Genomic DNA, 60,948 nt, shown 5'->3' with positions numbered 1-60,948 from the left:
AGAATTATAACATTCAAAAACCAGTCGGAGAACACTTCAGTCTCTCTGGTCACTTGATTACAGACCTAAAAGTCGCAATATTACAACAAAAAAACTGCATGCATCCGATGAAGTGGGCTGTAGCCCACGAAAGCTTATGCTCAAATAAATTTGTTAGTCTCTAAGATGCCACAAGTACTCCTGTTCTTTTTGCGGATACAGACTAACACGGCTGCTACTTTGAAACCACTCTATTTTCAGTACCCTCCCAGGAAATTCCTTGAGCTAAAAATTACACTTCGAGCTCCAGGTGTAGACATTCCCTCCTAAGAAAAATTGTGTGCATAAAAATTAGGTGAAAGTTATTTCAGAAGAAATTACTTTTTTTAAGTACTTCAATACATCCAAAGCATTTGCTTAGTATATAGTGCAGAACTGACACTCCCTTTTGCATTAAGGATTCAAAATCTCATAGAACAGCTGGAAACTTCATTCTAATAATGAGTTGGTTCCTTACCTAAATATGACTTTAGGAATCTTGTGTATAACTTTAACAGTACTAACATATATGTATAGGAAGTCTATTGGGAGCTTTATTATTATTTCTATAGCACCTAAAGTATGCTAGGTACATAAGAGAACATAAAATACTCTTGGTCTCTGCCTACCCTGACAATGTAGGCAGGGTACTATGCACAACCTGGAACCCCTCTACATTTTGTTGTAAGCTTGCAGCTGACTGCACATTATAACACCATGCTTACCTTACAAAGTGCACAAAAACCCACCCTTATTTATGCATCTTACAAGGCCCTTCCTCCAGCCCCAGGCATTGGTAACAATTCACAGCTTTGTATTTCACTACATAGCTAAGTTAGGCAAGCAGAATGATATGTCCTGAGATCCTCCCTTAGCAGTCAACTTTACAAGTTTAGCAAAAAACTGACTGTGCTCAGTAAGTGACTTTCAAAGGCTCCTAAACTGGTCAAATATAATCCAGCGTCCTTTGCAAGTGAAAGAACTTCCTAGTGAGAGTTATTTCTATGACATGTTAGCGTTCAACTTCAGCTGTAGGCCTAATCAAAGAAAGTTTACAAGACTTTTTTATAATGGGAGAAGTCTATATTTTTTCGCTCTCTTCACATTTGAAAAACTGTAGAAATGTTTTTTTCCTAAACTTTAAAAATAAATGAGCTCCAAGTAGAGACTCCAAGTAGAGTTTCAGTCCTCAAATGTAAACGTTTCAGAAAGTTATAGCTGAGCTGTGACTGAAAAGAGGAGGTCTGCTGATCTCAGTGAAGAAAGATGCCAACTCCTTGCAGCTCATGTTGCTGGCCTGCTGTGGAATACAGGGTATGATTTAGCAGCTTTTATGGAGATGGAGATGAATGTCCCTTGGTCTGCAATACAGCCTCCATGTTATTGTGAAGACTCTGTTGTAATATACTTAGCAAATGATCATGAAAAATCACAGAAAAATACCAATATTTTATTTCTGCATAACCCTTTTTGCCAGGAAAAATTCCAAGAAGTTTTTGCATACTACATACTGTAAATAAGACACTACTAAAATACTGCCAGGTGTAGGGTAGCAGCTAATTAGCATACTACTGCCTAACAGTAGGAAATATTGGACATGGCCATTAGGAAAATCCTTATTCTTACAAAAAGTACCATAGAATCTTTAGTGTCCACATAGAACAGACAGGGCCTGTTGCTTTTAAGGTGTGAACCACAACACAGAGCAGAAAACAAAGAGTCTGGGAAACCAGCGGATTGTCGCAGGCAGGAGGCAGGGGAGAGAGTGGTAGCCTGCACGCCAAGTCCTTGCTCCTCCCCCATCCGTCCTGAACGCCGCAAGCCAGCTGATTGGCGAGGGGAGGCGGGGGAAGGCGCTGATCTGCGGGGTCTGGCGGGGGGAACAGGACATAAGAGCTGATGGGGGGGCTGCCAGCTGTGGACAAAGCAGGCAGCCAAAGGACATTATAGCGCAGCATTGCACATCTTTAAATGGAGCCTGTTCGGTAACTGAGCAGGGACATACTATTGAAACAATGTTAAGCGAGAGGACGTTAAGGGGGGAGTTACTGTATAATATTTTGCTTCCAATTAAAAGAAAGAAGCTATCTCTTCCTTAGCCTAGTCTGCCTAGGGGCTCCAACTTCTGACAAACTCTGACTTCTCACCCCAGTTTTGTGCCTTCATTCTATTTAGTAGGGATTTTTTTTATTTTTTGTTTGTTTGTTCCTTTGTTTCCTGTTCTTTTCTCCCCGTCCTTGAAACTGATGAAGTTGGCCAGGGATTTTGTCAAAACACAGCATCATCATATATGAAAATGTTTGACCCTTCAAGGAAGAGGTGGGACGGAGACATTGAATCACCTCTCTAGCGACCAGTTATATCCAGTTTTTTTTTTTATAGAAATTAGCGAGATAGACATTGACCTAGATCAACAGTGTTTGCAAGTCTCACGAGTCACGCACTATAGCTGCGGAGTTTGCACTATGCAGTGGCGTTCTTAGAACGCCCCGCCCCGCCCCGCGGTTGCGCGAGCGCCTGGGCTTTCCCTCGGAAGGGGGGACGTGTCGGGGGCTTGAAATCAGAAGTTCGATACTCCGAAGGCACAAGAGCAAGAAAGCAACTAAAAACTCCCCGTCGATCGCCTTGTTTTTAAGCCGATCTCATGATTTTGGGGAGGGGCCTACTCAACAATGGGGCACACTTGGGGCTGACGATGTGGGGTACGCGATCTGCCCCCCAAGCCCCTCCAACAGGTGTCGGCGGGGGGGGGGAGCCCATCCTGCCGCTCGCACACTCCTAGCTGACGGCTCCTAGGGCGGGCGAGAGACCCGGCTCCCACGCCGGCTGCCCCTGTTTCTGCCCCCTCCCTGCCCCTCAGGCGTCCCCTCCGCACCCCGCTTTTGCACCGGGGCGTAGCAGAGCCAGCCAGGGCAGCGGCTTGAGCGGCGGCCACCGAGCATGCTCAGACTCTCCGCTCCCCCGCCGGGCGGGCGCAGGAAGCGGAGGGAGCCGTGGCAGGCACAAGCATGCGTGCGGGGCTCGGGCGGGCCTGGCGGGGGCTGCTGCCGCTGCTCCCGGCTCGGAGCTGCTCCTACGCCGGAGCGGGAAGGAGGAGGCGGCTGGTGCAGCCGCTGCCGCCCTGCAGCTGGCTCAGCACCATGGCCCAGTTCGGCACGGAGCCGCGGGGGCGGCCCCACTCGCCCGAGTACCGCCTCTACTTTAGTGAGTAGCAGCCCCGCAGGGGCTCCAGGCGCCGCCGCCCCTGGCCGGGGAGCTGCGGGGGGCGCGGTGGAACGCGGGGCTGCGCTGCGTCCCACGCCCGGCGGAGAGCTCAGGGCCGCTGCCCCCTGCCAGCCGTAATTGGGGGCCGCTCCTTAAAGGGGGTGAATGGAGAAAGCCAGGGTGTCCCCGCCTCCCCCAGGACATGCTTTAGGGTTTAACTAGGAAACTTGACCGGGGGCGTTAACATAGGCACCCCCTGTTGCTGTGTCCCCCGGCCCCCACCCCCCCGGGGGCGCTGGAGCATTGGGGTGGAACCTACAGGCTTTTGCTACAAGTGAATAAAGACTAGGATGTGGCTAGATGCATTAGCCCCTCCTAGGCTTATGCTGAGGGCTCTGTCTCCAGCCCTGCAGGGAATTTGAATGTCCCAGAGAAAGAGCTGAGGGCTTGTCTCCCCAGAGGGTGACTTTAAAAAAAGTACCCTAAAATTAATCCAGTATGAAGAAGTTTCTTGCGACCCACTGGGTGAGACTTGTGGCAGGGAGGGCCTTTCAGCTGCCAGCAGCCCCCACTAAGGGGCAAAACACACAACCCAGAAGAGAAGACCATTACAAATAATAATAAAAAAAAAAGTGTAGGAAACTTTTAAAGTGGTGCATGAGTTTCATTACTTTAGCAGGAATAACAGTGGTGAGTCTACTCTCCTGATGCAATAATAACGACTGCTCCAAATATGCTCATAATAAAGGGAAATTTGCATTTGAAATGAGGACATCTATTTTACTGACGGCCCACTGAGCAGTCAGCATGTATGAAAGTATGAACGAAGCTCTAAGACATAAGTCAAGACAGAAAAACCTCGTATGATATGTGGAGGGGAAATATCTTTTCTTGGACCAGCTTCTTTTGCCTCACTCACCTTGTGTCTCTAAGGCCCTGGGACAACATGATCACACCAACATTGCAAACAAAAAGCTGGTGTGTTTAGTTTCAATTTCACACTACCTTTTTCTAATAGTTATGAAGATTTTTAAAAAGCCGCTTTCTGATTTTGCTCTTCACACTGATTTTTATACCACTGTGATTCCATTACATTCAATGGACTCACTTCTGATTTACATTGCTATGAGAGAAATGGACAGATGTAAATGGTCAGTTGCACCCTGTCAGAAATCTGTCACGCTGACTCCACTAGAGGTCGGGTGCGATAGGCTTGATCTAGTGACTGTCACTTCAGTTTGAACAGTGGCCTATGATTAGGGCCCTGCCAAATTCACTGTCCATTTTGCTTAATTTAACAGAGGATTTAAAAAATCATAAATTTCATGATTTCAGCTATTTAAATCTGAAATTTCATGGTGTTATAATTGTAGGGGTCCTGACTCCAAAAGGAGTTGGTGAGGGAGGGGGGTTGAAAGGTTATTGTAGGGAGGATTGCGGTACTGTTACTTCTGCACTGCTGCTGGCAGTGGCCCTGCTTTCGGAGCTGGGCACCTGGAGAGTGGCAGCAGCTGGCTGGGAGCCCCGCTCTGAAGGCAGAGCCGCCATTAGCAGAAGCAAGGATGGCATGGTACGGTATTGCCACCCAGACTTCTATGCTACTTCCTGCAGAGCTGGGCCCTCAGTGAGCCACCGCCACTCTCCAGCCGTCCAGCTCTGAAGGCAGCAGCGCAGAAGTAAGGGTGGCTCAGTGTGGTATTGCCACTCTTACTTCTGCGCTGCTGCTGCCAGGGCGCTGCCTTCAGAGCTGGGTGCCCGGCCAACAGCCACTGCTCTTCCAACCGCCCAATTCTGAAGGCATCGCAGAAGTAAGAGTGGCAATACTGCAACCCCCCTAAAATATGCTGGTGACCCCCTGCAACTCCCTGTTGGGTTAGGACCCCCAGTTTGAAAAATGCTGGTCTCCCTGTGCAATCTGTACAGTATAGGGTAAAAGCACACAAAAGACCAGTTTTTGTGGGGGGAGACCAGATTTCATGGTCTGTGATGCATTTTTCATGGCTATGAATTTGGTAGGGCCCTACCTATAGCTAAACTTTATCTTTTATTTCCTGAAATGTAACACCATATTTGTACAATGTTTGCATAACAATTGTTTCTGTATTTCAGGGGTAGATGTAGTGCAGTCCATAGGCCAAAGAGGGCCCATGCCCACACACTCTTTTAATATGAATAATGCCACCTGATCAGGAGGGAGCAATGGGTGCTGGAATTTGTGGCCTCTAAGACTTGCATCTTTCTATTGACTGTTCTATTTTTTTTGCAGATTTGGCTCAGTCATTGAGCTCTTGGCAAACTCAAAATGTGTCCCTGAATTAGACAAAGTTTGGGCACTCCTCCTGTCCACTTAGAAGTCTGCTTGCATGTGAGAAGGGAGGGGGAAAGGCCTCATGGAAGCCAATTAGAATTTTGCCATGGACATCAGTGAGGCCAGAATTGCACCCTAGAGTCTACTCTGAAACCCTGGAGTCTGTCATTGTTCCTTTTAAAACAAAATGTCTGAGCAGTTAAGGTTTAACTAATGTATATTGCTGGTCAGAATTGGTATAAGCTGTTTAGCGGTGAATGTTTTCTTTATTGATATGAAATTCAGTTTATTTGAAATGACAAGCCATGCTAAGGGAATACTGTAAAGTTTTAATAGCTGCAGTATTTTAGCCTGTTATCTGCACTTTTTGTTTTAAAAAATATCTTGATCATGAAGAAATTATTAGCTGCTGAAAAAGAAACTTGAAGTATGACTAAAATCCTAGGTAATCTAGGAACCGGTTTTCTCTATACATGTCTTATGACATTTCCTCTCCATTAGTGGCTCTGTGTAGGAAAAATACAAGGTTATTGACATCTTTGCATAGTTCATTTTGCCAGTTAGGCTCAAAGGAATGAGCAGGCTAAAGAGAGGAAAGAAGGGCACGGTATAGCTGCCAAAGCTGAAAGTTCTGATTTTGGTTTATCCCTTAAATTGACCATTTTATTGTAAAATTTGGAGTTTGACTCCAGAAAAGGCTTTGTTACAACATAAATCCCCTGGCCAAGCAGTGTTTCAATTTAAAATACTCACAGCCCCTTGTCTGTCTATAATGATGGAAGCAATAGGGACATATTTATTAGTAATGTGGACATCTTTCAGCATGTTTGGTTTAGATTTGTAACACTTTTTTTGTCTCGCAGAGAATGCGGAGGGTAAATATATTTCCCCGTTTCATGACATTCCTCTGTTTGCTGGATCCAAAGAGGTATATGTTAGACTCAGTTATTATTTCTTGAAATGATGGATGTTGTGTTCTCTAATGGTCAAAAGCAGGTAGATTTTTCTTTTCAATAGAAATCTTGTTTTATTTTTAGCAATTACTAAAATAGATTCATATATTTTAGGACCTGAAGGGACCTTTATGATCTTGTGTGACTTCCTCTATAGTACAGACTGTAGAATTTTCACCCAGTAATTCCTGTGTTGAGTTCAATAATTTGTGGTGGAACTGGAGTGTGTCATTTTGAAAGATATGCAGTTTTGATTTAAAGACTTCAAAGGATGAGAAGTCCACCATATCTTTTGGTAAAGTGTTAAAATTCTGTGCTTATGTGCGCTAATCTAGAATACAGTTTCTACTGTTACTATTCCTAAGTCACTTTGTGTTTCACCAAACCCATGTAAATTGCTATTTTTCTATAGTACCAGCAGTTTTGCAGCAGAAGAGGCTTACACAATACATATTTATGTGAATGGTATATTTCTTTAATTCCCAAAAGATGTGCTGTAATTTGAAGGCAGCAATAATGCCCAAGAGAGGAGTGGTAATCGCACCTTTGGAGAATTACAAGGCATGAGGTGCAACCAAGCACTTTCACGTATTGTTAGCCACATTACCTGGAGTTTCATTATTGCTATGGTGAAATGCCTGTTTTCTACGTCATCTGTGAAAACTGCCAGCCTTCAGTTTAGTCTGAGAAGAGGTTTGCTTATTATGGCATACTCAAAAACAAAATAGTTTGGGAAATTTTCAGCCTTTAAGGTTTGTTGCCTCAACTGTTCGGTTGATTTGTAGGCTGGAACACTGAGAAAGATCTTTAGCTCTATCATGTGCCCAGAGGGGTTTTCCTAAACAGATAAATGCTACATCAATATCATTCTGTTTAATCATTTAAAACCAGGGCTTGAAAAGTGTACCTGATGCCTTTGTGACGGAGGACTAAACTTGCTGGTGAGAGGTTGATGAGAAAGACAAGAGTTGGAAGGCCCAGGGGTCCTAACTTTACTTGCACCTCTTAGCATCTTTAACTGCTGGGAGGGAGGAGGGTGCTGACATTTCCACTAGGATGCTGTCCCTGCATCCTCCTTTCAGTCTTCTTTTAAACTTGCCTCTGGCAAGCGGATGTCTGATTAATTTGAAGATCCTGCCATTCTGGCTGTTGGACAAGGGAAAAAATTTCTGTTTCTTCTGTCCCTCCAGAACCTCGGGTCTTCACTACTTTGATCTCTCTCCCAGCCTCCTAGATGCTGCAAGGGGACTGGAGAATGAAGAGGCCTCTGCTACTCTTCCTCTCCTCCAGCCTCTGTCTTTAGGGTCCTCCTCGCTTGTGAATAACTCCAATGCCTGCTGCTGTTTATAATGCAGTTCACAGCCTTTGCAAGCAGCAGCAGCAGAATGAAACTGACCTGGTTCTTAACAGTTTTGTGGCTGTCTACAGGGATCCCTAAAGCAGCACTGAAAATGACCGGTCTTAATTTCACTCAGCTGGTGCTTGGCAAAGAAACGAGATTTGTCCATTTCTGATTCAGGAGGATGAAAATGCATCAGTTCACATTTGGGAGGTTATAGCCTTACAACCATTAGGAAATTTAAATGTTTTTAAAATGAAAGTTACAGTTATAGAGAAATTGATGGCTTAGGTCCTCCTCCCCATATTCTCAAGGACTAGCTTGCCACTCATGAGTGGATTTTTCAAGCCCTTTTAAAAACTACTAGTATAGTCTGTGTAGAATCTACAGTGTAGTAGTTATTTATACAGACACCGTGGTATTCTTTTCTCTAACATGAATATATTTTGGATTCGACTCTCGTAAGTGAGAGTTCTAAATGCTAATTTTTCTTTTTCTGTATAGGATAAGGAGGTTCCTGCGAAGAGATCAAAGACTAATGGAAGTGAGGTACAGTTAGAAATTATTTTTCATGAAATGTAATTTTGTTGTGCTCTAGTTGTAATGGACACGTTAGAATGGGGCTTTCAATCATGGTGGGCAAAATGAGAGCTGTTCAGTACCATGCATCTTTCACTGAATACAACTGATAAACCTTCAAATACAAATGCCATGGGACGAGGGACCTCAAAGGGATTTTAAATCTCCTGATCAAATGGGCAAAAAAAGTCAGTTTTTTTTTTATTAATCAAAATGTTCTAAAATGCAAGTGTTTTTATATTTTTCAGTAGAAGCTTCCTTCTGACGGTTGTAAAGTTGATACATTGTATTTTCTCCTATTACATACAGAAGCCTGCTCAAGAAAACTCTCTTAGTAAAAGATTCACTAGGTGCTCTGACTGCAGAGTAAAATAAAAACTATTAGAAATCTTTTCTGTTAAAGCAGTGGTTTTCAACCTCTTTTCATTTGCGGACCCCTAAAAAGTTTCTAATGGAGGTAAAGACTCCTTTGAAAATCACAGATATAGTGTGCGGACCCCCCAAGGGTCTGCAGACCACAGGTTGAAAACCATTGCGTTAAAAGGATATTAAGTATGATGGGCCAAAACCCAGACTTTCCAGCTGTGTTTTGGACTGAAGGCATGTGATTTTCTGGGATGTGCAGATGGGCACAGTGGAGGAAAGTGCCATGTGCGTGTGCTCAGCATTGCTGCTGGTTAGAGAGAGAACGAGTACCCAAGGTTGGTTTGTGTGAATGTTTGTGAAGGAGTCTTCTTTTAATTGTATAGTTTCTAGTAAACGTTGTCTAGGGACCTAAGTGGGGGCATGGAATCATGTTAAGTAGAGTAGAATGCGAAAGAAACAAGTCACATTTTAAGGCCCAGATTTTCAAACACGGGTTCTTAACGATGGCCTCTTTAATCCCTATTTAGGCACCGAAATAAGTTCTGAATAACCAGCAATTATTAGGCAATATCTCTGTGACCAATCAATTGTATTTCAAATACCGATAAATGGCGTTTTAACTCGACAGAGCCACTCTGATGGTCTGGTTTCTAGCAGCATTTGAAATATTATTTCCTGCCACTGGTATGGTCCTGTGTACCATCCTTACACATCCATCGGCTCACACATACACCTTAATTCTCTCTCACTCATAATTCATTTAACCCACAAACACCAGTTATATGTACTATTTAGATTTCAGGCTTTTTTCTAATGCTGACTTAAGAATTATTTAAGTAGGTGCACAGTCATTTATAAACGCGAATAAAAGATAAAATGTAAGGAGGAGCTATATGGCTGCTGAAAATGGGTGATGAGGCATGCACTCACATGGCATATGCTGTGAATTATAACTCTAGCATGCAGTCACGTATTCTGTTTCTTATTTGTATAAGCAGTCTGTGACAATATCTGATCCTGATCATCTTGCAGAGCCTAATCTAAAAAATGGTTAAAACTATATGAAACTTCTGAGCTGTAACGTTAATATTTATACGTTAATATTTTTCTCATTTAGTGGAAATTTTTTTAAACTTGACTAAAACAACATCGTTTGCTATGTGCTGTGTGCTATCTATAGCCCTGATGCTACAGATGTCCTCGCAGGATCAGTCTAATATAGTGCTTATTTAGATGTTTAACTTCATTGAGTATTGTTTTTGCAATATCTTACATATGTTTTCTTTCATCCAAAAGGATCCCAAAATGCTTCACAAAAGTGGGTATATTACAAAATCTGAGTGTGTAATTCACTCACTCAGAGATAGATAGAAATAAAAGAATTACTTTGCTCACCTTTTGTAAAACATAGCCATGTCTAGGATGAAGCACAGAAACTTTTTAACACCACCCACTAATATTACACAGCAGTTCAGGACAGGAATACTATACTCAGCTGAAAAGGCAAGAGACATTATGGATGCAAATTGTACAGTAGATAACCAAACTGGATACCTTTCTTAATCCCATGAAAAGTGGCATAGCTTTTTTTAATAACCACATGTGCTCAGGATCTTGCTTATTTGTTGGCATTTCCAGCAGTACGGTGCCTCCTAAAACCATATGTTAAATTATACTAGCCAAGTGTTTGTTTGGTAAATCATATATATCCAATGTCAGTTTAGATATAGAAAATAGAAATAATTTGGCATAAGTCGCCTCAATTTATCAGATTTATTTAAAATCGTTCTGAGCACTTGTGATATTGAAAAGGGGACTACAAAATATTGGTCTATCTTTTGATGTACTTAATTCAGTTCTTCACTGAAGTAGGGACATACATCTTAGCAGTTTGCAAGATCAGCTTGCTTTGGTTTGTTCTAATAAAAGGTTTCCCCAACTTTTTCTTGGTATGGGGCATCTTTTAGTAGTGAGGCAATATCGTGGGCCATCTCCCTTTCCAAACTCTGATTTACTTTCAGATTTGCAAGCACGTCAACCCTGTGTAACTACTGTAATTGCTAGCATGGAAAAGAGAATAAAGAAACTATTTATATATTTGAACTACTTAACGAGTTGGGTATGGCTGCTTTCCAGATGTCAGGGGAGATAATTACCTTTTGTCTCAGATCATTACCATTTTGTAATCTGAACCTGTGCTTTGTTTTAAGTACTATAAGCACTGAAAATTCACTCTCGCCCAGGTAAGTAGATGTGAAAAGCAGCAAAAGTTTCAAATCTCCATCGTGAATGCTGGATATTCTTCCTATAGTTGCAATCACAATTCTGTCCGGGGCTGGTTCTGTGGTCTTCAGGGTATATCTACACTGCAGTTAAAAACCCCATGGCGGGCCTGTGCCAGGTGGCTCAGGTTAACAGGGCTTGGGCTAAGGGGCTGTTTAATTGCAGTGTAAATGTTTGGGCTCTAGGACTCCGTGACAAGTCAGCTAGCCCGGGCCAGCTGGGGTTGTCTGATTGAAGTGTAGACATACCCTTAGTGTCTTGTTGCGGGCAAGTTCCTAGAAGCCATAGTTGTCTTTGAAAGACAAATCTGAAATGTTGCTCCCAGCTGCACTGAAAGGGCTTCTAACCAGTTCATCATTGTATGTGCCTTTGATGTTTTGTTTGTGAGTGACTTGACAGAGAGACAGGCACTTCGGGAGGGAGTTCAAAAAGGTGTGTCGGTGCTTTCTCATGATAAAGCCAAGACATACCAGTGTGAAGGAGGAACTTGGCAGCATTGATCACTCAGCACAGCAAAAACATTAGAAATCATGGGATAAGCTCTAAGGAAGTTAACTGTCTTCCCAGCAGCATCCTTTATGTTTTTCAGATGTGCTGGTGATTTCCTTGTGATTAGGGCCTCCTGGCCTGTACAAGGAGCTATTGGAGCTACAAAGCAGTTATAAGTGCTGCCACGTCATTGCTTGTGCTCCATTTGTGGAGACCATCACAATGTTCCCACTCAAGAACGCTTTCCATACGATATTTGAAAAACTTCCCCTGCAGTTGGGCAGGTTAGCAGAGACTGAGAACAAATGAAGTTGTCTTGCACTCCGCCACCAGATAAATATCTAACCTAGGAGAGAGAGTTTGCCAAGGAAGCCACATCAGTGAATTAATAAGACTTAATTGCAAATAAATAGTTGCTTCAAGCTTGAGAAGATTGATGCTACATTTTCACCAGTGGCAGAGATTCTTCTTGGTCCTGGATCTTTTCACAACTCTAAAGTGTCCAGTTACTTGCTTATCTTGTCACTGAACATCACTGAAACCAATTCTTGGTACAGCGAGCTTGAAGTAAAAACTCTTCCCTTGTGCTATCAGACTCCCCTTTGCTTTTCAGTGCAAAGACTCGCAAGATGAAATGTCTGCTTGTTGACTTCAGAGTGGACATTGTACTTTTTTGGCCATTTAGTTTTGTCAAGTTATACTGGAAAAACTCCAGAGGCTTGTCTGTCAGGCCAAAATGTTTGGTCTCTAGATTTAGCTGGAGATTGTTGGTTTGATTTTCATTGGCCAGCACCTCATAGCAAGTGATACATTGAGGATGGGGCTCATATTGTGAACAAGTCCATAGTAAGCACATCTCCATTTATTTGTGGTCATGTTTCATGATGGTCCTTCTTTTCATCTCTCTTTTCTCTTCTGTAGTTAAAGGCACTGGGCTGTGGCTTGCTCTGTTCACTCTCCCTTAGAACTTCGGCTCAGGCTGCCAATTATGAATGTACGGCCTGTAATGAGAGTTGGTAAAATCACAAATGAGCAGCAGCTGCGTTAAATAGTTACAGAAGAGAAGTAGTTGAAGTACAGTTGTTGTCTTCTATTTTTGCCCTTGTCATGTTACAAAGCTTAAGAGAGGTATGTCAGCAGGTCCAGAATGCTTTTTTTTTTTTTAATTATATTTTCCAAAAGCACTTTGCTGTACAAGTGGCTAGAGTAACTGCAGACTTTTTCTGGGAAAACTCACCGTCCTTTTTGTTCCTCATTTTATCTCTTCCTCTTCCTATCAGTTTTGTTCTCTTCCTCATTCTCGGCACAGGCTGCCCTGCATTCTGCTTCCTCTTCTACTCAAAATTGGTTTATCCCTTAAAAAGTTCCACAGCAGCCCCTAAACTCTCAATTTCCCATCCCCCAGGCAAAAATCAAATTTCTTTCCCCCCCCCCATTCAAAATAGGTTCTAATCCCTGCCCCACAGCCACTGACCTCACATGATCGGGAGCTCAGAGGACTGGGGAAGGAAGTGAGCAGCTCAGCAGGGAAAGGATGATTTACCAAGAGAGGAAGAGGGTTGTTTGTCAGAAGGGACACTTCAAGCCAGAGGGCAGCTTGTAGGGAGGTGGTCCAGGAAAGGAGCCAAAAACAGATTTCTTCAAGTAAACTATTTGCAGCCCTCTTTCCTCCTTCTCCTGCCCTTCCTGAAACTGCTTCTTTGGCTATGGGTTGCTCTTATACGTCATAGACAAAATATTGTAATTTAAGGGATACTACTAATTTTTTTTTAATTGTTTTTTTCCTGTTGGCATATTGCATTTTAGAAACTAGAAAATGGAATGCTTTAACTTTTCTCCACTTTGCAACCAATGATTCCCCCTCTCAGCTCCCAGTGTATTTAATGGAGCATAAGCAAAAATGACTGCACTCTATATTAACGTGAATGAACAGTACAGTCTCGGTTCTTATATATAAGTAGAGAATCTGTGTGTCCCTGAGAACTGTGAGGATCCAGCTAACATGGGCTGTCCCTGTCTGTGTTACAAAAAACTGTTTTGTCCTGTTTTTGCCCTAAGCCCCACCAGACTGGTCTTCCAAAGAAGCCACCACCCAACGGAGCTGGTGAAACTGTAAGTAGGCGGTGTGAACAAATATGCACCTCAGGAACCACCTCCATCCAGGTCTATCATACAGCCTGCCCTCCATGAAGCCCCTCACACACACGTATGAGAGTCTGCACCATGTGGAGTCTGGGGCATTGCTCCCAGTGGTGAGCCTACAGGGTGCTCACCATGTACTGGAGGTACCCGTCAGACCAGGGTTGGCATCTGTACTTTCGCTTGCTTCCCCTGTAACAGAGGGGTCAGCATGTTGTGGCAAGGTACAAGGGATGGTGGAAGCAAGAGATATTCATGGGTGGAAAGGCAGGACTGAGTCTATCTGATGGAGAGAATAAGAGGGGATGCTGGGAAGATCCAAGGGTGAAATCTAGGAAAGGAAGGGAGAGGAGAATGGAGAAGAGAAAGTGAGGGAAAAGAAGAGAAGACACAACGTAGAATATATGAGGGAGGAATAAGCAGCCTTTTCTCTCTTCCCTTTCATCTCCAGCTGTCAAATCCTCCTGTACATACCTCCCTAATCCCGATTAAAACCATCCCCTCATGAACCCTCTGCACGCAGGGCAAGGGCTCTGGTTCATCCCTGGAAAAAATTGATTGTCCCATAAACAAACTGTTTTTATTTTTAAACATAAGGATTGCATGAAGCTATTAAACTCTTGTAAACATCCGCAGCAGCTGAAACTTGGGCAGCTCAGCCTTTCCAGAGGCCTTTTTATTTGTTTTTGCATATGAATTAATCTATTAGGCTGTTATATTTAGTGCTCTTGACCATTTGTGTTCAACCGATATCAGAAATCCTAAGGGCCGGATTCTTGTCTGTGATAAATCAATGTAGCTTCACTGAAATAGCTTGTGCTACACTAATTTGCGCTAGGTGAGGTTCTGGCCCTAAGAGTCTTCCTTGACTCGCTGCAGGCCTCAAGTACTTCTTGATCAATTTAAGTTTTTAAAAAATCTCTATATTCTGCAGCAGCCACAGTTACAGATGCAGTCAGGAAAATGCACAGTTACAACACAGGTGTATGGATAAATCTCCTGCAGTCTCCTTCACAACAAAAATAAGGTTCTGGTGGCAATAAAAGTTTATCCTGTAATATTTCAGCAAGACTTTATAGGTCTTTTTCTTGTTGTAATTATGAAAGTCAAAATGATTATTTAGTCTTGTTAGCTTTTTTTTTTTTTTTTAATTTAAGAGCTCCACACCAGAATTGGCCTTAGCATTTTTGGAGTGGGCCTGTTAAACAGTGTTTTGCTACCTGTCCCCACCTGAGAGAGCCTGTCCACCATGATTGCAATGCTGTGCAGTAAGCCCAATAGTTCTGGGGGAGAGTTAGAGATGGTTGTCAGACGCCCCTCATAATTGTCTCCTCGCAATCCTGCCCTTATCTGCTTTTGTCTCTTATCACACTTTCATCCCTATTATCTCTTCTTCAGTGCTGCCAGCTCTGAACCCTTCTTTCATAACTATGTTCTCTTTCTTCAAGATGCTCTTTACCCATGGAATATTCTCACTGAAATGATGCTTAAGGACTCTGTGCTCTCTTCGTTGCTTATTATCTTAGGTTGTTGACTTTTCAGGAGATGGATTCTGTCTTATGAATGCGAACAGCGCATTGTGGGCATGACCATTATACAAATTAATATAGAATGTGTTTTGGGATCTTCTGGCTGTGAGAGGACTGTGAATTACTTGTGACCTTGAGGAAAAATCAGTGAAAGGTGACTATTGAGATTCCCTCTTGCTTGTTTTAGTTCATCTCTCAAATTTGGGGAAGAGGGTACAAATTTGGGACTGCAGAGGCTGGCGTTAATCAGGTTATTGTATCAGCTCTGGAAATGTATTTGTTAGTTAATTAATATAGCAGATCACTAGGTGCAAAAATCCCGGTACTTCATGTCAGTTTCTAGGTTAACTGTGCCTTTGACACCCTCCCCCACAAACCAGTCTTCTTTAAGCACCCACTTTAGGTTTAGGCTCCCAGCAATCACCTCTCTTGTGTCTCTCCGTCCAGACTGGGGGTTAGGCCTGCAGTCCTTCCACACCTCACTGTGATATCCCCAGCAAGCCAGTCTGGCTAACAGCTAGAATCTGTATGATGCTTTCTGTCTGAAGGCTATGAACAGCATATTGCCAGCAGTTACAATTTATCCCACAGTTCTTTCTAAGTAAGCACAGCTATTCTTAAGGTAAAAGCATCACAGAGGAAACATATAAAAACAATTGAAGTTCCTACATGCTTATCAGAGGTCACTCCAACTCCAGCATAGGGCTCTGGTAGATGTCAGTCTTTCCAATCCTTCCAGGGGTTGGGTTCTCCTAGGACCCAAGGTCCTGTCTGTTTGCTGAATCAAAAGAAAGCCATGTGTTAGTTTAAACTCAGCCTTTTTTGTACCAAAAGCCCTTTCTTTGTCTGTTGGTCTCTGGAAAAAGCAGTTTGAACTAGCAAATCTTCTCGGGGGGCAGTATCTTTCTGGAGATGTTTACAACGTGAGTGATTCACCTTAATGACCACCCCCACTGTTTTTATTTCCTGGAGGAGCTGTCATAGCCATCCCCCGGGAGTTGAATACAACCCTTGGCCCACAATGATACAAAAACCATTCCTCAACTCAATACAATGTGGTTCCCAAGGATGTTGCAATATCTCTTACACTTTTTATATTCATGTAAGAAGTGTCTCTTAGGGTCCTAGGCAAGGTGACATTCTGGGACAAATTCAAGCCTGGTGCAACTCCAATGAAGTCAGTTTGGCATTTCATCTTCCTTTTTAAGAAATCGTGTTTGGCATTGTCTACACTAGCACTTTCGTCGTTAAAACTTGTGTCACTCGGGGGGGTGGGGAGGGGGGTGAAAAAACACCCCCCTGAACAACAAGAGTTTGAACCACTAAAAGCACTGTTGTGAACAGCTCTTTGTCGGCAGGAGCCGCGCTCCTGATGAGGACACTACCACCCCTCACTATCACCCCTGGCAATAAAGAGCAGCTACACACCGCACCATACAACGGCGCGGCTGCAGCGGCATGGCCACACTGTTGTAAGGTGCCCTGTGTAGACATCGCCTTAGTTTCTACAAAGGAGTGGTGTGTCTGTCGTTGAGTGGAGCAGCGGCACTGTGATGCATCTTTAATGTAAACAGAAATGTTATCATCAATAATACACCATGAATAAATATTTTTATTTTTGCCTTTGCTTTGTTTTCTGACATTTCTGTTACGCAGAATGAATGCACTCACACGGGAAATTATTAAAAGACAAAAACACGACATCACCTGTGGGTGAACACTTCTCACCAAGTGATTATTCTCTACCTGACCTATCAGTCCTCATCCTCAAAAGAAACCTGCACAACGCTTTCAAAAGACAAGCCCGGGAGCTTAGACAATAAAAATCATGGTCTTAATAGAGACACTGGATTTATGCTTTCTTATAACACTCTGTCACCCACTAACAGTCCTCCACCCTTTCTCTCCCTATGACTAGAGGGGTGTTAATGGACCACTTCACTTTGAATCGTCCCTTGAGATATGTATTAACTACTTATGCTAAACAATCAGTTCAAACCTTATATTTAGCAATGACACTTTGAGATAGGGCAGGTCTACAGGTCTTGCACCCAGGGCGGTTTAGGTTGGACATTAGGAAAAACTTCCTAACTGTCAGGGTTGTTAAGCACTGGAATAAATTGCCTAGGGAGGTTGTGGAATCTCCATCATTGGGGATTTTTAAGAGCAGATTGGACAAATTCCTGTCAAGGATGGTCTGGATAATACTTAGTCCTGCCTTGAGTGCAGGGGACTGGACTAAATGACCTCTCGAGGTCCCTTCCAGTCCTATGATTCTACACTTAAAACTCTGGGGCAGCGCTGCTTCAGTGAAGACAATACTATGCTGATGGGAGAGCTTCTCCCGTCGGCATAGTTAATCCACCTCCGCAAGAGCCGGTAATTGTGTTGACAGGAGAAGCCCTCCCATCAAAGTAGCGCTGTCTACACCAGGGTTTGGGTCGGTATAACTGTCAGTTAGGGTTGTGGATTCTTCACACCTCTGAGTGACATAGTTATACTAATGTAAGTTTGTAGGGTAGACTTGGCCTTAGTTTCCCAGACCTGAGGAAGAGCTCTGGGTAAGCTCGAAAGCTTGTCTCTTTCAAGTCTCTTTTCAAGCTTGTCTCAACAGAAGTTGGTTCAATAAAAGATATTACCTCACCCACCTTGTCGCACAGAAAATAAGGCATAGGAACACAGGAATTGCCATATGGAGCAGAGCAGTTTTGCCCAGTATCCTACTCTCAACACCGGCCGGTACCAGCTGCTTCAAACTAAGGCGCAAGAAACCCCCGCAGTAAGCAATTATGGGATAACTTGCCCCAAGGGATAATTTCCTCTTAACCTGCATTAATTAGAGGTTAGATTTTGCCCTATTCTATTCTCTGTTGGTTCTTAGATACTCATATCACACTCATCTCTGTAGTATCTTTCACTAGTGCATTTAGCACTGTAACTATGCATCTGTCATGTGGTGTTTGTTCTCTTACCCTCTCCCCAGAGGGTAAAGCATTTGCACTGTAGTGTCTTGATAGAATATGTGGGGTTATTTTGTTCTGTGTTTATGCTTGAGTTTATATTCCTTCCAAAACTCCCGTTTAATTTTTAAATATCCATTTTATCTAGATAAAATGTCCAATCCTTTTTGAATCCTGCTAAGCTATGGGCTTCAATGATATTCTGTGGCCATGGGTTCCACAGGCAAATTGAGCATTGTGTAAAGAGCTGTATCATAGACCAGACTGAAAAGCATCATGGAGATTTCTAAGTCTGTCTTAGTGGTTACCCTGTCTTCTAATTGGGGGAAGATGGAATAATGTTGTGAGAAACCATAGCGTTGTAAACATGTTGCATCTAGAAAATTAAATGCCTGAGTTGTCAGTGTCGACAAATATTGCTGTCAGAAACGGAAGAAATAACTTATCACACAAAATGTTTATCACCAACTTAAGTTTATTTTAAATACTTCAATTTTTTTTCTTTTTAGGTAGTGTTTAACATGGTTGTAGAAGTGCCTCGCTGGTCAAATGCTAAAATGGAGGTAATTAAAAAAACAACCTTGGTTTATTAAATATATAGATATTTGCAGAATTGATGGTGGTGTAATGGTTTCCAACATTTTAGAAAGTCAGTTTAATCCTTATATGTAACATTCTTACTACTAGAATGTTCTTTTGCAGTTATTAATATTGACGTTTTTCCTGTAGTTAAAAAAATTAAGGGCCTAGTTTTGTCTCCCTTACTCACATTGAGTATTTCCTTATTCCTCAGTAACCCCATTGATTTCAAGATGGAGAGTAAAGTGCTACTCAACATGAATACGAGTGGCAGAACAGTCCTAAAAATGTTTGAGTTCAGGACACCATCCTGCAATTTATCTTCCTCTCATATAAACAGATACAGTAATTTATTTAACTTTGGATTCAAAAGATTTAATCCCTCCATGAGCTTTATCGGTGAATAAATTATAGAGTGCCAGTCCTAATCTTGACCTCTCTGTATTGGCACTTGAAAAGCATCATCTTTCATCTAAGAGCAGTTGTTGGCACTTAGTTACTTTTGAAGTTTTTTTTTCTTCCTGGGAAATGAGCTTCTGAAATTTTAAAAGCAGAGCCTGACTGGAGCATTCCTCTGCAGTGTCACAAAACAAAGGCGTAGGCATGCTTCATTAATAGTGTAGGTAAAACACTTCCTAGATCGTACAGGAACTAGCTTGTTCCCTAGGTAGTATATTAATTTCCCTTCCCCAAGGTTTTATGGAAGTTTGGGGGTAAGTTGTTAATAGTCTTGCCTGTGCTGGTGCCCTGTCCAGAGCTTAACTTTTTTTTCCTGATGCTGAAATGATTTTGAAGGTTGGATTTTAAACAGTGTTCACTATCACAGTTCATACTTGTAGGAATAATGCTATTTTTTCTTCTGTCAAATAATCACCTTACATTTTAAGATGACATCAGGGGAAGGCTGAGTCCACTTGCCAAATGTTCTAATTTCACTGCACTATTTAAAGGCTTAACTTGACATCTAAGTTGCTTTTAAATGTATTTTATTTTCTTACCTAACACTTTGCTTGACCTCTGGCGATATAGAGACACCTGCCATCCCATTAGAATCAGGTTCCAAAGTGGTGTGACATCCTTGTCTGGCTTCTCCACCTCTGACTTCTTGCAAGAGACAAGAAATGGCTGCCTTACTTTGCCGTGCCAGCTGATCAGATAATTGCTGGGATATGGAAACTCTTAGAACACTACTCTGGCAGAGATTATATCGGTGCCCATCAGGTTTCTGTTCTCCTAACCCCTTCCCTGCTCCCAGACACCATCCTTCAGATTGGACGATGGTGGGAAGCCAAAACTAGACACAGATCACCACACATCTGTGATTCCTGGACTGCTCCTCCCTTCATGGGAAGACTTTCTTATCTGATCTAAAGAATTTAAGAAACAAAGTTATTGAAACTTGCCTCCCCTCCTCCCTCTTAGTAGATCACATTTCCTGCATGTCACTCTGCCCCAACAGTTCACATAGTTTCCTGTTGGCCTTCCTTGAGGTCATTCTCATTTTTGCATCTCCAGCAGCCTCTTCCAAGACACTCTGGCAACATCAGGCAGGGGCCAAATTATTCTGCTCAGTTACATCACTGTACATCTGGAGAAACATCACCATTCTCAGTGGAGTTACTCCATATTTCGCTAGTAGGATTTGGCCAAATGCAGGGTAAAATCCTGACTGAAACCAGAATTGCACAATCAGTCACAAATTTTGGAGCGTGCTCTGTTTTTTCAAGAGGGAGACCTATAATTAGAGGCACAATGTCCAGCTCTGACCTGGTGTAAATGGGTGCAACTCCTTTGGAAGTCTATGGGCTAATTTCAGTGATGATTTAAATGGTGGTGTATGCCACATAGAATCATAGAATATCAGGGTTGGAAGGGACCTCAGGAGGTCATCTAGTCCAACCCCCTGCTCAAAGCAGGACCAATCCCCAACTAAATCATCCCAGCCAGGGCTTTGTCAAGCCTGACCTTAAAAACTTGTAAGGAAGGAGATTCCACCACCTCCCTAGTAACACATTCCAGTGTTTCACCACCCTCCTAGTGAAAAAGTTTTTCCTAATATCCAACCTAAACCTCCCCCACTGCAACTTGAGACCATTACTCCTCATTCTGTCATCTGCCACCACTGAGAACAGTCTAGATCCATCCTCTTTGGAACCCCCTTTCAGGTAGTTGAAAGCAACTATCAAATCCCCCCTCATTCTTCTCTTCTGCAGACTAAACAATCCCAGTTCCCTCAGCTTCTCCTCATAAGTCATGTGTTCCAGTCCCTTAATCATTTTTGTTGCCCTCCGCTGGATTCTTTCCAATTTATCCACATCCTTCTTGTAGTGTGGGGCCCAAAACTGGACACAGTACTCCAGATGAGGCCTCACCAATGTCGAATAGAGGGGAACGATGCTTAGCATAAATAGGTCAGAAAACATGTGTAGGCCGTGAAGTCAGACTTGTCTACTTGGGGAAATTGGCCAGAATAGCTATTGTGGAATAATAATTCTGCAATAGATCCCCATGTGGAGATGCCTATTTAGGAACAAGAGTGCGTTTTTCTGATTTAACTTAATCTGCTTCCAATCTTGCACCAATTTGGTGTTCATTGGGTGTGCAGAATGAGTGTGCAGAACAAGTGTAATTTATGTACTATGGGTAGAGAAAGCAGATGGTGTAGGAAAACAACTAACAGTTAAAGCAGTTTTTCGTCATTGTCAAACCCTTGTTGTCTGATCAGCTTGGACCCCTATTTATGTTACTGCCAAGTTTGGCCCATAAAGTGCAGTGCTTCCAACCTAGGTCCCCTTCAGTATTTGTATCTGACCATGAGACACTTCTTATAATGATATGCCTTTGCGTGTCTGGGTCCAGTTTTTTTTTTTTTTGCCATGAATACTTCACACCAAAGCTTAAAAAATTAATAAGTCTGTTTTTGAACATGACCCTAAAGAATTAGTGAGGCTATCGCACTTTAATACTTTCCAAACCTCAAGCTTGCTCTCCCCACTGCCCAAAATGCAACTTCTTACTCAGTTCGGTACAGGATTAATTGCTGTGCATTTTAGAATTCTTTACTCACTCTCTTTCTCTTTCACAATCTGCTTAGATTGCCACCAAGGAACTATTGAATCCCATTAAACAAGATATAAAGAGAGGCAAGCTTCGATATGTGGCCAATATCTTCCCTCACAAGGGTTATATATGGAATTATGGTGCCCTCCCTCAGGTAACATTTTTGTTATAATGGTGAAACCTTCCTGTCTTCTGAATAAATTGCCTTATAAATCCTGAGCATTGCCTGAATGCAAATATGTTGCAAGAAGGATGTTTCTGTTTGATAGATTTGTAAATTAGGAATTTTTTATGCAGAACTTTAGTGTGTCCATAAATTTTGATCAGAATTGGGGCATGTATGTGCTATTTCAGGAAGGAGTTAAGTATTAAGGAACCTTGAATTTATATGTTTTACTTCCCTCTACTATGTGACAGGATTATGCTGTCATCTTCCTGTCATTCAAAAGTACTTAAAACAAGTAGTAGTAACATTTTTTTCCCCTTACACAAAGTTCAGGTGGTAAATTCATGGAGGCCATTCATATTTGGCAGTGCAAATAGTAACTGGAATCTCTTAACCTCTTTGACAAAGGAAAAAAATGTAGAGACTTTGGTTTTTGGGTTAAACTCTAGTTACATGTACTTTGACTCATTTCACTTTAAACCTTTAGACTTCTTTGATCATATTTCATTTAAAATTTTATGTTTCGTGTTTATAAAAAGTGACTGAAATTCCAAATTTGGTGACAATAAGGATTTAGATGTTTGCTCATGAGCAACCGGTGGGGAAGTAATTAAGGGTGCCTTGGAAGAAATTTCACCATGAGGCTCTTTTTTCCCTCTTCCTAAAATCCATATTTTTTGGTGGAAGGGCGTGCGTGCGTGTGTGTGTGTGTGTGTGCGCGTGTGTTTTTCTCCCTCATTTCTAGTAGATTCATTACTTCAAACGTGGAAAAGAAAAATCTCCAAATTGAAGCAATTACCTACTTCAGAGGATATAAAAATCACAAAAAAACAAAGTCACTTATAGCAGGAAAATAGCTACTGATGACAAAACTTTTTCTAAAAGTGAAAATAACTAAGTTTTAAAACCATCCCCTTTAATTAAAAAACCCAGCAAACAAAATGTTGAGCATATCTTTAGAAACACATCCAGCCTTGACTTAGCATTTGTACCTGAAGAGGGACTTTAATCCCAGACCCTCAGATTAAAAGGCTGGTGCTCTACCAGCTATCTTACCCAGGCTCATAAAATGTAGCATCTTTCTTGAGCTAAGCATGCCTATTGCCAGAAAAAGGGAAGGTTGTATCTTCATTTACTGGTGTTTTATTAATCTCTGTAATTTATAGATAAACTAAGGAATTGTGTTTGGAGATTAATTATTGTGTTTCTCAATCCTTTAACAGACTTGGGAAGATCCACACCATAAAGATAAGGATACAGGATGTTGTGGTGATAATGATCCCATTGATGTGTGTGAAATAGGCACAAAGGTTTGTCTTAATAAACACGGTTATTTTAATATTTTGGTGGCAGATTTTTGGATAGAATGGAGAGGGGCAAGGTGGAAGCAATTGACCAGAGGGAAGAGGTTACAGTATTTGTGGTTGGGGGATGACCAAAGTACAGGGCCAGGTTTAGGGAAAATGGCACCTGGGGCAAACTTACATTTTGGTGCCCCTGGCCCCGATGGGTGTGGTGCCCCCTCACATTGTTCCTGGTCCCCCATGGACTCCCCACCCTCCCTTCCCCCCTAACCCCTGCACTGTGCCACCTTCACCCATAATGCCTGCACCTCCCTCCTGCTCCCCTAAACTCCTACACTGTGCATGCCCCCTCACCTCAACCCTTGCATTCCCCTCCTGTGCCCCTAGTCCCTGCACCCCTTCACTCCTATCCCCTGCACCTCTCTCCTGTGCCCCAACTGTTTCACTCTGCCCACGTCACTCCTGCCTCCTGCTCCCATAACCCCTGCATCCCCGTCCTGTATCCATGTGGGGAAACTGACCTGGATGCACAAAGCAGCTGGCATTGCTGCTCACTCTCCCGCTGGACTGCCGCACCTCTGCCCCATGCCCCCCCTGGCTGCATAAGGAGACGGCAGGAGAGCAGCAGCTGCTGATGCGTCAGCACAGCCCAGGTGAGGAAGTGACCTGAATGCAGGGAGCCCTGGTGTTGTGTGTGTTGGGGGGGGGCGGGGAGGGAGAGGAGAGAGAGAGAGAGTGTGTGTGTGTGTGACACAGTGTGTGTTGTGTTGAGGGGAGTGTGTGTGTGCCTGAGTGTATGGGTGCGCTGTCTCTTTAAGAAAGCACTCAGTTGTCAGGAGCCTGAAGGCTTGTGTTCAGAGACATGCAGCCGCCAGCAGCTCTGGACCCAGAGAGGCAGCAGTGCACACACAGATTTCCCCCTGTCCCATCACCCCAGCTCAATGGAAATCCGGTGCACAGGTGAGGGGGACGCCCTGACATCAGCCCCCAGCAGACAGCAGGACGCTCCCAGTCCGGAGTGTCCAGGGCGGCTCCGGGGAGGAGAAAAGGGGGTGGGGGGAGACAGGAACAGCAGCAGCTACACAGGCAGAGCAGCGGGGAGGAGGGGAACCTCTGCTCTGGAGGAGTCACCTGATCACCTGGCTCAATGGCTGGTCGTCCAACTGCCCTCTGCAGCTTGGGTCTCTCCCCCTTACCCCGTCTCCAGCGCTGCTGCCTGCCTGCCGCCTCCATCAGCCCAGCTGGCCCTCAGCAGGTCAGGTGGGAATCCAAACCCTGCACATGTCACCCTCTTTGGTGGGTTGCCCTGGGCGGGGGTCCGAATAGCCCACCCCAGAGGCCGGCCCTGCCAAAGTATGGGCAAGGTTCTGTTGTTAGAATCTGAGCGGAAACTGAGGGTTGCTTGTGTTAATAGGGAAGGGTTTAAAAACCCTGGGGCTCACTTCAGGTTTATGTCTTATATTCCTAAAAGCTCATGCTTCAGGGTTTCAGCTGGCCTCTGGCAGGGGGTCAGGAAGGGATTCCCCCCTCTGCCTCCCAAATATTCTGAAAGTGTTTTTATCTTCTTTTTCTGAATAATCAGGGATGGTCATGGCTGGAGGTGGCACATTGGATGGGGCAGGCCAGAGCTCTGAGGTGGCACCAGTGATTCTCTCTCTCTCACTCTCTCTCTTTCTCAGGTTCTTGGCTGGCTATTTGTTGCTCACGTGCTCAGGGTCTAACTGATGGCCATATGTGGGGTTGAGAAGAAATTTTCAGATTGGCACTGATCTTGGGGAGGGCGGGGTTTCAGCTTCCTCTACAGTGAGTGTGGGTATAACTCATTTGCCTGGATTATAAGGTTATATCTCACTTAATCATTTCACTGCTATTGTGGGAGCATTGGGCACTGGTGTACTTGGTCCCTTGTATTTGCCTGGGGCACACAATAATCTAGTCTTCTGTGGGCTGTAATACTGGGGTCTAATTTCAGTTGTTGGGTTTTGTGTGAGGGTAGTGGTGGCCTGTAATATCTAATCTGACCTGTCGTAGGACTTGGTGGTCCATTCTGGCCTTAAACTCTATGAAATGGTGAATTTTGGAGAGGGGAAAAAAGGATTTCACAAAAGCTTGGGTGTTGGATGAGAGAGACAAAAGGAGGTAAAAATGGCAGGTTTTAGGGCTAGAATAACTCACAAGGGCAGTGCAGTTCTTAATGGCGATGGAAAAGAGAGAGAACTTTTTTTTTTTCTTTTTCCCGTGTTGAGCTTGAATTGCCATGGGAAATCTAGGAACATGAGACAGAAAAACAAAGATGTGAGACTGGAGTGAGGGGGATAGATTAGGTGAAAAGGCAGTTTTGGGAGTTACCTGTTTAGAGGTGGTAGGTTGAGGCCACCTAGAGATGAGAAAGGAAAGAGGGTCTATATAGCGCTTATGGGATGTTGACTGGGATGGGTGGAGAAGGAGACTCCAAAGGATCATTTGGAGTGGTAAGGTGGTAACAACATGGAGGGAGAAAAATTCTGAAGGTCCACAGAGTTAGGAAAGGAGGTAGCAATCATCAGTTGTGCTAAAGGTGGTGGATAGATCAAGGAGAATGAGTTTGCAGAAGATGCCCCTGGGACTATGCCAGAAGGAGACTGATTGATAGTGACCTAAGTAAAGGCTGTGCCACTGGAGAAGAGGAACCTGAATTTGGATTACAAGGGATCCAAGAAGGAATTGGAAGAGAGGAAATTGCTGCAGCAGGAAGAAACCTCACACTCATGGGGCTTGGAGGAAAAGAAGAGGAGAGAGAGGAGGTGCTATTTGGAGAAGCCAGGGTGAATGCAGAGTGTGGAGATAGGTGTATGTTTGAAGGCTAGGAGAAAGGAGCCAGGAGAGTGAGAGAAGAGATGAGGATTTGGGATGGGGACAGGAGCGATAGGTAGAAGGGATTAGAAGATGAATGAGTGGTGCCTCTGGATCACAGATTGGGGTAAATGTAGAGGGAAGGGAAGAAAATTCTTGCTAGAACATGTCAGTTTTCTCCTTGAAGAAATTACTGAGATCCTGCACAGAGAGATGGAAGAGAGAATCAAAGGTGAGAAAAGACTGGAGAGGGGCAAGTAGGCCTGGGAATCTGTTAGGGACGGGAAGTAAAACTCTGGACAGGAATGTGGCAGAGTTGAAAGAGGAGAACAACTTTTTGGTCCGTTAGAGGAAAACAAAGAGGTTGTGACTGTGTAGCCTTTTCTGTACCTTACTGAGACAGGAATTGTGCTGCTGTGCTTTCAGGTACACTCTCTTGGTGAGATCGTTCAGGTAAAGGTTCTTGGAGTTATGGCTCTTATTGATGAAGGAGAGACCGATTGGAAGATTATTGCCATCAGTGTGGATGACCCAGAAGCCCAGAAAATTCATGGCAAGTATCTTTACCTGTCCTCAAACCATCCATTTCAGCAAGTGAACTTTGAGGAATAGGATAAACAGAAGTGTGGCCTAGATTACTAACTGCGCAGCTCTAGATTTAAATATTTGCACCTTGCTTTTAATTGCATGGCCAGTAGAGTGGTCTCTGACATTTACACACAAAGGATGAGGCAAGGCAGACAGCCTAAAGAAAAGGAAGCATGTATTAAACATCTTCTTTAGGGAATGCATGTACGTATCTCACACTAAGCTTTAGGAAGGCTAACAGCTATCTCCGGACTTCCTCAAATGACCTGTCATACACAGAACCTTGTGTGAGAGAATATGATTTTTTGAAACATGACTGCCTTAGTAAGTAGTTGGGAAAATTATAAAGTTTAAACCCTTGCAAGTGTTATTTACTTTGAACAGCCCTAATTTCCATTGGCTGTATGAGGGTTTTTTGTTTATGGTATTCGGGTAGGTATAGTTTTGCACTCTGAAGATGCCCCTACATTTTCAAAGTGTCCTACAGGATTTTGACAACTTGATTCCCAAGTAATTGAGAATTGTTGCACATGTGAAATTAGTTGGTGGGCTCATTTTAGCTTTTTGTAGTTCACATTGCAAAATCATTATCACAATTGACTCTAACAGAAGCCTTGATGTTCGTGTCAGCAGAGGGAAGTAGAGATTAAAGGAACACATCTAACTTAAAAAAAAATAAAATCACATTTGTCTGAAAAGCTTTTACTTGCATCTGTGAAATAGTTTGAACTGTTGCTGAAAGAAATGAAAAGAAAAAATTAGTTTAAGTGTTTACTTTCAGTATTGTTAGTTTGCCTCCCCAATAGCCATTCATCCACTAGTTTGTTTTGTTTGGATCGTTTGCACAGTAACAGAGAAGGAAAAAAAAATACTAAAAAAAAATGTGATTTGTGTAGCCACAAAAAATGGGTGGCAGGACTCCAAGGCAGGTGTAGCACCTGAAATGACCTTTAACTTATTTTTTACAAATTGGCTAGATTTCAGTTTGGCAGGGTAGCTTTAAAGTGGCATGGTAACTGGATTACCTTCCCATTCCTGCAGGTGTTCCCTTCAGAAGAGTGAAGCGTGTGTTGTCAGCGGTTCACTCTGTGTTTGTGCCATACCTATCCTGTAGCTAACAGGACTTCATTCTTAAAAATAAAATCATTGGGAATCCAAGGGCTAAAATCTTGTGCAAGTCGTGGACAATCTTTGTCAAGGTAATAGTTATGTTCTGAGGCTAAATATCCTATGTACTCTCAGGTACTCGAGGTCAGGGCTTATCCTTTTGTTGGGATAGCGCCCTTTTTAATGGTCGGTCTGCAGTAACGGATGTGTCCAATAGAGTTCTAGATGTCTGAGGAGTTATGCTGCTCAGCCATTGAACCATTTTCCTGGTGGCTGAATACAATATTAAGGCAAGTTGTTATCTGCATCAGTGGGCCGCTACCTAGATGGCCCTCCCCTTTTCATTGTTTCCACAGGTCACCATGATTTACAGATTACCTGTGATGAAAGGATAAGGAAGCTCTTAGGCTAGTAAAATCACTGAGGCAGATCAATTGCAGCAGAGTGTTTCTGCCTTCTCATACTGTGTGTTTGTTACAGAGATCCATAAGTTTAGTTTAGGGAAGCAGTGAGATGTCTCAGCCTGCAGCTTCATCAGTGTGAAGACGACACTCTGATCTATGACTCTTTTTTCATCAAAACCAGATACTTAACTCTTTGCTTTTGCAGTGAGCAAAGTGGTTCAATCTGGATGAGACAGAACTAATGCTAATGGCATAAGGAAGCATTTACATGAATGGATAGGTGATGTTAGTGTGCCTTCTGCCTAAGGGGCTTGCTGGTATGGTTCATAGTCACACGGTTATCTTGGATTCATCACTAGCCCTGGATTTTCAGGTGACAGCTGTAGCACATAGATCCGCTTTCCATCTGCTTTTAGTTTGAAGGCTGTGACACCTTGCTTTTTACCATGGACCTTGCCCCCATGATCAGAACGTCTGACAGCCCTTAGAAATGACTTTGAAGCTTCAGCTAGCCACACTGTAGTTGCTTGTAAATAGAAAGGCAAAACTTGTAAGAAGGGCTAAATGATTTGAGATTCAATTATCTGAGAGCATCTCTCTGTCGTCTTCCCCACCTCTTTCTCAGAGGAACTAAGATCTGTGGAGTTGCCCTCAATGTTTGCACCCAAGTTTACAACGTTCCATAATGTTCAGTGGGTATCCATATATATTTTGTAATAAATAAGAACCACTTGGTGGCTGGCTAAGTGATCTTGACAAGCAATTAGTGATATATTTTTAGACAACGTTTTTTTCTTTTTTAATCTCTTATAATTTTTTTGACCATAACTTAAACTGATTAAGAAATAGTTTAGTATGACAAAAGTAAAATATAGAAAAAAACTGAGCCACTGTTTAATATTTAGTGCACTAGTGCTGTCTTAAATCTGGTTTTATTTTGTTGAGTAACATTCTTGCCCTAAAGGATTGGATACTTTGGTGACAGAACTCCAGTTTATTTGGAAATAGACTATTTATCTCTCTTTTTTAAACAAAACCAAAAACCAAAATATATGAACTGTGGCATGTGATGTGTGCGCGCACATACAGATTTTCATTAGAGAATATATTTGCACAAATAGCCAGTCCTTTAATAAACTGCCTTTGGTGTGAGATCCAACGTGCAATTGACCTGGGGTAAGTGGCTGGTCTTTTAGATCTGAGAGTAACCTGAATATTGCTGTGATCCTTGGGGTAAGGGCACATTTGTCACAGAGGTAGGCTAACCTGGGTGGCAAAACAGAAAGTACTCAAGAGGAATGTCTGTGACTCCATGTTAAGATTGTTATAGTGTCTGAGGAGTTCACACTTGACGATTGGTTGGTGAAATTTAGGCATAGAACTCACAACCAACTGGGGGTTTGTGCCCTGGTTCCTAACAATCTGCCCTGAAGTTGGTACTTACACTCTTGAGCCACTGCAGGGCAGCTTGACAGATGGAAAATACACAACTCTGAGGGTATGTTGACACAGCAAGCACACACCTGCATCTGGCCCATGCCAGCTGACTCCAGCTTGCGGGGCTTGGGCTCTGGGGCTGTTGCATTGCTGTGTAGGCTTCTGGGCTCGGGCTGGAGCCTGGTCTATGGGACCCTGCAAGATGGGAGGATCCCAGAGCTCGGGCTCCAGCCTTAGCCCGGAAATCTACACTGCAATGCAGCAGCTCTGCAGCCCAAGCCCATGAGCCTGGGTCGGCTGGCCCGGGCCAGCTGCGGGTGTCTGGTTGCTGTGTAGGCATACCCTGAGACGCGTCTGCCTAACAATCAGAGGGTGAAGAGGGAAAACATTTCTTAAATATAAGAAATGGTCACTTCAGAGATTGTCTGAGTAGTCCAAGGTTTGGGGGGGGAGGGGAAGTCCCCCATTTAGTTTAAACAAAACATAACTGTAGCTTGCAGTGGTTAACAGGAATCCCTCTTCATTCTGAAAATAAACAAATCTGGTGGAATGTGCAGTACAGTATGTCCCTTTATACTTGTTTTTCCCTCCACCCCATGAGACTTTTTATTTATTCAAATGGACAGTAGCTGTAGATAAAACTAAGAAACCTCTTCTAATAACCGACAAGCTGATATCATTGCATTATGGCAGTGGCATCAGTCAGTTTCTACTATTCACTTAATATTTCTGATTGGGTCGAGAGTTCTTATGTTTGGTCTCTGCCCAGCAAGGACCTTTCCTCTCTCCTTTGTCCCCTTCAGAAGTCTGAACAACATCTGGTCAGTCTTTTTTGTTACGCTAACATTTGTGAAAAATGTTTAGGTTTTTTTTGCTTGGGTGACTCAGGCCACTTTATATTAAAAGTTTAGTTATGGTAAACCTGGGAAAAAAATAATTTAGGGACAGTAAAGTGCTAAATGCTTGAAAATCCTGTCCTGAGCTTGTGCTGTATATTAATTTTTTTCTTACTGATTTAAACACGCACCAGGTACATCGTATTTCCCCATCTGGGTTTTTGATCATTCTCATAACTGCAATTGATTTCCAAAACAGAATTGAAAGCAGAGCATTTTCTGAGCATTTCCCATTGTTTATACAGAGTCCTCCCAATATATAGGCCTCCAATTCTGCAGGCATTTATTGATAAATACTGCTTAAACTGGAAACTCTGCCTAGAACTCTCTCATATAGAGCAATGAAAAAGCTGTAATTTGCATTTGCAATACCTGAATGATACGATATGGGGCTTGAGAGGTGCTTGGCATCAACTCCCATTAATTTCATTGGGGATTAAGCAGGCACAGTTTCAAAGGGCTGGGCTTTATGCATTATGTTGGGGCTGTAAAATTACAACTGTTAATATTGGAAGGGGTGGGGACAATTCCTGTTTCAAATCGAGCTGCAGTTCAGACACTGGCTTTTTAAGTGTGTGTGTAAGTTAAAAAGTTTAACTTGGAAATTTTCATTGGTGCAAGGGAAGAACCACCTGTTTTAATATAATTAGCTTCGGTTTAACTCTGCCCTTTACATACCTGAGCACCATTTTTTGCCCAGGCAGCTGCTAGCCAGATAACCATTGCTGGACTCAGTGAAGCAATTTAAAAACAAGGATGTGGGTATGGGTGTGGATCTAAAATTTGGTTCCCCCACTCTTGAATCTCTAAAGCAGGCCTGAGCTTTGTGTAATGTCTTGGCCAAGAAGAGAGTCAAATTCTTGAAATGGAAAATGTTTTTGATCACTTGTCTCATAGTGGGATTTAATTTATGTATTGAAGTTCAAATACAGATCAGGACCAATTTACCTTTCCTGCAAACTCAGAGAAATATTTGGGCATGATTATGTTTAGCCCCAATTACAAAGCCCTAAAATGAGATTCATACTGGCCAAGAGTTTTAAAAGTGACTAGTGATTTGGGGTGCTGGGTTTGAGGTGTCTTACAGATGCTCTTAGAAAGTATTGAACACTTACCCTCTAAAATCCAGGCCCTGTAAAGGTGTCTCAAGGTTGGCACATAAAAACCAAGGAACCCAAAATCACTGGTCATTTTTGGAAATCTTGGCCAGTTGGTTTTATTCTGTTGGTCATTGGAATGATGCCTGTATATATACATATCTGTAAATAATTTCTGTCAATGTTGGTATATTAATAACACATTGTATAGTTACTGTACAATATCAGCACCCTTCTCTCTCCCCCCCCCCCCCCCCCCCCCCCCCCCCGAAAAATGCTCTCTGCTGTTTATAAACATAATACATAGCAATGGGCAGTGTCTTGGGTTGTTTTTATTCATTATAGGTGGTGGCTTTAAGTCAGTTTTGAGTTATGGGGTCAATCGCTGAATGATGAAGTATATTGCACTACTTGGTATCATGTACTGTGTATATTCCCTTTCTGTACGTATGGGTATATTTATATGCAGAAGAGGCCCATGAAAGCTTTTGTTGGGAATTTGTGTAAGCATTCAACATAAAGAAATTAATTGTCTGTACCAGGGCTGATTTTCCCCCTTGCTGCAGAAAATACAACAAATGCCTTTATATGGAGTGTAGCTGCTGCTTCCTGTAAATGTTTATAAGATGTTATTAAAAACATATGTCTTCTCTTCCCACAGACCTTGTTTAGAAAGCTTGTTGCAAGCATGTTGCTTTAGCTTTGCTTGCAAGAAACAGCATCTGTTATACTAAAAATGGTAGTTTTCTACAAACATTTTTATCGTTTCCTTTTGTAAGGCCCGATAGATTTGGGAGCCGCATTTTCATTGGCTCTGTCCTTTGACAAAAAGCAAAGCCGTAGCCATTTGTGCCAGCCTCTAGAGATTTCCCTTATTCAAACCAAGCTGCTTACACTCACTGTAATAACAGCTGACTTTTTTTCATCTGCTTTTTTAATCCTGGGGTCACCTTTGATGCTTATGAAGGTGGACCTGGAAAATGGATACAGGCAATATGCAGAAATCACACCCCCATACTGGTGTTAATGCATGTTAATACTGTGTGACCTGCAGGGCTCCTGGCATTCACATCCTGGGCCTCTTCTGAGCAGAGATTGACAATACCGATACATAGGACCAAATTATATTGGGCCATACATTTGTTGTTCTACACACGTTTAGTTCCCTTTGACTTCAGCCTGAATACATAGTTTCAATGGAGACCATGTGTACATATCCAGTACCAGAGTATGGCACCTAATGACTGATGTGGGGAAGGCAGAAATCGACTGACTCCTATTTGTTTTATTCTAATACAGATGTGAAACCCAGCTTCTAGAGACTAGTGTATTAAATTACTGCACCTGCTATCCTTTCTTCCTGTTTTTCTGCTCCTTTATCGGAACCCTGTGAATTCCTCCTCCTTTCGCTGCTTTCTTCCACCCCCCCCCCCCCCGCTCCCCAACACGCACACTTTACATCCACCTCCCAAGTCCTGTGTGGAAGCTGTCATCCTCTTAGTTTTCAGTGGACTGAACAAGCTTTCTTTCCAGCTTGTCCATGATGTCTCTTAAGTGACTAGGGTGGGTTGCTGTTGAGTAATGAGGCCCTCTTTTCCCCGTTACCTGTGGCTGAGTGCTGGCTTTACAACAACAGGACTTACGGGTTGTAACACTTCCCCAAATTAAGAAGAAAAACGTAATAAAAATTTTTTTTAAAATTGCTGGATAATCACATGGTGCTAATGTTCCTGTTCTGTTCCAACTGCTTCTGGAGCCTATTAGAGAAAGTGGAAACAAGGAGGAGAAGCCAAGCTAGCAAAGATGCCTTTACTGACGGTCATGGGCCATGAAATTCAGTGGTGCCTGTAGTTCCCCAGGTTGTCCTTATTTCCCTTTTTATAGATTGGCACTATATTTACCCTCTTCTAGTCCTCTGGAATGTCTCCCATCTTCCGTGAGTTTTTGAGGATAATCTCTAATGACTCGGATATTTCCCCAGGAAATCTCTCTCTCATCCTGGCGACTTGAAGACATCTGATTTGTCTAAGTACTTCTTTAACTTGTTCTTTCCCTATTAGCCTCAGACCCTACCTCATTTTCACTGGCATTCACTATGTTAGACTTCCAATCACTACTAACCTTTTTGGTGAATACTGAAACAAAAAAGTCATTTATCACTTCTGCTGTTTCCACATTTTCTGTTATCTTTCCCCTCTCATTGAGCAATGGGCCTGCCTTGTCCTTGATCTTCCTCTTGTTTCTAATGTATTTGTAGACTTTTTTCTTGTTACCTTTTATGCCTCTAGCTAGTTTAATCTTGGTTTGTGCCTTGGCCTTCTAATTTTGTCCCTACGTGTTTATGGTGTTTGTTTATATTCATCCTTCGTAATTTAACCTAGTTGCGTTGTTCAGAGTCCTTGGGGCGATTAGGACTCAATAAAGCAGGTAGGGCTCCTCTGCCACATGAGGCCACCACATACTGTGTGACCTTATCCTCTCCTGACCAAGCAGCTGCTTCTTGTCTGGCTTGCTATAAACCCGTCTGGCTTCCTTTGTTCTATCTTTCGGGTAACTTTCCACTGCGCTGACCTCCCCCTTCTCCTTCAAGGAGTTAAACTAAAACTGTTTTTTTATGGATGCAGCTGTCTTTAGTATAACTTTTGTGAGGTCTAAGTACCATTGTTAATGTTAGAGAGAGAAGGGGAGTGAGATAATCTTTTATTGGACCAACTTGAGTTGGTGAGAGAGAATTGAGCTTTCAGACTTACATAGAAATCTTCTTCAGGTCTGCTAAATATTTTCCATTGTCCTAGTCTGATTTGTACCTGCTACAGGACCTGTCAGCAGTGATGGGTCCGTATACATACAGGCACTCATGTTACAGAAATGTTTCATAATACAATTTCACAATAACAACCAGAATTCATAAGTCGTACAGCCATTTTCCAAATTCATCATGCTCTGCCAAGGGCATGCATCCCTCTTTATGGCCTGTCCTATGCTTGCGCGGCAGGAACTTTCTCATTCTGCTGCCAGGTGCTCTGCACCTGCAGAGGTAAGGGTAGAATGTGGTTAGCACAAGTAACTAGCAGTAGGTGTTAGAATACTTAATGCTAGAAGCATTTACCTTTTCTGTATCTAATGGGCCAAATTCAGAGGTAATATGTGCTGTCAGGTGTGTTTTTAATATACATTTTGTGTTTTCCTTTGCTACACCAAGTTTATACTTTGTTTTCAGGTGCTAGTTTAAAATCTGCGAGCTAAAATTGTTTTTGCCAGTTATTTTTCCATTACCAAAAAGACGCAGTGGCACAGTTGCTGGGAAATAAAATGTATAAAGTAATCCAAGTCTCTCACATGAGGTACCTAGTGAGATGAAAGCCTATAAATATGGAATTTTCTTCCCCACCTGCTATAAAGGTGGTCATTTTATTTATTGGGCCTTTGGGTCTTAATTAATGAAGACTGGGAGGTGCCTGGCTTATCTATTTTAGTGTGGTGGTGAAATCATAAAACATCAACTATGTGCAACTGAGGAAGAAACTGAAATTCCCTGATGACTTTGAAAGAATTCACTGAAATCAAATTGCTTGCAAATATTTTACAAGACTTCTAAAAATTGATGTTGCCAAAACTGTGAGTAAAAAGGTGATACTTTTTTTTATATATACCTACAGATATTGATGATGTCAAGAAACACAAACCGGGTTATCTTGAGGCTACAGTTGAGTGGTTCCGATTCTATAAGGTCCCAGATGACAAACCGGAAAATCAGTTTGCTTTTAATGGCGAGTTTAAAGACAAGGTGAAGATGATATGGATTTAAAGATGCATCTTGCTGGCATGTGTGGTTTTTGGAATGATATATCCTAGATTTTTTGGAATTGCTTGCAAGGAAGTGGTTGGTCCATCATAATGGAATAAAGCTAAGTCAGCATTCTTTAAATGCAGTATGGAGGGAGTAGGAATATATTATCAAACATCAGAACTTTATTTGGCTTATATTCATGTGTTTGTAAAACGAAAACCTTAATCCATATAGAGAATTCTGAATAGTTGTATTTTTGTCTGTGTGGATAATTAGGCAAACTTGCAAAATTAAACATATCTCAAGAAAATAATGGCTTTTGAACAAGTGGGAAAAATATTAGGTCCCACTCCTGTTGAGATTTACACACACGCATATGGTTTTTGCTAGGTCTTTTCAGTATCTTTGTCATCATAGGAAAGAAACGGGGAATAGATTTTGAGCATAGACTGGCAAATCTTCATGACAGTTTTGCAAGACTGTTTGTTTTAAAAGAAGCAGTAGGTTGCAGACTTTTCCATGCTTGGTCTTTGTTCTGAAGTGAATTTTTTGGTAATTTGAGTAAAAATGTTTCAGCAGTTTTTGTCTTCAAGACTAAGATCTTTTCTCATCTTAAGAAAAATTCTCATGAGTTTTTGACACCTGTGGCTAAAATAGCTGATGATTGGAAGTGCAGTGGACATGGGAATAGCGCTCACTGTAGAGACTGTGCTCATTGTGGCCTTTTTCCAGGTGAAATTGGGTTTGATTTGAGTTTTAAATGTTTTGAAAATCACATATTATGCACAATCTATAGAGGGATTTTTTCCCTAAGCATTATAAATGGGTTCCAGAGAAATGATGCCTGTACACAAATTGGCTATAAACTGTCTCAGCTATAAAATGGCTACTAACCAACCCAAACAAACTTTCCAATGTTTTCTGGGTGTAAAGATCCTCTTATTACTCTTCTCCATAAAATGAATCATTAGCCTCGTGGAAAATACCCAGTGTTGCAAGGGCAGACAACCCGAAGCTCTGTTGCCAGCTCCTCCACTGTCTGCCTTTATTAAGTACAGACTTTGAAAAGCATATTCAGTGAGGCTTGAACAAAGCTGCAGCCAAAAGTGCTGGAATTTTGGGTCAGAGTTTGCACTGAGTACTCACCCCCTGTCCAACTTGGATGCACTTCATTTGTTTCCAGAGACTCAGGATGTAAAAGACGTGCATGCATGTCTCCATGCATCTGAAGAAGTGGATGCCCACGGAAGCTTGTGCCCAAATAAATCTGTTAGTCTTTAAGGTGCCACCGGACTCCTCGTTGTTTTTGTGGATACAGACTAACATGGCTACCCCTCTGATACAGGATGTAAAAGCGTTACTCTTCCCCAAAATGTTCCAGTGACACTGGTGAAGATAGGGTGCCCAGATAGCAAGTATGAAAAAGCGGGACAGAGTGTGGGGGGTAATAGGCGCGTATATAAGAAAAAGCCTCCAATATCGGGACAGTCCCTATAAAATCTGGACATCCGGTCACCCTAGGTGAAGGGTGGCAACATCTCAGTGGTATCTAGCCACCTAGTCCAATTATGAAATATGCATGCTCTGTCTGCAAGTGTGTGTTAGTCCATACAGCTGTTAAGTCTAAAACTTTAAAAACTTTTTGAAGCTTTTTAATTTCCTCCCTGTATTTCCTTTTTTAACAGCAACAAAAAATTAAATTCCACACCAAACAAAACTAGGCAATTAATATACCGCTTTAATGCAACACTAAGGTTGGATGGTTAAGCAATCAAATTGGGAAATGCCAATATATTGCTGCGTGTGCAACATTAACTTTGATCTCTGTGTGTATGCGTTATAATACAATCTTTAATAATAGGATCATGTGTTTCTCAAATAATCATCATACAATGTTACTACATCTATAGCTACCCATGTAGAATATGATGATTTATTCCCATACACGTACACTGATGTCATTTTTCATGAATTCTCCTTATTGTGTCTGGCCATCAACCAAAAAGTATCCTCAATGTGATGCCAATTTATTTGGTGGGTAGTGAGGTCTGTTTCTTACCTTAGAAAAGTGTGATTGTAGGGAGCCTCCCGTGAAGCCTTATTAAAAGTTTTGGAAAATATATCTTGTGAAATTGCATTTTTTAATAAATTAATTATTTGGAATGTATTTAATAGCTTTTTATATCTCAAAACTTTTTCTTGATATAAACTAGGATTTTGCTGTTGAAATTATTAAATCCACCCATGAATACTGGAAAGCTTTGCTTCATAAAAAGGCTGACAGAGGTGCTATAAAATGGTAAGTGTCCATTCAAAGCTATTCCTATTTGTATTGTATTCATTCTGTCAGTGCGGTAGCTGTGTATGAACTACTTACATTTTTTGCTTTGAGGTGGCAGTAACGTTTCTGTTTTTACAGCATCCTGATAGATAATTGCTCTTGCATGGTAACTACACAGGGTTTACGGGAAACTGTTCAGAAAATATATATTGATCATGTGAGTCCTGCAGATTATTTATAAGTAAACTTTAGTAAAAGCTCAAAAACCAGTTACTGTGTAATCTGTTGCTTTTTGCACAATACTGATCATTTTGAATTTCTTTGAACATGTCCTGTTATGTAATTTGATAATATAGCCAGGTGTAGCTTGTTAATATTTAGAAATTATTTAATTAAAAGTATTCACTTTAAACTGGAGAAAGAAGATTAGGGTTGTGTTAGCCATTTAGTATGGTGACGTTACACAGTTACACTGTAAAATTAAATTTATGAATTCTTTAAAATGTTAAAGATAGTAACCTAACCTAAGGAAAAGCAGAGTTATTGCTGTCATTTTGTCCTGACCACCCTATTGTGTATCACTGTAGATGTATTTATGATCAGCTTCTGTTCTAAAATTCCTGCAGTATTTAAATACAATAAGGGAATTAAGTTGTCAAGTTAGGGAAATTCAGAATTGAGGACTATCTTCCATAACACTGTTTGGGATTTCCCTGAGAGCTTCCATATTCCATACAAAGCCCTAATGAATCCTCTGCCTATCGTTTGTTCCATACTATTATTATTATTTGTTTTGCAGTAGAACCAGGAGTCCCCAACTGAGACTGGGGCCCCAATGTGCTGCACAGACACATAGTGAGAGACACTCCCTGCCCCAGAGAGCTCAACAGCCTAAATAGGACACAGTCAAAGAGTTAGAGAACAAGTGTATTGTTATCTTTGTTTTATAGATGGGGTATCTGAGGCACATTGAGATTAAGTGATTTGCCCAAAGTCACACTGGAAGTCTGTGGCAGAGCCAGAAATTGACCCCAATTCTCCAAGCCAGCATTCTTTTTGGACTGGCTGGGTTTGCCTTAGAAGCTAGTCACCGAATCATCTTCGTTGGCAAGATGTGATCACTGTTGAGTGATACCATTCTTAATATTAGTTGTGTTTAACATGCTTTGTTTAAATATACACTGGTAAACTGGTAAAAACGAAAAACAAAATTAAACAAAGAGATTTATTGTCATTTTATTTGGTTGAGTCTCTAGGTGTATCTAATGGCTTACATTGCAACTGGAACTATTTGCAGTTTTTCCATTAATTGTATAAGAAAATTCAGTGAGATATCAGAAGGTAGCAGGGTATATTTGTGCATATTAACATAACTATGGTGTTGTTCATTGATCTAAAGTAATGGGCACTCAATCAATGTCTAGGCACCCTTAGAATACATTAAGTCAGTGTCACAATCAAAGCATAGGAGTAATGAAATTGTTAGCTGTTTGCCAGGATATTGCATGGCCCTCACCCAACCCTTCTGACCCTACAGAGTGAACTGTTATGATGTAAGCCATAGCATGCAAAGATTCATTGGAATCTGGGAAGTGGGAATATGGCTCCAATTCAGCAAAGTGTTTAAGCATGTGGTTAAAGTTAAGTATTGATATCAGTGTGATCTTAAGCAGAGCTTAAAATTAGGCATGTGCTTAAGTGCTTTTCTGAATGGGGCCCCGTATTGCTCGTAATCTGCTATGTGTGTATATTGATATGTAACTGTGTATATATGCGTTTTTAAAAGTTTTGTCATAAATTCTTTTAAATGTTACATTTTTTAAGTAGTTAGTCCTCTTGAAGGCTCAACTGCCATTAAATACCAGGTTTTGGCTTGGTACACATTTAAATGGCCTGTTATCAAGCTCGCTGAGCAGATTTGCAGTGCAAATACTGTCAGCACAGAACCTACAGGGTGTGAATGTTCTGCCTGGTCCTCTTTTAATACTATGGGTGCCTGACATTAACCAAACATGTAATGCAAATTCTGATTCATTATAGTTCTCCTATATGTTTCCTGGAAAAATGTGGTGGTCTCGCTGTACTCTAGGGTTGTCCAGCTCTGTTAATAATCGGATAACTTGGTAATATTGAGCTTCATATTTTTTTATTCCAAAGCACTTAGGCTACATGTTGGTATAATTTATAAAAAAAAAAAATCACAGCCTTACTTTGAGGAATAGGATAAGCTGCATAGTATTCGATCGGATAATTTAGATGAGACCTTACAAACCAAAGTCCAGATTCAATCCTGGTATAGATGGGTACAACTGCACTAACTTCAGTGGAACTTTAGCCATGTACACTAGCAGAAGATTTGGCTCCATGTTCCCATCTGCTCGCCATAAGCATTAAAGATCTTGGACACTTTTTTTGAAAGAGCAGAGGTTTGCCCCAGGTCTTTGATCAAAATTTCTCCTTTGCCACTAGTGTGATGTGAAGTCAGTTTATTGGATCCCCTACCCGAGGGTTGTCTCCATGCCATTGTGTCCATTTATAGAGAACTTTGGGATCTTTTTAAGAATGAAAGGAACTATATAAATGTAAAATACTAAATGTATAAAATGCTGGTTATTGTTGCTTCATTTTTGACTACTCACTTCTTAGTAGACATAAACATTTGAGTTCTTTGCAGAGGCTGTTTATCATAGGTAGGTTTTATTATATTCCATTTTTTTATTAACTATCTTATTAATTTTTATTTTTCAGTATGAATGTTTTGGTGCATGACAGCCCCTTTTGTTGCAGCGAAGAGGATGCCAGATTAATTGTGCAATCAGTAAGGGCAAAATGCTTTTAATAGAAGTTTTTTATTTTTAAAAATTGTTACTAATGCTCGCAAAAGATCCAAAAATCCAGCACTGAAATAATATAGGTAGACAAAGTGGGTCCTTGCATTAAACGAAGATGTGAGGTTTAAAAAATAAAACGTAGAATACAGAGATTATGGGGGACATATAACCATTATAATATAAACCTTTTTTGCTGCAGTATAATAATTGTGTTTTCTGGCAGGTTCATTACTGTTTTGCTGATTTTCTGTGGTGCTATTTCTTCTGATGCTAAATAACAAGATTGACTATGTATATCTAGCCTGCTGTCTTCTCTGTCTGCCCTGTTGCCATGAGTTACCACCCAGTGCTAAAACTCGTTGACTAGCTGACTGTACTCTCTAATCACTAAGGAGATCCTTTGTTTGCCTACTTGCATAATTAAATGCATCACTGTACAAGGAAGGGGGAAATGTTTTTCTAACTGCTTGTTAAAGAATAGCGCCTTGTTCTGAAAATTAATGTAAAATTCAAATACATGGGTTCTCTGTTTAAAGTAGAAAAATGTCCTGCAGGTTTGATACTTGCATGTGCAAATGTCATTGGAGAAGTTATTCCATTTAAATGTTATATTTTGGAGACCACAACTTAAGCAAAAAAAAAAAGAAAGAAAGAAAAGAAAAGAAATGTAAAGTGCCTGATTTAACAAAAAAAACCCCGAACATTTCTCACACGTATTTCCTTTGGCCATTCCCATGAGCATATCGGGTGTTTTGCAGTTGCAAGTGGCTGTATAGGCAACTAACTAGGGTTAACTCAAACTCTCTCAGTTGCTTGATTTGTGCACACAGTTATAGCAATAGTGTAAGTGTCAAATGAGACCTCATGCCTCTTAAAACCAAGATCTGGAAAAGCTAATGTTTTTACTTTCAAAAACCGGACATACAGAACATATACATATTTGGAGGCTTCTTTCCTAGTTGCCTCACTTTTTCATTGTTTACTTGTAAGATACACGCTAATATCTTCAGTAGCTTACACCAATAATATATCAGTCATGCAAAATCCAGGACCTTTTATGTATTGGGATGGTGAGTCAAATATTCCTGTTTATTTTAGCTAGTTGAGGACTAATAAATTTCCCTGTAATGGGTGCCTATGGCATTGTATCTGCAACAAGCAGTTAAAAGTGAACTCCCTTAAAGTCTTATAGTAGCCACCAATGTGTTCGACTTTTTTTTTCTTCCTGCTCTCATTCCTCACTTTCTTTTTTTTCTTGAATGGTTTCATTATTTCTTTGTAGTGTTTTACTAAACCCCAATCATCCATGATCCTCCCCTGCTTCTGTTGCTTTTACAGTTTTTTTCTTTAATTTTTTTAGGGCTGTCAAGTGATTAAAAAAATTAATCACGATTAATCACACGATTAAAAATATTAATCATGATTAATCATATGATTAACCAATAATAGAATACCATTTATTTAAATATTTTTGATGTCTACATTTTCAAATATATTGATTTCAATTACAAACAGAATACGAAGTGTACAGTGCTCACTTTATATTTATTTTCAATTACAAGTATTTGCACTGTAAAAAAAACAAAAGAAAGTATTTTTCAATTCACCTAATACAAGCACTGTAGTGCAATCTTTTTATCATGAAAGTTGAACTTACAAATGTAGAATTATGTTAAAAAAAACCTGCATTCAAAAATAAAACAATGTAAAATCTTAGAGCCTGCAAGTCCATAGTTTGTTTACATTTGCAGGAGATAATGCTGCCCGCTTCTTGTTTATAATGTCACCTGAAAGTAAGAACAGGCGTTCTCATGGCACTGTTGTGTAGCTGGCATTGCAAGATATTTACGTGCCAGATGCGCTAAAGATTCATATGTCCCTTCATGCTTCAACCACGATTCCAGGGGACATGCGTCTGTGCTGATGATGGGTTTTGCTTGATAACAGTCCAAAGCAGTGCGGACTGACACATGTTCATTTTCATTATCTGAGTCAGATGCCACCAGCAGAGGTTGATTTTCTTTTTTGGTGGTTCGGGTTCTATAGTTTCTGCATCCGAGTGTTGCTTTTTTAAGATTTCGAAAAGCATGCTCCACACCTCGTCCCTCTCAGATATTGGAAGACTTTTCAGATTCTTAAACCTTGGGTCGAGTGCTATAGCTATCTTTAGAACTCTCACATTGGTACCTTCTTTGCGTTTTGTCAAACCTACAATGAAAGTGTTCTTTAAATGAACAACATGTGCTGGGTCATCATCTGAGACTTCTATAACATGAAATATATGGCAGAATGTGGGTAAAACAGAGCAGGAGATGTACAATTTTCCCTCAAGGAGTTCAATCACATTTTTTTAATGAGCTTCATCAGCATGGAAGCATGTTCTCTGGAATGGTGGTGAAAGCATGAAGGGGCATACGAATGTTTAGCATATCTGGCACGTAAATATCTTGCAGTGCCGGCTACCAAAGTGCCTTGGAAATACCTGTTCTCACTTTCTGGTGACATTGTAAATAAGAAAAGGGCAGCATTATCTCCTGTAAATGTAAACAAACTTGTTTGTCTTAGCGATTGGCTGAACAAGAAGTAGGACTGAGTGGACTTGTCGGCTCCGAAGTTTACATTGTTTTGTTTGAGTGCAGTTATGTAACAAAAAAAATCTACATTTGTAAGTTGCGCTTCACGACAAAGTGATTGCACTGTAGTACTTGTGTGAAGTGAATTAAAAAATATGATTTCTTTTGCTTATCATTTTTACAGTGCAAATATTTGCAATCAAAAATATTTCAATTACAATGCAGAATACAATATATGTGAAAATGTAGAAAAACATCCAAAATATTTTATAAATTTCAGTTGGTATTCTGTTTAACAGTGCAATTAAAACTGCGATTAATTGTGATTGATTTTTTTGAATTAATCACGTGAGTTAACTGCGATTAATCGACAGCCCTCTTTTTTTTGTTTATCTAGTTAGTCCAGTTACTCTTAATATATTTATCCTTGAGTAAAATGCACAATATGTTTTAATTGGTATTTTTAATGTATGTAATTTCCAATCAAAAGTAACCTGAAGTGGAAACAGTACAGCCTTTAACATTCCCTTGAGAGCAAAACGTCAAATTCTAGATATTAAATTTTAAACAGGTGTCTTTTCCACAGTCTTGCATTGCCAAATTCAGTTGTCAGACATTCAGCTCTTGCAAGCTGAACTGACAGTATACAGAGATCAGCTGCAGAATCTTAATGGCTGTGGGTTTTTCACATGTACCTGGAAATTAAAAAAAAAAAAATTTCTGTGGCTTCTTTTACTTCCTTTCATTGGCTTATGGATAAGAGCAAGAGAAATCAAAGCTATTGTTGTGTTGACTTACAAGTATAATTGGAAACATATTTCCGTGTTCCTGAGTCACCTGCACTCTTTGGAACAGCTGCCATGCTTGTTTCTAACCCATTTTACGGAGAGAAGATTTTTGTATTGGATGGGTGGTATATACCTTTTACTTTCATGAGATATATTAACTGCGAAAATAAAAGGCATACTCTGTTGCTATAACTCTTGCATTTTTACGGAGAGTAGAATGCCTAGAATTTCCGTGCCTAAGAACAAAGAAAAAGCAAATGATAAAGAAGTCTTTATTGCACTGCTTCTGCATATATAATTACGGATGGGCCAGATTCTGATACCCTTGTTGTTGGGTGACACCTTACTCCATGGGTAGACCTGTTGACTTCAACATGATTTAGAGTGTTAGCATCTGACCCTTTATGATTTTACAAGCATTATATTTGAGACTCAAATGACTTGTCAGTATTGAGAATTAATTTCTGCTCTGTTTTGGATGGTTTCTGCCTTCTTTTTAAGTATCCAGCGTTGACCGCCTTGTAAGAGTGTATGTTTGTGCATTCTCTGTCTCTTAAGGGTGTGTTACTTTGTTGATCTTTCCTCCTTGTCTCACTTTACTCTTCTCTGCCAGTTGAGTTTCAGGACAGTTGGCCTAACTGTGCTCTGACGTTAGTGAAAGTCAGGAGTGTTCCACTGCGGTTGGTAGAGTTACCCCCAAGTAAAATTGGTACAATCAGAGAGATCAGAAAAGGTAGTCTGTGTATGACAGCAGTAGGTGTGAGCATTTGAAATACCCCAAATTACCCTGGCATTCTGTAGCCAGACATACACCAGAGTTTATAACTGTCTGTAGATGGTGAAAGTTTCTGGTGTTTTCTGATCTTTTTCTGCTTGTGCTGTCTTTTTCTCAGCACCAGTGTTAGTGCACACTGAAAATTAGGTGCTGGAACAATAAAACATGAAGCTAGATATGTCAATGTTCAAATTTACCATTTACTTTACAATAAGTGTTGCCATCTATAAAACTGACCAGGGCAGCCAAGCCTTTGTTTAACATTAATCCCAAGAACTGCTTGCTCACTCACTCTACAAGGAAGCTGCTTATAAAATTGGAAAACCTCCAAGATAAACTATAAATAGCTTGAAGAACAGTTTTTCTCAGACTTATCACATTATTCTTCCCTTATAGAACTGGAAAGAAAATGTGGTAGAAGGGCTTTTCTGAGAGGGGTATCTTTGATAAAAGAACTTTGGTAGGAATGCTTTACAGGCAGAAGTATCTTTTAAAAGAGAGAGGAAGAGGGGCAGTCTTCCCCTCAGAACTTAAAAACCCCAACCAAACAAAATAACAACCTGGTATATTTTCTGTAATGTTGATAATGATGCATGTGGACAGTAGGAGGGTTATGGCTAAAACCCAGGGAAGAGCCCTAAGAGTGGTGAACTCCCTTCCCCTTCCCTATTAATCTCATAGGGTGTTAACTCTACAGCCAGATGCTGATACTTTAAATGTCAGTATTAAGTATTTAATTGCTGATAATTTTAGCAGATGGGATGGGAGTGAAGCCAAAATGGAATTGAGATTTGCTGGAGAGAGGGAATTTCAGAGGGTAGGAAATAGAAGAGAGGAGAGAAATAGGAGGATGGGAAAGGAAGTGAGACTAAGGACAGAAATAATACTGGTCCTAAACATGAAAATATTGTCTCACTGAGTGATGCTAGATGTGACAATAGGTGGACAAATAAAATTAACAACCAAGTTTATTTGCACTAAGCTATATTTCCTAGCACTGATCTTTGTGAAACCAATGTAAATGGGAGATCCAGTGTGGGCTGAAGGATATATGTAGCTTTAAAGTTATACAAAGCCCCATGGACCACAGTTAAATATAGAATGTATTCCTTCTACAGAATGAGTTTGACTCTCCTGTTTATAGAGATTGTTTTCCCCCCAAAAAACATAGTTGTGGAAAGATGTAATTGTAAATTTACTAAGAAACTTAATTGTATAGTAACCTTGTTGCAAAGATGTTTTCATCTTTGTTGTTTTGCAAATCAAAAAATCCTCTTTATCCTACAAGAGTAAATCATCTTTATTCTGCTACTGGTAGGTCTGTGCCTGCGTTTGAGTGAGACAGATTACAGGTAGTAAGAAAAATGGAGGTGTGAGAGGGAGGAGTACTGTCTTACGGTGCCAGTGGTATGTTTCTTTTGTGCAAATAACTGTTGACTTTCACAGTAAGATAACCTAGAGTTTGGACACTCTACATATGGAGTGTTACTAATATTGTGGGTTTTTTTTCTGTAGACACCACCACCTGTGAGGGGAGACTCTGTTTCTGCAGAAGGTACAGTTTATTGGTACTCCAAATGACAACATGTATTTTTTTTTCATTTGCTGGGGGAAAAAATGACTTAAAAATAGATCAGTTGAAAAAGCTTTTGTGAACTAAACATACTAAGCATGAGAACTGATAAAAATGCTTATATAGGGCCAGATTATACTGCCCTCACTTCTCTTGAATAGTACCTTAGACAATGAGTAGTTCTACTGAAGTCAAAGGGACTACTAGTCAAGTGGCATAAAGTACTAATACCTGCTCTGTGTCGATAAGGGTATTGTAGTCTTAGCCCATGTCAGTCTAGAATTAGACGAGCAATCATACTAATATTTTTCTGTTTCAGAAATTATGGAAAGCCATATTTATCCTTTTAAGAAATGTTGCTTTTCTTGCTTTTATTTCTTCCTTGTAGTAACTTTAAAAATGAAACAGAAGTAACTATCCACCAAAACTAAGCCAAATTTACATTTTCAGTGTTAATTAAAGCAAAATTGCCTTTCCCCATTCTTGTGGAACTGGTTTTCAAGTTAACAAAAATGATAGTTTTAGTTGACGTACAGGAGTCCGAACTAAGTTTGTTCAATATGCTTTGTTTACTTAAAAAAAAAAAAAAAAAAGCTGTTGACTTTTTAATGCCAAAAGCACTGTACGAGAGAGGAACATACACTACTACAAATTGGAGGGGGGAAGGGAAAGACAAGAAGGAACTTAAAATCTTGAGTCTAGTTCCAAATTCTTCACAAAATAACATCTGTGTAATCAATTTCATGGGAAAGCAAGCTGCATTCCTTTTGCCCTTATATGGTATGCCAATAAACAGCATTTATATACTAAAATATTCCATCTCAATCCTCTGACAGAACTGACCACAGTCTGCCTCATCTTTGATGTGTGCAATACATCAGGGCTGTACACTGTTGCAGGATTTAATTTTCAACCAAGTTGTATCACAAAATAAAATATGTTTACTTTGGGGGCACTCTTTTCATGGATTGCTGATATGGTTCAAGGAGCTGTATATGTTTGGGAGGGGAGAATAGGAAAGAAGCTGAAAGTGTAGAGTACTGCATATCCAAGTGTTTGCATCTGGTTATCCATGTAGAATTAATACCATTCTTGATGTGTATTTTTGTTTTAGTTGATGTGTGGCACTTTCTTAACAAATGATCATCGGAATGTTCTGAAGTCACATCATCAAATCTTAAATCGTCCCTTTTTTCCTGAGTTTTGAAGACAAGCAGGCGAATGTATTAATTGCTGGGTTCCTGTTGGAACAACTTTTCAAGTAGCATAAACCCTCTGTCATGTAAATAAACTGACATTTTAAAATGGTTTCCTTTCTGCGTGTTTCTTTGTGTGGAGTTTTGTTTGTTTCTAATCTTGAAAACTCTGTGGTTCCTTCTATACATCCAACCTGTACCAAAACAGGTGGGGGACAAAGGTGGCTTCAGTACACATTTACATCCTCCAGGTGTAGAGGTTGATTTGGGATGGTCTGGTATACGGCTGAATATTAGAGCAGCCCTCAAACTGCTCTAACATAAGCCAGCTGCTGATGGCCCTCAAGGGGCTGCTCTGGCAACCAGGGGTCACAAGGGTGTAGGGATATCCTGGCCATGATCCCTTTCAAACAGACAGTATCACCTACACTGTGGGCTAAATGTCTGTGCAAATATGCAACGGTACACAGAGTTTGACAGTTTGTGCCCATAATGTGTTCACATCCACAATTACCTATTTGCAAGTTTCACCTAGTTTGGGTGCAGCATATTTGCTAATTTAAAAAAAAATAGATGAAAATAACAGCACTTCAGAAAATTAATTGAATTAGGAAGTGAAAATTCCATGATGAAGCACAGCAAGGATGCACAAACATGTGTTCTGTGGAGTAATCCTGTTTTGATAATTCTTGAACTTGATCCTCCAGGAAGGATTTTTATCCCTTGGAAAACTTTTCATTTTTAGAATTGTTCATGGTTGGGAGGCTTTTGATGCTTCATTATCCAATGGGGCAAGATTTGTGGATAAAATTTGTGGAATTAAGCCTTATATCTTCGTTAGGGTAAAAATACCTGCCAGATTTCCTGCTTCAATAGGCAAGGCCATGTACAGCAGACTTAACATTTTTTTCTAAAAAATTTCCTGTCATATCTCCTGTCAAGGTTCCTTCCCCACTCTGAACTCTAGGATACAGATGTGGGGACCTGCATGAAAACCTCCTAAGCTTACTTTTACCAGCTTAGGTTAAAACTTCCCCAAGGTACAAATTAATTTTACCCTTTGCCCTTGGAATTTCCACTGCCACCACCAAACTTTAACTGGGTTTACTGGGAAACGTAGTCTGGACACGTCTTTCCCCCCAAAATCCTCCCACCCCTTGCACCCCACTTCCTGGGGAAGGTTTGGTAAAAATCCTCACCAATTTGCATAGGTGACCACAAACCCAAACCCTTGGATCTTAGAACAATGAAAAAGCATTCAGTTTTCTTACAAGAAGACTTTTAATAGAAGTAAAGGAATCACCTCTGTAAAATCAGGATGGTAGATACCTTACAGGGTAATTAGATTCAAAACATAGAGAATCCCTCTAGGCAAAACCTTAAGTTACAAAAAAGACACACAGACAGGAATAGTCATTCTATTCAGCACAGTTCTTTTCTCAGCCATTTAAAGAAATCATAATCTAACACATACCTAGCTAGATTACTTACTAAAAGTTTTAAGACTCCATTCCTGTTCTATCCCCGGCAAAAGCAGCATACAGACAGACCCAGACCCTTTGTTTTTCTCCCTCCTCCCAGCTTTTGAAAGTATCTTGTCTCCTCATTGATCATTTTGGTCAGGTGCCAACGAGGTTACCTTTAGCTTCTTAACCCTTTACAGGTGAGAGGATTTTTCCTCTGGCCAGAAGGGATTTTAAAGGGGTTTACCCTTCCCTTTATATTTATGACATCTCCACTCGTGGAACGGAAGGAGTGTTATGTAGACAGACTACTGGTGTTTTAACCACCATGTCATTGGAACCTACTGTGAAAAGGGTTAGAGGGCACAGTGGTTAAAACAGTGGCAACATTAGCACTCCTCCTGTTGTCACCACTTGCTGAAGCTGCATTCATGCTATGGCAAGAGGGGAAAACTTCAGAAAATTGCTAGTGTAGACACGGCCTGCGAGACGGTGTTGCTAGTATAAAGGATGAGGTAGATTTATATTATTACTTGTTGCTCAGCAAATTATGATTGCAGAGAGTCATTTCATTGGCTTAAAACCTCTTTAGTAGTGTGGCCTAGTAGATAGTGCTTGACTGGGACTCAGTAAACCTGGCTTCTATTCCTGGCTCTGCCACTGGCCTGCTGGGTCACCCCCGTACCTCAGTTTCCCGCATCTGGAAAATGGGAGATAATCAGACTGACCTCCATGGTAAAACTCTTTTTAAGATCTACTGATGAAAAGTGCAATATGAGAGCTAGTTAGTATTATCATTAGCACTTCTTACATCATGCTTTTTCATCGTTAAGGCATATTGCATCTGACACATTCTTGTACAGGAACTCCAGTATGGTCATTTATTCAGGGATCTTGTAGCAGAATGTGTTAGACCTATACATTCAGTGGCCACTGTTTGAAAATAACGTGTTCATTCCAGTATCCTGGGCCTACGTTCCTCCTCTTAATGTAAAACCATTTGCTATAGGTGAGCTATTGTAGCCTACCCGTAGCTGTAACAGTATCTAACATGGACTTATGAGGTAATATCTTTTATTGAACCAGCTTCTGTTGGTTGGAGACAAGCTTTCAAGCCACACACTTCTTCAGGTCACCCAGAGCTCTGTGTTGCTCGAAAGCTCGTCTCTCTCACCAATAGAAGTTGGTCCAATAAAAGATATTACCTCCCCCACCTTGTCTCCAATATATTGTGACTGACATGGCTACAACTACACTGCATACACATCTTATAAAGCACTTAGGGACAGCTGGACTGTGAAAGGGTCTTTCTAAAATCAAATTACACTCTATATATCAGTTGTAATTTTTAAACATTATTTTTGAGTCTCAAGTCTCAAAAAGGAAAAGACAGGGTGTAAACAAATACAAAGACCATAGGTGAAGTATTGGTTATAAATGAGTACCTATGGGAACTACCTTTGACAGTTAGGCCATAATCAGTATAAACAGAGTTTGTCAGAACTCTGTTCTTTAGCCCTCAACAAGGATTTCAGTAACTTTTTATTAGTAATAAAATTCCTCACTAGATGAGCCATAAGAAGCCAGATTAGAGTATTTGGGACTAAACTACTGGGGAAGGAAATAAGAGATAGTGTAAGTCTATTTAGACTGCAAGTAAATAATGCTAACTAGGGGAGAGGAGTGCTGCACAACTAAAATTGTCTGAAATGTACAGTGCTGTGGCAAATGTTATTTAAAACGTTAAAATATTTCATACATACGGAATATATGATATGGCATTGTCTCTTCATATTGCTTTCAACATCTGTTCTTATAGGTTTTCTAAAGTTTTTCTTTCCAGATGCGATAAAAGACATGCAGTAAATTTTAGTAAGAAGGTTAAATGCTCCTAATAAAAATCTATTTCAGAAGTGAATAGAATGAAAAGATTAGAAAAGGAAAGTTGTGGAGAGAACATCTGCTTGTGAGAGGTGTAAGGAGATGGGAGATAAAAACTCAGGAATAGATTTGCAGATCTCTTTACAGACTTACCCTCTCTCAGTTCTTCTAGTTAAAGCCTTCTCATATTCTAGTAAGGATCTTGGATGTTGTATTTAAAACTCAATCCAATGTGTTGGGAAGCTTAGCTACTGTACAGCACCAGCCACTGCTCTGTAGTCATTACATATGAAAGCTGTTGGTAAGAAACGTGAAACCCAAAACTAGAATATTTCCTGGAAAGAAGTCTTTAAGAGAATACATGTGTATTCGGCAAGCTATAATAAACTTTTGTGAGAAATAGGTCTATTGTATATTTCTTCTAAGGACAACTTTCTAGGAAAACACCAACTTAATTTAGATTTTGAGGGGGGTGCTTATTGTAGTGGTGAATGCTCCCTTTACATAAATAAGGCAACAGCTGCTATTGTAAATAGTTGCTAAGCTTCTGATGACACCAAACCCAAGCCTCAATACCACAAATGAGAACAGGGTCTGAGTTTTACTTAAGTGGAAATAAGCGTCCAATAAAAACATCACTTTCTTTAAAGAGTGAAAATAATAGGATTGTGAAAATGATATTCTATTGTCACTGTCAGGATGTTATTTTCACTGCTGTTACTAGCAGGAGACAGCCTTTAAAAAACAAAGTAATCGCGTCTTGAAGTGGATTTTTTAAGATTGTTTGGCGGTGGTACATGTGGGGAGCAGAATACAGCTTTTAATCTTCATTCATTTGGGATGGCCTACGGCTAAGACTTGCTCTGTCGCTTGGGAGCTACCTCATGCAGCCATCCCTAAACTCATCAAAGTGTTATCCCACACGTCTCCCTTGCCTTTCTCCAGACAGGATTTTTTTTTAATATTTTTAATTTTGCAACATTTGCTCAGTTTCACAAGAGGAACAATATTATACTAAGACAGTGGTTTACAGGACAGAATCCTCTTCTCTTTACCAATGAGTTTAAGATGACTTCTTACAAGGTATAACCTGGGCCCAGCCAAGGATTAGATAAGAGGGGAGAGACCTAGATGGTGAAGGGGTGAAAAAGTTAATTGGAGGGAAAACAGGTTGGAAAACAGATGGGAAAATGGAAGCAAATGTAAAATTGGAGACAACAAATCATAAAATAGGGATACAATGAAGTTGGGGTTTTTTGGAATTTCCCCAAACATTACAGCAATATACATGATATCTTCTTGCTGGAGATTTCAAGGGGAAATGATTGCTTCTGAAGATGCGGGTGTGGAGATTTGGGATGAAATCCTCTGCCATTGACTTCAATGGGGCAGGATTTCACTCTTGGTTGTCAATGGGACAGGAAGGGGAATAACATGCTTTGGTTTTATACATTGGTCGAATTGACTTTTTGAATGTTTTAATGATATGTTGAGTCTGTTGAGACATTCCTGAATTGGCATCATTACTTCACATAGATACCATGTAGGCTTATTGGTTTATTTGCATACAGTCTTTGTTTTCATATGGCTTGCCTTTCTAAACTGCAGAAACTGGACTGGGGCAGTGTTACCTTATTGAAACTGCAGACAGAGTCTGTAGGTAGACCAGAAATGACTGAGTAGTAAAACTCCCCGGTTCATCCCAGTGGAGTGTCACTTCTGAGGCTTTGTGGTTATTTAAATGTCAGAATTAACTATTTCACTGCTGATCATTGTAGCAGAAACAGTCAGATATGCTGGGAATGTGCGCAGAGTTTAGGTGAAGTACCACACCTCGTTTCCCATATCTCATCTGACAGACATCACATAACTGAACAGAGTCATTCAACAACAAAAATCTGTTCTTGGAAGTTTTTTTGCAACCGTAAGGGCTAAAAACATAATCTAAAAAATGTGAAAGGAGAAAATGATGAGACCGCTGTTCATGCATGAAATATCTCAGTGGCTGGTAGATTATGCACCATAATGCTAAGACCCATCAACTTTTCCCCTTTCGGCATCCTAATTGGATCTTTAGATTTTCGACATAACGTCACCAAATTCAGTACTAATTTTCATGTCTATTTTCTTTGAAAGGAACTCTTAACTGCAATACTACTTGCAGTCCCAGACAATAGTACATATACAAATTCATTTGTCCAGTTGCATTCCTTGTCCCAGAGTGCTGATATATTTGTGCTATTAGTGCTTTCTTGAGAATTGAGAAGTCTGTTTACCTGTAGACAAAAATCTGTTCTGAAGTGAAATTCCCAATTTGTTTACTTGTTTGTTTTGTGTTATAATCATGGTTAGTTGATCCCTAGAGCTTGTCTTTCAGTGCAAAAAGTCAGTGAAATGGCTGCACTTAGCAGAAAAGCCAGGTATTATCAAAGGTGTACTCTTTCATTGGTTCTTAAATAAGGATAGAGATATAGGAGTGTTATGAAATTGGTCTGAATAAATGTTTGTCGTGTGCATCTGAATCTGATATCTGCTGCTGTGGCAACAGTAGAAGATGTTTCCAAGCACTTGGTTGTAGGGTGTCTTTTAATGTGCTGAGCAGTGGAAGGATCTTGTGGCTAAGGTGCTGGCCTGGGACTTAGGAGATGTGGGTTCAATTCCTGGCTCTGCCACAGACTTCCTTTGAGGCTTTGGACTAGTCACTTAATTTCTTTGTGCCTCAGTTGCCCATCCATAAAATGGAGAACAGTGTCCTTTGTAATTTGCCTGACTTCTCCTACAGGCTGTACAGCTGTCCTCATTGGCAAGAGAATGCAGACGGAACTGGGCCTTGTCTACTTAGCTACACTGGCAAACCCTCCTAGTGGAGCTGCAGATTATACCAGCAAGAGTCCTTTTGCTGGTATATTTTATACTAGATCCAGTACACTAGAATGAAATAATCTATATGGGCAAAAGGCCTCTTTTGCCAGTGTAACTGCATCCACACTTGGGTTTTTGTTGGCATAGCTAGGTCAGTTAGGGGATGTGATTTCTCCCACCCGTAACTGACACACATATATGCTAGCAAAATTTTTAAGTGTAGACCAGGCCTTGGTCATCCTGTCTTCTACAGCAGACTAGTGTAAATTATTAAATAGGCCCTTTAAGTCACCTGCTGACCTGTTTATGGATAGTCAGATTCAAAGAGAAAATGGAGGTCACTTGGGAATTCTGAAATTTTGCCCTTAAATCACAATAGACCTCAATACAGAGCTGTTTTAGGATGCAAGTGGAAAATCTCATTGTAGTTCCTCCTATTTAGGAGACATCCTACATCAAAAGACCACATTCTATTAGGGCACGATGGGCAGGCTGCCCTCCAGAGAGGCCTGGCATTGAAACGAATGACTGTTACCGGTTAGGGCAGAACTCTGCAGGAAAGCTTACTTAGTACCCATTGTTAATGCCTGGCTCTAGCGTCCTCACTAACGTCTACTGTGTGCCTGGGTGGATCTCCCTTCTCCCCGCCCTGGGTTGCCACCTGATGTACCGGGATTTCACTGAGTCTGCCTGCTCCACTAGCCTGGGCTCCCTCTCCCTGTTTTACTGAATTAGGATCTCTGGCCTCTGACAGCGCGCGCATACACACACAAGCTGTAGAATCACACAGAGTCTGCAAACAGCCCTCTAGGAGAAGACTCAGCTAGGAAATTGCCCAGCACTCAAGTGCAGCTCCACTCTGGAAAGTACACCCAAAATAATAACGTCTTGCGCTGTAGAGAAATCTATACAAATTAAGCACACAAATTCTCCCCCTCCCTCAATGTGGAGGAAGATGTGTACAACTTCTTGCGCCCCCAGTTAGAAATTGCACAAACTGGGTTTAATAATAAACAAAACAAGTTTATTAACTATAAAAGGCAGATTTTAAGTGATTATAAGGGATAGCAAACAGAACAAAGCAGATTACCAAGCAAATAAAATAAAACACGCATACTGAGCGTAAGATCTTAAAGAAACTGGTTTCAAGAAATAATTTCTCACCCTAAATGTTGTTTTAGGCAAGTTGCAGAGTTTCTGTAGCTTACAGTTCCAGTTATTTCTCCTTATAGACTAGACTCCTGTCTTAGTCTGGCCTCATCCCTTGCCTTTCCCACCACTCAGTTCCTTTGTTTCTTCAGGTACTTACAGCAGTCTTTCTTCTTGGGCAGGAAGGCAGTGGAGAGGAGTCTTGTTTGCCTTATTCCCCAGCCTTAAATAGAATTTACATAAGGTGGGAATCTTTTGTTTCCCAGTCTTGACCTCCCCGCTCTTTTAGTGGAAAATTACTAGAAGTCCAAGTTGGTGTTTAGTACCAGGTGACAGGACCACCTGACCTAGTAGTGTCACAGCTACATCCCAGGATGTCTCTCAGGAAGGAGAGAGATTAGTATCTTCAAAGTCTTATTGTTTCTTCCTAATGGCCCATCAAGGCTGATGGCCTGTTGTCTGGTGGGTGTCTCCCAAATATACACACAGTTGTAATTATTACATAGTAAATATTCCTAACTTTAGATACAGAAATGATACAGGCAGTGATGAGCTTCCAAAATCTTAACAACCAGTTCCCTATAGAAAGTTCTGATTTAAGGTATGTGCCAAAAGGTGGAGGGGGCTTGTTGCAGGGGGTGCAGTGGCAGGGAGGGAGTGGCACAAAGGAGAAGTGGGCAGGAGGGGGTTATTGCAAGGGGCTGGCAGGCAGGGGTGTGTATGTGCCCAGGGTTGTTGCATGGTGAAGGTGGCAGGGAAGGGTTTGCACAAGGGAGGAGTGGGCAGGAGGAAGATGGCAGGTGGGGGATGGGGGTCCTGAGGTTGATGCAGGGGTGAAGGTGACTGTGGCTGGTTGGGGGGGTTGCCGGGTGGAGGTTGCCCAGAGACAAAAGTGGCAGGACAGCGTGGGTTGTTGGGGTGGGGGGTGCACAGGGGAGAAGGTAGCTGGTTGGAGGGGGTGGCACTGGTTGGGGGAGGCGTGCCCGGGTTGCTCCCACATACACTATTCCCCAGGCCAAGGACAGGACCTGCCCACCTGCTCCCCGCGGCCTGGCTAGGTACCTTGCAGGCGGAGTAGACACCCAGCTGCTCCACCCGCAGAGCAGAGCACAGCTGCGCCTTCTTCCCTGCGCTGCGGGCCAAGCCAGGCTCCCCGCCGTTCCCGGGGATCTCAACAGCGGCGCAGGCAGCCAGCACCCCCACGCCAGAGCACTGCTTTTTGGCGCCCCCCAACCACTTGGCACCCTAGGCGGCCACCTAGTCCACCTAGTGATTGCACTGGCCCTGCCCGACAGACCCCCTGGAACTCCCACGCCTACCCAACCCGTTGCCCCCCCCCACCCCGTTCCCCGTCCCCTGACTGCCCCCACCCCCTGAACCTCTGCCCCTTATCCAACCCCTCCTCCCAGTCCCGGCCCAGCCCCCTCACCATGCCGCTCAGGGCAGCATGTATGGGCGCCCCGCGGCCCGCTGGAGCTCGCAGCCCCACCCCCTTACCATGCCGCTCAAAGTGGCAGGAGCTGCCGAGCTGCTCAGGAGCGGTCCAGAGCGCTGGCGCCGGCGGCGCGGCAGGCTGAGGCTCTGCGAGAGGGGGGAAGGTGGAGAAGGGGCTGGGGGAGACTCCCCGGCTGGGAGCTCAGGGAGCCGTAACAATTTTTAACAACTAGTTCTAAAACTGCTTCAAAATTTAACCACTGGTTCAAGCTCACCACTGGATACAGGCATACAAATTGGATAATCACTTTTAGTAAATTATAACCTTTGGATGATACCTTACAAGATGCATCTTGCATAAAATATATCTGTTTGTTTGCCATATCCATATCATAAGCATATTTCCATAAAGACTGGGGGTGGGGGGTAACGTCACATAGTGTTTCGGTTGTGAACCAAGAACTTCTGAATTCTAATTCTTGGCTTGGATGCTGACTTGTCCTTGGCCTGGACAATTCACATAGGCCCAGATCTTCAAAGGTGGTAATTAGGCATCTAACTTTCTCATTGAAATCTGTAAGAGTTTGGCCCTTAACTACCTTTGAGGATCTGGGCCTTAACCTCTCTGCCTCCATTTCGCCATCTGTAAAATTGAGAAAATACCTCTTTACCTCCCAGCGATGTTGTGAACATTAATTGATGCTTGAAAAACACTAAACATCAAGTAGTCTTTTATCATGAGCAACAGACTGCTCTGCCACCCCACAGAAAATCACAAAGCTTCTAAATAAGTTTCTTAAATCAAATCTATGTAGACAGCAATAGCTTTTGCAAGTGGAATTATGGAATTGTCAGACTAAATTTTTATTGCTGAGTGTGTGGGTATGTCTACACAGCAAAGAAAAACCCCCGGTTGGCCCATGCCAGCTGGCTTTGGGCTCTTGGGGCTCAGGCTGCAGGGCTGTTGTATACTTCTGGACTTCGGCTGAAGCCTGGGCTCTGGGACATTGCGGGATGCAAGTGTCCCAGAGCTTGGGCTCCAGCCCAAGCCCAGAAGTATACACCACAATGAAACAGCCCTTCAGCCCAAGCCCTGTGAGCCCTTTGCTGTGTAGACATACTGTATTTTGTGGGGAGGAGCGTTGGCAAAAAAAAAAAAAAAAATCTTGCAAGACCAGGTGATTTGGGGTGTGAGGATAGTGCAGTTCAGAGAGGATCCGTTTAAAGTATGAATGGAAAAAGAGGACAACTTTGAAAGACTGATGTATCAGGAACATGAGAAAAGGTCCAGGGAAAACAGAAGTAATTCAGAAGATACCTGAGGTGTGGAGGTGGTGAGTTTCCATATATTACAGAGACTGGATAAATGTGACCCAGGTGGAAGGAAAACTACACCTCAGGGTTCTGCCAATATCAGAATGGACTAACACTTCAAGATCCTGGGGGGGGTTATATCCTCAGAAGACCTTGGTCTATTTCTGTATAGCTCATGTGCAACTCTCTTTTACTGCTTAGCTAATGGGACTATCCTAATTTTAAGGTTACAGTGAGGGAAAGATGAAGCCCCATACAGCATTTTTTCATTATATTTTATCTTTTGGTGCCTCGAAAGGAACCCTAAGTCTGATTCACTCAGCTTCATAGCCTGAACCAAAATAATCTGGGATACCCGTGTAATTATAATGCAACGAAATTGTAGGTCTCTCTCTCTCTTTCTCTCAAAAAACCTTTTCAGTTCTCATTTCCTGGAGGCAATGACACAGTTCTTGAAAATATCATAATGGTGTTTCTGTGACGTATACATTCCTTCAACTGTACACACAGTATGGCTCATCAGAATCATACTGGTACCCTCAAAGTCTACCTGAAAGTATCTTGGGTGCTCGTGGCAAGACCTGGGAAATTTTTGAAATTGAATGTATATTTGAATGATGTCATATAGAAACAAAAGAAAGACCTACAGGGGAGGAAGAAAAAAGGTTGACAATTGTTTTTGTTCAATAAATTTTGATCAACTGTAATGCGAATTCTGAATTTTTAAAAGTTATGCTGCTCTGTGTGAATAAAAAGTCATAATTCCAAATTGGCTACAGGGATTTTCATCAAATTGTTCATATACACAGAAATCCCCATTTGCACTGAAAAGACCTGGAAAATCAGCTTGAGACACAGTTTCTGACAGGTTGGGGATTGAACCTACTTCTCCTGAAGCTCTTTCCAATGTCCTAACCTCTAGGTCTTCCTCCCTCTCCTCCTTCCTTCTTCTAGCCTTAGTCCTATATGAGGTCAGCTCTTTGAGTCCTTCTTCTCCATTCCAGTCTGTCTTGAAGCAGTTGCTCGGAAACAACACAACTGATCAAATCCTTTTGTGTCTACCTAATTTGGGGTTTTCCAACCCTTCCCTTACCCTCCACTTCTAAGTTTAGCACCCTTGTTTCTATATATTCTTCTGATCTTTTCACATGCCAAAATCATCTAAGCCTGGATTCCTTCTGCTATCCTTCCACCTTCGCACTTCCCATAATTTGTTTGTTCTGAACATGGTACATCCTTGTAACTTCAAGCATCTGTCTTAACATTTTCATTTCTACTATATTCAAGATCTGCTCCCATTTCTTCCTCGGTGCCCAGAATTCAAAGCTGTACAAAATTGCAGATCTAATGACCATATTGTAGATTTTACTACACTAAAATCTTAATAGACATTCTTCTGTTACACACACTCCGCTCATTGTTCTCCAGGTGAGGGGGAGGAGGGGTAACTGCATGGTGGTGCAAGGACACACGGGGACGGGGAAGATGTGCCTGACTGAATGAGAGAGGCTAGGGGTCAGCCATGGTCTGCATGAGGCTTCTTATCAATCCCTCCCTGCTCAAAAAACCCCGTTCCATACTTCTCCCACCCATGCCTAACAACCCTCCAAGTTCACACCCAGGCTCCTTCACAGCAGTTACTTCTCTCTCCCTCAGCTCCGTTACCCTGGACTCCCCCTAAGCCATTGCATTTCTTTTGAGGGGTGCAGGAAATATGCTTCTGTACAGGGGTGGCAGGTTTGTATTTTTTTTTTTTTGGTGGTGCGCATAACAAAATTAATGGGGTGGGGCTGAGGGGTTTGGGGTGTGGGAGGGGGCTCAGGGCTGGGGCAGATGGTTGGGGTGTCGGGGCGTGAGAGCTCAGGCTGGGTATGAGGGGTTTGGGGTGTGGGAGGGGGCTCAGGGCTGGGGCAGATAGTTGGGGTGTCGGGGGGTGAGAGCTCAGGCTGGGTATGAGGGGTTTGGGGTGTGGGAGGGCCTCAGGCTAGGGCAGAGGGTTGGGATGTGGGGGTGAGGGCTGCAGGGTGGGGCTGGGGATGAGAAATTTGGGGTGCAGGCAGGCGGCCCGAGGGCTGGGGCCAGAGAGGAGGACTCCACAGTCCCCCCAACCCTCTCCCCACTGGCAGCAGTGAGCTCTGAGGGAGCAGCCTCCCTCTCCCGCCTGGCAGCACACTCACCTGGCACCGTCACTGAATGTGCTCCTAGGGGCCAGGCCCCTCTCAGGTCCAGGAAGCCCCCTCGCCTCCCCGGTACCGGGTGCCGGGGCGGTGTGGGGGAGGCTGCCATCACATGCGTGCATCCTCTCTCCGCAGCCTGCCACCAGCGCTGCTCCCTTTTGTAGCCGGCAGCAGCCAGTGAGGGAGTGCAGTGCGGAGCGGCAGGGCAGCCGCCTGCTGCCCAGGGCGCAGGCAGGGACGCTCTGGGGGAGGTACATGGAGGAGGCAGGTGAAGCCGGGGGATGTTCTGGGGGAGGAGTGCAGGTGGCAGGCAGGGCCGGGGAGAGACCGGGCCCCAAATATTGGTGGAGCCGGGTCCCCAGGCCCTGAATTTGTTGGAGCACGGGCACGACGGGCCCATATAAGTCGCTGCCCCTGCTTCTGTATTGTAGTTTAAATAAATTATTACTCTGAGTTCTGTATTCATATGTGTAGTAAGGAAACTATTTGTCAAAAAAACATTTCCTGAATCTCTCTTGTTTGTATTGTTACAGACATACTTACTGACAGGTATTTTGAAATAAATTACCAAAATAAATGAAACTGGCATGATTATATTGTGTTATTTTGACAAAATATGCAGATTTTTGCCAAATTTTAAAATATAGTATGCAGAATTTTTAATTTTTTGGCTGAGAATTTTTAGGTGTCTCGTCTCTCCCCTCCCCGCCCCCGAATTCCCCCAGGAGTAATATGCTCTTTCTCCAGGCATCATCTCAATCCTCACGATGCAATTAAGCAGTTGTCAATATGTTCATGCATTCTTGCCCACGGCACTTCCATACTTCTGCTGTATGCCATAGAAACCGAGAGCTTTCTTATTTTTCATGTTTCAGAGTAGCAGCCGTGTTAGTCTGTACCCGCCAAAAGAAAAGGAGGACTTGTGGCACCTTAGAGACTAACAAATTTATTTGAGCATAAGCTTTCGTGAGCTACAGCTCACTTCATCGGATGCATTCAGAAATACATTTTCCACTGAATGCATCCGATGAAGTGAGCTGTAGCTCACGAAAGCTTATGCTCAAATAAATTTGTTAGTCTCTAAGGTGCCACAAGTCCTCCTTTGCTTTTTGCTTATTTTTCATGTTGCTCAATGCTTCTGCAGCTTCTTTCAGACTAGTGCATCAGACCCTGGTTTGGTTTTATCATACTGCGTAGTTCTCTTGGATTCTCTTCATTCGTAAG

General features: G+C 41.8%; 1 protein-coding gene across 8 annotated transcripts; it reads left to right on the top strand.

Annotated features, from left to right (window-relative positions):
* The first annotated feature begins 2,611 nt into the window (after positions 1–2,611).
* Positions 2,612–47,556, top strand: PPA2 (inorganic pyrophosphatase 2). 8 transcript variants are annotated; one of them, XR_005225099.2, is made up of 13 exons: positions 2,914–3,222; positions 8,327–8,371; positions 13,598–13,651; positions 18,677–18,730; positions 21,841–21,960; positions 23,196–23,282; positions 26,535–26,661; positions 35,297–35,424; positions 37,641–37,726; positions 37,847–37,925; positions 40,457–40,526; positions 46,191–46,230; positions 47,363–47,556. XR_005225099.2 is itself a non-coding variant. In XM_037896989.2 (13 exons), exons 1-13 carry the CDS (start codon positions 3,027–3,029, stop codon positions 47,389–47,391), a joined length of 1,101 nt encoding a protein of 366 aa, XP_037752917.1. In that variant the 5' UTR covers positions 2,961–3,026; the 3' UTR covers positions 47,392–47,556. The 8 variants fall into 8 exon arrangements, 7 of the variants coding, with proteins under 7 accessions (XP_037752921.2, XP_037752919.1, XP_043401214.1 ...); XM_037896989.2 differs by lacking the exon at positions 37,847–37,925 and adding an exon at positions 6,394–6,458 and having other exon boundaries at positions 2,961–3,222; XM_037896993.2 differs by lacking the exons at positions 2,914–3,222; positions 13,598–13,651; positions 37,847–37,925 and adding exons at positions 2,612–2,720; positions 6,394–6,458.
* The last annotated feature ends 13,392 nt before the right edge of the window (positions 47,557–60,948 follow it).

The sequence above is a fragment of the Chelonia mydas genome, chromosome 4 (genome assembly GCF_015237465.2).
Source record: "Chelonia mydas isolate rCheMyd1 chromosome 4, rCheMyd1.pri.v2, whole genome shotgun sequence".
NCBI lineage: Eukaryota > Metazoa > Chordata > Testudines > Cheloniidae > Chelonia > Chelonia mydas.
The sequence above is the reverse complement of the archived record's forward strand: the minus strand, read 5'-3'. Positions and strand labels throughout refer to the sequence as shown.

What these genes read in the sequence shown, in the direction of transcription:
- PPA2 (XM_043545279.1), top strand. Translation starts at nt 2,959, where the DNA reads ATGCTCAGACTCTCCGCTCCCCCGCCGGGCGGGCGCAGGAAGCGGAGG. An exon ending in TGTGTGAAATAGGCACAAAG is followed by an intron (nt 23,283 to 26,534) that starts GTTTGTCTTAAT and finishes CTGTGCTTTCAG; the next exon opens with GTACACTCTCTTGGTGAGAT. An exon ending in AGAAGCCCAGAAAATTCATG is followed by an intron (nt 26,662 to 35,296) that starts GCAAGTATCTTT and finishes ATATACCTACAG; the next exon opens with ATATTGATGATGTCAAGAAA.